The sequence below is a fragment of the Neolamprologus multifasciatus genome, chromosome 2 (assembly GCF_963576455.1).
Source record: "Neolamprologus multifasciatus chromosome 2, fNeoMul1.2, whole genome shotgun sequence".
NCBI lineage: Eukaryota > Metazoa > Chordata > Actinopteri > Cichliformes > Cichlidae > Neolamprologus > Neolamprologus multifasciatus.
Window position 1 is genome coordinate 34,230,861 of NC_140440.1, and position 72,089 is coordinate 34,302,949.

General features: G+C 39.0%; 1 long non-coding RNA gene across 1 annotated transcript; it reads left to right on the forward strand.

The window, feature by feature from the left end:
* The first annotated feature begins 1,059 nt into the window (after positions 1-1,059).
* Positions 1,060-30,409, forward strand: LOC146524963 (uncharacterized). The gene is made up of 3 exons (XR_014868825.1): positions 1,060-28,350; positions 28,587-28,741; positions 28,880-30,409. It is a non-coding gene; the product is annotated as an uncharacterized LOC146524963 (long non-coding RNA).
* The last annotated feature ends 41,680 nt before the right edge of the window (positions 30,410-72,089 follow it).

Below are 72,089 nucleotides of genomic sequence, written 5' to 3' on the forward strand. Positions count from 1 at the left end.
GAGCAATGTGATCGGCTCGCGATTCAAACTCTTAAAACATCACAGGCTCTACACTACGACAGACTGACAACGCCCTCTTAATGTCGCCGCTAGCACCCACGTGACTCCCATTACACATCACCATAGCAACCAAACAAATGAAAACCCAGTGATCATTAAAATTCAATACATTTAATTATGACTCCTACAAGGAGAAACGAGCAAAAGACACAGGTAAGCAGATGTGTCATTGGATAATGGCAGGTCATGTATCCTAAAACATTAAGAATCAGGATACTTTCTTAATCCCTAAGGAAATTATGTGAGTTACAGTTCCTCCAAGAAGAAATGGTAAAAATAGCAACAGTAACAGACTAAACTCCAAACAATATATACAATAATATAATATTAATTAGTCAGTGTCAATTGTTGATTTGTCCTGTTCTCATTGTATGACGAATTATGATGTCTGTTTAGTAGCCATTTGCATACAATGCATACTCTGTCTCTCTCTTCATGTGTGTGTGTGTGTGCGTGTGTGTGTGTGTGTGTGTGGGGTGGGGGGGGTGGGGGGCGCCAGAGGGGGTGTTCGCCCAGGGCGCCAAACAGGCTAGGACCGCCACTGGATTCATATTACAGATGTTTGACCAACAGATCTGCAGCATCATGCTGTCGTGTCCCAGAGGAATGTTTCCAGCACCTTGCTAAATCTGAGCCACGAAGAGTTAAGTCAGTTTTGAAGGTAGAGAGGGATCCAACATGGCAACGTGACAACTGATTCAGTTGTCACGGAGTGTAAAATTTAGATGAATAAATAAAACTTTCTTGAATAAAACAAATATTTAATTTAGACTCAACATTAAAACCACACACACATGAAGTGAATACCAGTGGTTATCTTATTACAGAGCAATGTTCTAGTTTCAAGCTCCTGTCCCGGGATTCTTGAAGATGTGATATAGAATATTAATAGCAATGTAACAGATAATGCATAATATATTGAATAAATAACTCAATGTGTTATTCAACATAAAGCTTTGATTGATATGATCAAATATGATTTTTCAGATTTTCTATTTTATTGCAAAACAATGGATTGGCTAATGAAGAAAATACTCCAAAGATTATAATAAATGGAAATACATCTTAAAAATGTTTAATAAATTGGTTGAAACAAAATAATGGTTCTCATTAGGGATGCACCGATACCGATACTGGTATCGGCCTCGATACCACATTTTCTAAAGTACTCGTACTCGTTAAAAGTCCACCGATATCGGGGACCGATACCACGGTCTGAGACCTGTCTATGTTTGAGCGGCATGTAAGGAGTTAATCACAGGCGCCGAGTGCCCGCCCCCAGGCCCCGAGTGCCCGCCCCCAGGCCCCGAGTGCCCGCCCCCAGGCCCCGGCTGCATCTCAGAGCTGAGAGAAGGGCAGGCGAGACAAGTCAGCCGTGTGGAACTATTTCAAAGTGAACGAAGACGCGAAAACAAAGGTGGACTGCAAATTGTGCTCAGCGAAATTGTCCAGAGGCTCTAAAGGTAGCGCATTTAACACAAGTAATTGAATCAAGCACCAAAATCCCAACACGACAACAAGTACAAAGAGTTTACCCACGCTTATTTACCCACGCTTATTAGCACAGAGGAGCATAGCTGATGCTACAGCAGTGGGACGGAAAATAGTTGGGCATTTTAAACACTCCGCCTTAGCCTACTCCCGACTCGAGGACATTCAGGGACAGCTCAACCACCCAATAAAGAGACTGCAGCAGGACGTACAGACGCGCTGGAACAGCACGTATTACATGCTCCAGTCCCTCGTTGAGCAAAAGCGAGTGCTGGGCGTGTCCGAGCACGAACTCCCAGACTATCTCACCGCTCACCAATGGGCTCTTATGGAGACGACTGTTGCCATCCTCGCCCCCTTTGAGGAACTAACTAAAAAAGTGAGCAGCTACGACGCACTAGCCTCTGATGTCATCCCAGCTGTGACTGTGCTAGTGAGACGTCTAAACAGAGAAACAGACGAACAAATTTAAAATTAAATTTTGTTTTTTTATAATTATTTATTCTGTAATATGTTGCATACAACATGCTTTTCATTTTAAATAAATGTTCTTAATTCCAAACTAGTCCCTTGTTGTTGTTTTTTTTGTTAAATTATAGGACTAAAGCTGTTACCTGTAAATTTAAATCATGTTTTTATTAAGTACTCGGCATCGGCGAGTACTGAAATGCAAGTACTTGTACTCGTTTCCAAAAAAGTGGTATCGGTGCATCCCTAGTTCTCATTATAATGTAATGATGTAAAAGCCTGTTGAATGTCTTACAACAGCAATAAACAGCTTTTTGCCTCGAGGCAGGATGTGTATTATTAGTCTCGCCCTCCTCCTCCTCAGCTGGTCAACTTCCCAGCTGACATGTGTCACTCTCTTTGATAAAAGATCATCTGGCCCGAGGCTGCGGCACTCTGCATCCATGAAGAACACTGAAAAACCAACAAACAAAACCTGAAAAAACCCACTTTTGTTGTTCTGTATGTTTTTGGCAAAGGTCCGTTATGTGAAGCTCTGATATTAATTTGCTTCATCGAGTTCTCCCTCATTGCAGTTGTTGCTCTGACTTCTCTGATGACCAGCTGACTGCTCGCTGCCTGCAGCAGATTGCACAGAAAACCCTAAAAAAAAAAAAACCTCACTGAAAAGCCAATTTCAGACCAAGGTGTTTATGCTTGTATACACAGAATAATAATGCATGGTGCATAGACCTCTGAAAAATGTTGCATTGAAATAGCAGGTAGTACTTTGCTGTTAAAGCAGTTAATTTTGGTGCAGCAGAGGTACAAAGATAGAGTGCGAACATGGGAGAAGGAACATACTCCCAATTTATCAGAGGATTTAATCAAATGGAACTAAACTGATTAAACTATATTTCATGCAAAGGGACAAAACGATTTACTTTATAACATTTCCTCATTGAATCACCTAATGTATAATTTTAATCAACTCATATGTATTCTCTCTTTTAAACGTCCTCCTTCAGACATAATAGGAGCTATAATTGCTGTGTAATTACTTTGTGATATAATTAAACCATGATTAGCATTATATTGGCGATATTTATTGGCCATCTTATTTTTTGCACAATTTTCTCAGATTTATTTTGACTGTGTTAAACATAGTGGTATGGCCAAAGAACATAAACGTCACACGAGAAGCCGATTAAAGCCCAACCTGTTTTGTGGTTTGTTTGTTTTTTTGGCTGTTATCTTGTCAATACTCAAAAACTATTTTAGGACCAATAAAGGAACAAAATCACTTAGAAAATGAGGCTGAAGCATTTGTGATCACATCGGGAGTGCTATGGAAGCAAATATCAAGGAAAGGGACCTATATTTCCAGCCATTACTGTCAGAAAGTTTGTATGGAAACTGATTCATCTTGTGACTCCCTGTCCTTCCACGTAACATCAAAAATACTCTCATGCGACCTAGTTTTCTACTTTCATCCCTACACCTCTTCGTTTGAGTTACTCCCTCTGTGAACACAAGTATGCTCTAATGCTGGACCATAATTACAGCAAAAGTTCTTAAAATTATGAAATACCCACACAGACACAGCCAAAGAGTTATATATATATATATATGTGTGTGTGTGTGCACATTAGAAAAAAATCCAGTCTTTAAATCTGTATTTTTATGGCCACGCATTTTAATAAGTTTAAAGAAATACAAGTGAGAGTGTGGAAAAGAATAGTAAAAAGCACACACAGATAAGTTGCAGTGAGCATTTGACACTTTAACTGAATTTTCATACCGATTCATACTGAATTTCGAGTGTATCTTTTACTTTAACACAAGTCTGAAGGTTTTTCTCTGAAGAAAACTTGCACATCTCACTGAAATTAGGTGTTGAAACTTCAGCCAACAACATATTTCTGACATTTTTTAACAAATATTGAGCAGCGGGAAAAAAAAATATTCCCAAAGGTACCATCATTAGCTGCTGTAATCTTTGCCCACTGTTTACTCTCTGGGGTACAGCTGGGATGTATTACAGTGATTGATTGAATGCACAGAGGTGGATTGAGCACGGCGCTGTCTGCTTTTCTAACTGATCCCCTTGTTATAGTACTTCTCCCTCCTCCTCCTTTCTCCGCACATTTCTGTCTCTCAGCTTCACTGAGGCCGTCTTAATGTATGACCATTGTCTAGAGGTCATTGTTGATGTCCGAGTCATGCCGAGGTAGCTCGTCATGCGGAGCTCTGCATGCTTCAGGGAGTAATCACAAGCCTCCAGCTTCCCCCATCAACATTTCTTCGCTGCCCTTAGGCCAACAAACCATATTTTTTATGTCAGCTGGCATGCACCTTCAACTCATAAGTAGCTGTTTGACTTTCACAAGTCTCACATCATCCAAGCATACACACTCCAAGGCAAGGTTGCCATATCCTTGGTCCATAATTATATGCCAGTTATAAGTGTCCACTTGCGCATGCAGATGGGCTGGGCTCTTTAAAAATCCAGGAAGCAGGTTGAACCTATCCACAGAGATTATTTATTATTCCTTGAGGGGCTAGCCCTCACATCATAATTACCAATACAAATATTTCTCGTTATGTTTGCTCTCACTTCCACGCGTGGCATCAAATAAAAGCATGTGAAACATGACAATTTGTTAAACACTTCTGAATTCTTTATTACCTGTCTTATAAGACTCACAAAGGCAAAAGTTCAATTGCGAAGAGAGAAACATATCGAATCATATTAGATTTGAGGTTATATAGTGCAAAAGAGAACATAAATATTCCGACATCATTCACCATCTCACACGGCGGAAAAAAGCCAATAATTTGAGATGAAAAAAAAGAAGAAATGTTAAAGAAAACGAACCTTCGAATGGTGACTGATTGCAACACATCTTGATTGTAGCTCATTACCTCCAAGTACTTCATCTGAAGTGACAATGATTCTCATTTGAAATGCATGACACATGGTTAACTTAGTACTGACAGGTATTTAAGAACGCTACTTACTGCTGTAATGTTAGACTCTTGAAGTGAGGTTAATATACATTAGAGTGTGGTTTGAAGCATGATGATCAAAGTGTGTTTGTCACACGTCTGCACTGGTTCCTTTTTAGAGCCTGAAAGCGCATCGGCCTCGGATGATGACAAATTCACCCCTAATGCAATTCATTTATTAAAAATAACCTCATTTGAATTCCTTTATTTAGGATGCACAACATGGTTTTAATATTCATGAGATAATGGCTTGTGATTGACTTTCTGTGTGATAAGAACGTTGGAGGATGTGCAGAGTTTTGTCTTTTTGCGTTAGAAACAACGAGGCACAGCTGCAGACACAGCTGTGACATATGTCAACACCTGCCAGAGGAAGGACAGGAAACATCACTCCCTTCTCAGATTGATCTTCGTTTCAACCAAACTTCATTTTGATAACTTATGAGTGTCACAGTAAATAAACACACAGACAGCTGAAAATGTTTAAACCAATTTGGAGTCTGTTAATTAAAAGAAAAAAAAGCTGATTGTTGATTTTCTCACACGCACTGGGTAAATTTACCTCTAAATGCACGGTTTAACGCCACGGAAAGTGCGCTCCGACATTTTTAATTGAAACTGTGCTTTGATGATGAGATTGGCAGCTTTGCGTATGTGCCACGGCACCAGTATTATAGCAGAGTAGACTGTGGGTCCGCGAGGCAATTTCTGTGCACGGCTGAGATCCAGTCAGACTTCTTCCAGTGGGACTGGGCAGCGTGCAACCCTCAAACTCTGAAGCCCTACAAAATAGTCATTACAAAGTTCAGCGCAGTCAGCAGATTTCAGCAGAACTTTGCTGCACTGTGTTGGCAGCCAACTGGATACTCGGGAGGCTAACCATCAGCTTTTCTTGCTAACGTGAAAATGTGGAGAGTTGTGACCTCTGCTGTTATAGATATAACGCACCAAATCTTGTATAGGAAGATTAGTAGCAATGCAGGCTGGTCCTACCTCAGCTGAGCTTGGAGTTGATTGTGTTTCCTGTAGCTCTTCAGGCTCCAAAAGGTTCAAGTGCCAGGATCGACTGCCTATTGGTTGAATTTAAACTAGATAATGCTGTTGCTTTCGAAGTTATTGTCACGCAAGATATTGTCAGTAAAGTTCGTTCTAAGCAAACATTATATATACTTTCAGCTGCTACAGTGTGGTACGGTTCTGTTCCCACAGTTTAAATGTTGTATTGTGCCTTTGTACGTCTATTGGCACTCAATAGACACGAGATATGGGAAGAAAGAGACAAATATCTCTCCTCTGCAACAACAGGTCACACATACACTTTAAAAAAAGCTAAATAACAGTTGCACATGGTGGGATAGTATTGAGGGGTGAATATGGCTTTGCCTACAAATAAAAAGAGAAGAAAGAAAATGCATTTATCACTTGTCACAAACACTTTTCTGCTAGATCAGGGAGATGATCCATGTGATCTAATTTGTGACAACAAAAATAATAAAGAATGAAGATGAGTAAGATGGACAATGCTCTCTTTAAGCCACTAGGACTGCTGTGACAAATATAAACCATCTACGCAACAACACAAGTATATGTTAAGGTACTGCAAGTTTGTGTGAGTGCAAAAAGAACCTCTTTGAATATGGAACAAGGGCAGGTGATATCAATCACGACCATTTGTCTGGTTTTCTGGGTCACGCTGGCTGCAAATAGGAGATATTTTCCCCCCCAAGTGTGGCTGAGTTTTATAGGAAAAGAGAAACTCTATAAACTGAAGTGGAGCAGTCTGTTTCCCCTCCTTCAGAAAGGTTGGCACACATGTCTGCTGCATCTCTGTCTTCATGTAACATTAACTATATGAAAGACATTTTAAAGCTCGGCACTCGTGATCCTGAGAAATTTCTTGTGTCACTCCTGATCTCACTCTTCAGAATCACCACAGGGCACCGTGTTTTTGTGATACCTACAGCCCACCTTTGACAGCGCTCACCTTTTTCATCCCCCATAATGATTCGAAATAAAGCTGGATATGTTTGAAATGAGGATTTGTTCTCTGAAAGTAATTAGGAGCCGATGTCCACAGAACTCATAAAAGGTATTGGTACAATGGTGGTAACCATAGAAACCTTGTGGCTGGAGTGGTCTTTTGAGAGACATGCTTTAATAATATATTGGCCAAGCAGAGAAGGCAAATATAATATCACTCTATAGAAATGCCACTCAATGAATAGAACCTGTGTATAGGAAAACATATATACTGCTAAAAAAATCAAAATCAACACTGGAGTTTTGATGCAAAGCAGCCGAAAGGCAAAAACATATCACCTGTGCTACATTAACTTGTAAGATGATACAAATATCATCTACAACCAATTTCTCCTGGAATTAGAATTACAAATTGAAATAGTATGGAAGTCCAATACTTCTTTCCGTGACTTGAAGCACAACACTACTTCTCTGTGTGCAATAATAGCTGCAGCACATGAAACTGGCATTGCTTAGCAACCAGCAGCATAAATTGCATTTCCTCCTAACTTTTGAATGCATACCTAACCATGTACAAACACCTCTTTGAAAACAGATATATTAACCCTTTCACAAAGGGGTTGAAAACACATTCTGCAGCAATTACACTGCAGGGCTGCTGACACATGAAACGGGGGTGAACCATATATGTGCTTTTATTCTAATGGATATTTTGGTGTTAATAAGTGGGTGCCTTTTAACCAGCTGCCATTGGCCAAATGTTATTACTGTTTATGCGCTGGATCTTTAGCTCTCTCGACTTGATTCAGTACATCAGTACAACATACACAAGACTAGGGTAGGTAAAGTTAGGGTTTTGTTGTTTTTAGTGTTTTAGGCTGGGAGTTGCACATAGTAAATCAGTGGCACCAAACGTGGTAGGAGGTTTGAGACCATTCACGATTACGGTCTGTAGCTGAGGCAGGTAGGCTGTTTTTAAGTTGGCATTGTGTGTACACCATATGTGTGCATATGTCAGTGTTGATGGATGCTAATGAAATCCTTGTGAGGTGAGTGTTTTGTGCTGTGACCTTTAGTGTTGTGGGGAATATGGTGTTTTGTTGGATCACTTGTGAGTGTTGTTGGCCAGGTGATGGCAATAACACTGTGGGGTGCTGAGCCACCCTTGATGTGATCATTGTGTGGCCATAGCTCTCCATTTTGTGGTTGGTCACTAGCGTGCTTGATTTACTGAACTTTTTGGATTAAAGTAACTTGTTGTGGTATAGGGCCACTTGTATGTGACTGTTTGTGTGGTGGAGACGACAGATCACTTAGTTGTGATTATTTGTTGCTACTTTTGGTTTTGTGTTGTAGCAGATCATGTAATCATTTTGCGTTTGTGACTGTTGTGCTCCTTTGTGTTGGTCACATGTTACCTTTTGTGTGTGTTCAGTGTGGCAACTTCAGATCCTCATGTAGGGGCATCCATGCTTAAAGATGCCAACTTATTTTTGAGGGATCAAAGCTTCAGAGGGACTTTTAATAAATTTAGGGGTCCTAGAGGAACCCTTTTAAAGGAGGAGGTGTTACGTCCCTCTGCAGCCTCTAATCTGCTCAGTGCGTTCAGCTGGTGCTAATTGGCCACACCTAGTCAGGTGTGGATAAAAGCATACCTGAGGCAAGCTTCCCGGGAGCTCACTTGTCTTTACCTTGGTGGCACCAGCCGTTTTAGCCGACCTGATATTCCATTTTAAGACAAAACCTCTGTTCACCTACACTCTGGTATTCGTCTCCTTTTTTTATGTTGCGGCTTTGAGCCGGGTCGTAACAACAACCAAGCGGCAACCTCTGGGGATGAAAAGATGAAGACAGGTCAAAAGTGCCTGAAATAATGCCTTGAATGGCCTTGAGACTGGTTCCAGACTCAAGGGGCTCACTTATTAAAAAAGAAAAAAATTTAAAATCCATCTTTAGGAGAGAAATAAACATTTTTACTTCCAGGGAAAAGAAATTGTTTGGTCTCTACTCTTCAAAACAACTTGAGTATGACTTTCTAACCCCAGTTATATTAATGTTTAAAGTTCTGAATCATTATGAGCTACTTTGAGGGACAGGTGGGAACAGTCTGGTTAACTAAGTGTCACTCAAGCTAATTCAAATTGTTTTGGTCTTTTCAAACATTTTTAGTGCAATTACCTGACAATTACATGGGTTGCTCAGCAGTTAATTGCACTGATAGCCAATACAATAGGTCAGTGCCTCGGTTTTGGGTACTAAAATACTGAGTGTTTTATATATTTTATAATTATTTGGGTATTTTATTTGTTATGGTTTTCTTTTGTAAGTTAACCAGTAGCAGGTGTGGAGCAGGTGTTTTTTTTTTTAACCAAGGATGCAGGTTGCTAAGCCAGGTACAGCATCAGTTGTTATTTTCAGCTTGGACCCTTCACCTCAGTTTGGTCACACACACACACGTGATATTGTAATGACTGTGGACACTTATCAGACACAGTGTATAATAAAACATCTGCAATAACACATCTGTAAAGAGAGAAGGACAGCAGCAGTGGCTTTCTCACTCCTTGTTGCAACATTTTTGCTCCATGCTTTTTCTGCAAATGAGCTATTTTTCAGAAAATATAGATAGAAGGGAGAATGATGAGTAATGAAGTAGTTGGTCTCTAAATTTGTATGCAGTAATATGAAATGATATCTGATTTAAAGCGTATGTACATTTGGCTCCTTGTTATTTATATGGCTCATGTCTTTATAGAATACACTGTCACATCTTTCTGTGCATTATGTTTACTATATTTCAACTGAATGATAAATTGCCAGTGATACACCCCCACTGTTGTATTTTCATTTTCCATTTCTTTTCCATTTACCTTTGTCCTGCTTTAAACAATCACAATATTGTTTGCTTTGTTTTTAAAAGTTATTCTCTTCTTCTTTTCTTTTTACACTTAAAAGTAGAGTTTTTATTTGAACACTATCCACCAATCACCTACACATCATCTAACAGGCACCTGACAATTCAGATATGATTTGCAATAAAACCGTCTGCGTGATGCTCTGCTTTGCTCTCTAACAAACAAAAGATCTCGATTAAGGTTTTAGGATTTGCCTTTTTTTAAGCAGAAGATAGTTACAGAGGTTCATATGGATCTTAACCACGCAACTCTCGAGAGCTCCATTCAATTTGAATTTAAAAGCAGCTCCATGGTACCTTTTTTGCCCTGAAATTAATTATTATTATTCGTCTTTGTCTGTAGTAACATTCAGTTCTCTTCGTAAGTCTCGGGTGCAGACACTCTACGCTGTTATTCAATTAGCCTATGAGTAGTCCAATTTTAACCCGACGCTATAAGAAGCACTGAGCCGAGTGAAAAGACACTTAAATTTGTCCAATTCCACAATTCTGTGGATTTGAATAATCATCCTTCTATACCTGCTGATTGGCTCTGAAAATCTGTTGGTATAATATAGCAACACTACGCAGAAGATACGCTTCTTTGTATGCATTTTTATCCTTATTCAACGTAGACCTTGGAATAAATACTAGAATAAGAAGGAAAAGAACCCAGATTAATACAGGAGTAATATATTATTAATGCTACATCTCCCTATTTAACTGACCATTTGTCACTAAAATTGAAGTGGACCTCAGCTGCTAATCGGATAAAGTAATCACATTCTTAATGTTTTCCAGAATGGTAGTGAAAAGACCTTTGAATCTGCTCAACACATTTTTAGAATGATGCTTTAATGATTACAGGAACTTTTTTTATGCTACAGGTTCTGTTGATGTGTTTAAATGTAGCTAAAAAAAATCAGTTCAGATCTGTACCTAAATTTAAATCCTGACATCCTCCTACTGACCACGGAAGATCACAAGTAGGCCAAGTGCTTTCAGATGAACATGTCATTTCGTTTCACGAGTGGCACTCTTTTGGTTGAGAGGAAGTATAAGGTGAAAGATATTTCACGGCAAATGAAAACATTACTTCAGGTTTATGACTTAGCAAGCGCAGACTGGAAGATGAAGAAAAATGGACGTGATATATTTGACCCTTCGTTGAGCCCCGGTGTCACAGCGATAGCAGCACAGGTCAAAATGACTGTCAAGCCTTTCATCGAGTTCTACGGCAGAAATACTGACACCAAACAACAACTTCTGGTGTTTCACCACATATATTCTCTGCTAGTGAGAGGAATATTTCAAAGCTCATTCCATGCAAGACAGCTGATGCGAGTTATCAGCTGCCGCACAAGTAAGTAGCCTGTTTTTGGAGAAGTGTGCCTCTGCAGGATGAAGTTGTTAAGGATCACTGGTCACATTCTGACAGAGGTAGGGGCAGCAATATGTTTGGCCATCATATTCTTATTAATTATTGTTGGGTGGACAAAAATTAATCTATTTTAGACACTTCATAGACTTGTTATTGAGGTAACATTAAAGGTTTTGATGTGTTTGCTAATTTACTGATCATATTGGTTTATTGGCTACAATATGAATCTTATGCGCAAGTTCAAAAGCAAAATCTGTAATCACTCATCTGCCTGCTTTCCTGGGCGTTAGGTTGCTTTTCTGTTCTTTATATCTTTATATCACTACCAATTTCCCACACTGTCAATCTCAATATTATCCTCATTACTCTAGTCGAGTTATCTTCCTGTTCACTTTGAGTCAGTCAGCCTCCCTTTTGCCTGGTTTAAGTCTTTTCAGACTCTCATTCATGCAACCCACCTCCTCCCCATCTCCACCTCAGCCAGACCTGTATTCAAGCCTTAGTCTTCATTTTCACCACCACCAGTGTCTTGACTACAGAGGTTTCTGTCCTAAATCGTAACACCGCAGGGATTCCTTTGTGCCATGAATGGTCATCGGAGTCTAATCACCATATACATTCATTTCTCTAGCTCAGTAAACAATTCTCAGTCCTCTCAAGTGAACCCCTCCTTTGATGAAAATGTATTAGTTACTGTGAGAAATTACTTTGAGAAAAAAGACAACTATATAATGGTATACATACACTATCAACTCCACTTTTCAGTAATAGTACTTATCTAAGAGAGAAGAAACTTCATGAACTGACTCGTGGCATCCTATTAAAGCGCACGATCAAATTCAGTGAGCTCATTAGAACAACCCGCTCGTTCACAAATGTTTGTGAGAGCAGAACGCATGGCTAGGTGCTTGATTTTATAAACATATGGTAATGGGATTAGAAAGAGCTGATTTCAAAATTAAGAGGTTTGTTTGGGGTGCAGGGGGTTGAATGTAGGGAGCAATTTAAATGTAAATGGTATAAAACGTTATGATAAATGACTTGTTCTATGAAAACACAAATATTTATAAAATTCCTTAGAATAGTTTTTTGATGTGGTGAATAGATATGTTGGCAATTAACAAGTGAATGAGCGGCTTCAATTATTAAATCAGTACCAACACTGAAATGAGTCATTACTTCTCCTATAAATAATAATAATAATAATAATAATAATAATAATCTAGGTACTCATGTCACCAAAATAGAAGACAGAGCCACGAGACATAAAGCATGTACTCTTCTCAGTGTTGTGTTACGACTTCGGCCATATGTAACCAGGTTTACTGTCAGAAGCCTCACGCCAAACGTTCACTTCATACCTTCTGTCAGGAAGCAGGTGCTAATTAGTGAAGTCAGGTGGGGTTGCATTTAATTGGAATGAAAATACGCAGACGCATGGGTTTCAGTAGCACACTGAAAAGAAATACCACTGAGCAGCAAAATCTTTGAAAGTGTCATACTGACAGAAACATATGCTTTGGTGGAAAACAGATTGAAAGAGGGAAAAACTGCAACATCAAGCTCTGCGATGGCGCCATCAAGAACACAAAAGCGACTGAAAGATGTCCACTACGCTGTGTGTTTGAGCTGCGATACGACGCTGTCGAGTTTATTGGACAAACGCTATGTCATGTGACCACACTGGCACTGTTGAGCTTTTCTTCAGTGCTGGACTTAAATTCTTTTTTTTGCCTAACTTCTGAAATAAAACTGAAAACGTTGCAATTTTTTTCTTGGTGTCTAAATTATTTATTCATTAAATTTGTATACTTTATGATGTACTCGGAAATTAATTTTGCGCTTAACTTCATATATGCAAAGTCCACTTAATAAGGGGATTGGCTTATGCATTTTATTCATTGTCTGCACAAGGCTGGTTTTAAAGCCTTAGAGGATAAAGATATTTCTTTGCTGTTGTTAACTAATCCCAAAAGATCAAAGCTAATGATATGTTAATTTAGCTCCGAGTATGCAACATGTCTGCGTCTGTGTCTCTCAGTTTCAAGAACACATAGTTTCCTTCCTAGACATACAGTATAAGTATAAATAATTTCATTTTAAACAAGATCGACTGTAGCTTTAGCAAACACGGGTCACTAGTGATTATGGGGACTGTTTTGAGTGACAAAATAACTCCCATCTTTACCCTGGTGAGTATTTCTGGCAGCAGAATAGCAATGGCTGACTCAAAATATGCTGCAGTGGTACTGAAGGTGCATATGTCCCATTGCAACAGTTTGGTTAAACTGTTTTTTAATAGTTTTTGGACAACAGCAGAGCTTCATGACTCTGTGGAAAAAGCTATATCAGCATTTAGAGCCTCATAATATTTGTTAAAAGCTTCAATTCATAATTGTTTTTGTTCTAGTATTACATTCATATTTTTTAAATGTAGATTTATTCATTAACAGTCCTTTAACTTTTTTTTTCAAACTTCCATTGAATCACTCAGTGGTGGTACCTCTGTTACAGATAAAGTAATACTACACCAAGGAGACAACCAACCATGTTGCAAAATACACCAGAACCAAAGCTCATGAAATAATACAACAACCATACTGGATGTTACATTGTAACAGTATCAAGAAATTATAGCCAAGTCTAAAAGTGAGCCGAAAACTCTCGGCCCTGCCCATCTGTTTGATGTCCTTCATGTAATGTGTAGTATCTTTTATGGCCTCTAGCAGAGGGAAGCTTGTTTAATGATTGTTCGTTATTTTTGTTGGATCAATTAGGAAAAAACAAAAAACAAAGCCAGCACCAGCAAAACATTCTAGTAAATGCAAACAATGAAATTCACAATAATCCATGTGTCTCATGACACATCCAATTGTTTTTGTTTCTATAGCATATACCATTTCTTTCTCCTGGTTTATTAGCGACTGCGACATTACGGGGTGTGGAAACAACTTCATCCCTCATCCTGCAGCGATCGTAGCTCAAGAGTTGGGAGTTCGTCTTGTAATCAGAAGGTTGCCGGTTCGAGCAGCTCAGACAGTCTCGGTCGTTGTGTCCTTGGGCAAGACACTTCACCTACCGCCTACTGGTGTTGGCCAGAGGGGCCGATGGCGCGATATGGCAGCCTCGCCTCTGTCAGTGCGGCCCAGGGTAGCTGTGGCTACAACTGTAGCTGCCTCCACCAGTGTGTGAATGCGAGAGTGAATGAATAGTGGTATTGTAAAGCGCTTTGAGGGGTCCCAAAAAGCGCTTTATAAATGCAATCCATTATTATTATTCATGTCCTTGTTGAAGTTTTTACACCTACACCAAAGTCTACACCAAGACTTTTTCCTAAAGACATACAATGGCTGCAAGCAAAAAAATAAGCATGTGGCAAAAGTACTCGTGAATTGTCAGGGTTATGTGTCTGAAGGTTCAAATTACGTATAGTGGTACCCTTGATGTGGTTTCGAGGGCTTTGTATTTTTCCTGCTTGGACTGTCATGATGTTCGACCCTGTCAACATGCAATTTCATGTTCATTTCATTTTTATATATTACATATACAGGGTGGGCCATTTATATGGATACAGCGTAATAACATGGGAATGGTTGGTGATATTAAAGTCCTGTTTGTGGCACATTAGTATATGTGAGGGGGCAAACTCCTCAAGATGGGTGGTGACCATGGTGGCCATTTAGAAGTCGGCCATCTTGGATACAACTTTTGTTTTTCCAATAGGAAGAGGGCCATGTGACACATCAAACTTATTGGTAATGTCACAAGAAAAACAATGGTGTGCTTGGTTTCAACGTAACTCACAATCATCACTTTAGGTTTATAGAAAATGGGCTGATAAAAGGAAGCCACCAGCAACTCAACCACTCATTACAACCAGGGTATGCTAAAGAGCATGTCTGAATGTTTAGCACATTGAACCTTGAAGTAGATGGGCTATATCAGGAGTAGACAACACCAGCTGTCACTCCTGTCACTTCTAAAGCTATAATTCAGCAGGATAACACTTTGCCACTAGATCTCAACCCAGCAGAGATAAAGTATAATAGTATCATGTCAGTATGGAACAAAATATCTGAGGAACGTTTCCAGCACTTTGCTAAATCTATGCCACAAAGAATTAAGGCAGTTCTGAAAGCAAAAGGGGGTTCGACACGGTATGATGTAACTAATAAAGTATGTTTCTATCACTGGTTAGAATTTGAACAGATAGAGGATATAGTACTTTGCACGAAGCAGTAGAAGTATTATTAAGGTTTTGAAGAGGCAGACAATTTATCTGAAGCATCATTAAAAGTTCCCTGTAACATGAACTGTAGTATGTAGAAGCAGCATGGCTGTGCTTTGTAAAAGAGGACTATTTGTGGAATCATTAAATGGTTTTACAAGAAAAAAAAAACCCAGAATGGCTTTTTAAATGTGACCGAGGAAACTCTTGTAGGGAAAAAAACGTGGAACCGTTTTAGCAATCTCTGAAATGCAGTACCAGTTGTGTGAAGATTTTTAGCCTCTCACTGAAGTGCAGCCAGATGGGAGTTGGTACAGTAGCTCACCCCTGGCAGGGATGTGGCCTTCGCACACATCCATGCCTCACACACAGAAAACAGAAAGCTTTTGATTTCAGATACCAAACAATCTCGTCTGTCACATTCTTACATCATTAGCTTGAAACCAACCGTATGAACTTAAAATATTAAGAGAGTCTTAAAAACATCCTCGACATATGCCAACCCATGCCAAGGTGATGGAGGAGTTGTTGGAGAGGGCTTGAACAGAGACTGACATATTCAGCTTACCTGCTCTGGGCAATAAATATGGAGCCTGTTCCAAAACTGATAAACTCTGTCCACTGGTAGTGTTTACACCAGACTTAAGCCTTGACATATGTTTTGGAAATGAACATCTGCTGAGGCTAGCGATAATCCTATAGGCAGCCCATTAAACACCCGAGGTTCACAGATAAGATATTCAGTATCCCTATATTCCCTCTCAGCCCCTATCATCTTGAAACTGATTTCCAATAACACGCATGGGTCTGAACTCTTAAGCTGTCTCAGGCTAATGCTACTTATCTGGCCTAAAACATTAAGCAAGGTCTTTTCAGAGGTTAAATTCACACTGACTACCCCAATAAACGCTTTAATCATCTCACTTAGTGTCAATGACGGTTTCTCCCATTTATCTGAAAAATCCAGCAGATGGATTTTTAGAGGGGCGCGAGAATAGTGGGTTCACTTTCAACTAAATCACTAATCTCATCTGTGGATTTCACAGACAGATAATACTGGCTGTGTTTTTCATTCAGTCATATTTTATGTGGTCTTATATTGTAAAGCTGCCACGAACTAAGTGATTATCATTTACTGTGCATATCACCGCTATGAATCACATCAATTTATATTTTGCTGCTGTGAGGTGCAGATGCAGTTTTTTCCCCAGTGAACTTTCTAAACTGTCGGTTAATATGATGCACAGTGTAGTACAGATGTTTTCTTTATAGAAAACAGAAAATCACAGTCTAAGCGTTGAATAGTCTCGGGCGAGCAGGTCATTAAGGCGATCACACCAACTTGCATCTTGAAGGGTTGGTTTTATTATACATCTTTTGCTTCTCCTCGAGACCTTCATTTCAAACTATTAACCTCCTAGGACCTGCGTCCACATATGTGGACATCACATTTTGGGTTATTTAGACCAAAATACTCAATTTTGCTCTACAAGGGCCTGATATCCACTTACGAGGACTTTATACTGCTGCTGTTCTATCGAAATTTTAAACAAATATCCTCATATGTGGCTCTCATTTTTCTTAGAAACAAAAATCAGGTAAAAAAAAAATCTGGTCATTCTTTGTTTTTACATTCATTGGGTCCTAATCGGCCCAAATATTAAAGAGAAATTAAAAATGCATGCTGTGGAAGAGTTCGGGTCTTAGGAGGTTAATGCAAAGTTCAGGCACAGGGATATTTTAAGTAATAAGACTGTGAATGCAGCATCCTCCTCCGGTGACAAACGTACTGTCAGCGTGCTTCATGACTCTGACATTTCCGTGAGGACTTGAGAAATGTTAAAACATGAAAGTGTACATGAAGAGGATTATTACCCGTGGGTGGTGGAAAAAAAGGACGATGACAGAGGAGAAGGTTATGTTTGGCGATGAGAGAGCTCTTCATTTACAGAAGACAAAATGTTGTTGGTCGTCCGGTATCTATTGGTGTCACAATAATACCATGTTGATGCCACTTAAATAACACAGAAACACAAGTGCTTCCTTTTAGAATAATGGGCATTGCACGGTGGAAATAAGACAATCATTATCAGTATTTTTAGCACTCGAAACAATGAAAAGTGTGCGTAGTTTACAAAAGCAATGATAATAATAATAACTAAAATATATTAAACCTTTGGCTGTTCTGGGGCGTGCTGTGCAGTAATTAGGTGCATTTACTTCCTCTTAAAGAAATGTGTTTGTATTTTTCTGCAATAATAACATTTTGTGCATTATTTTTTTTTACATGTATTTATTAGGGGTGGGGGAAAAAATGGATACTGTGTAGCATGGTGATATTTTGTTTGCTAATAATGTATCGATACAGGGACAGCAGAAATCGATATTTTGTTACAAAAATGTCCAAATGTGTTTAACTTGTTTTTGGCAGCAATAAACATGACAGTTTACTTATTTTAATTTAAGACATGTTTTATTTGAATTAAGTTTAAAACTTTTTTATTTAATGTAAAATTATATTTTGTTTTAATTTACTTTCAAATTCTTCAGTTGCTGAAGGGGCTGCATAGTTTTCATAAACTGCATAGTTCAGAATAGCTATAATTGTACCAGATGGTTGATTCAGTTAAGTTGGACTAGACTGTAATACAAACCGTTCAGTTTGTCAACAATCAAACTGAAATGAGAGAAAGACTGAGTGTGAGACTTTGATATTAGAGAAAATGAATATTGATAAAGTTTACCTTTATGTACAGAATCTGAATATCGCAAAATATTTAAAAAATTGCAATAATATCGTATCGTGCGTTAAGTATTGTGATAATATCGTATCGTGGGATGTATGGTGATTCCCACCTCTAGTATTTATCCACACAGACGCTCTAAATGTAGTTACCTATTGATTTGCAGGTTAACGCAGTTTACACATGTATATTATATTTATATTATTTATATTATATATATTCTGACCAGCAGTTTTTTAAAACTACTTCTACTTATTGGTGTTACCAGTTTTACTTAAGTAATAGATATAGTGTTTATTCCTCAGCATCTCTGTGTAACAATATTAGAAATTAAAACCACATTATGTGGCTTTAGAGAGAGAAAATGGACCACACAGGTAAACAATGACTTTAATACCATACAGTAAGACAGAGGAGAGCTGCAGATTTAGGCGACCAATTTATATTCTTTTATGCACTTGCTTTGTGAAACGATATTTAAATGAGCTTAAAATTACATTACACAGGAATATTGTTATATGTTACGTCTAAATTAAACATCTGTCGTAGGTTCTAGTTCATGTTACTGCTAAAACTAAGCGCGAACGAACTGATTCTCTCAAGAACATGTGTCGCTGTAGTTTTAGGGTGAAAAACACTCCTGTTAGGTTTAGGTGTCTAGATTAGTGGTGGGAATTAAATAACTTACCAGGTAAAACTGGAGGAGGAGAAACTAATCAGTTTCTCAGTGCTGGAACAATTCTCCTATATCCTGATACGAGATTTATTTTGGCAAATATTCTTTATGGACAAAAGTAATGCTTCACACATCTTAAGTCTTTTCAGCCCCACTGATTTTATCCATTGATTGTATAAAAACCAAGCACCAGCCGAGCAGTCTGCCTTTACAAGCGTTTGTGAAAAAATGGGTCATTCGAATGGAGCTCTAAATATTCCACAATCTACTGTAAGTGGAAGTGTTTAGGAGCCACAGGAACTCAGCCACAAAGTGTCTCAGCACGTAAAGTTGCAGGGCAGGGTCACCGAGGGCTGAAGCACATATATCTGGTGACTTAATAACTGCAGAGTTTGAAGCCTCCTCTGGCATTAACACATCAGGACAAAAACATGCACTGGGCTTCATGGCATGGGTTTCCATGGCTGAGCAGCTCCCGTAGGTGTAATGTGTAGGTGGCCCAGTACTTTTGCACGTATAGTGTGAAAACACCTGTGAGGGTGGACTGTTATTTTAAGCCTGCATGTCAAAAAAGTGCAAGTTTCCCAAACCACCTTTTTTATCCCGTACTCTTTAATATATTCGGATCCATCCATCTATCCATTCCTTTTCTTCCACTTATCTAATTCAGGGTTGCGGGGAGCACTATCCCACCTGACATGGGGCAAAAGGTGAGAGGTGTACCCTCTGTGTGACAGACAACCATTCAAGCTCACATTCATACTTATGGCCAATTGAGAATTGCCAATTAGCCTAACAAATACATGTTCCTGGGATGTATGAAGATGCCAGAGTACCTGTAATGACTCACGCAAGCACAGGGATAACATGTTGACTCCATACAGACATTTCCCCGTATTTAAACCCAGGACTTTCTTGCTGTGAGACAACAGCGCCACCGCCAAGTGGGAAATATAGCATATTTGTATTCACATATCCAGATTATTTCCAGTAGACTAAAAATTTGAACTGAGAAAAGAAAAAAAAAATTATATAAGAAATTCCTGACATCACGTCTGGTGGCGTTTATTGAACTGCATGAGTACAAATACATGATCTCTGAAAGAATTAACTGAAAAGGCATAAATGACAAATAGCCCACCGTACTGCAGTTTTCAAGGCAGGATATGAGGTTGTAGGAGTAAATATGCAGAAAAATTCTTTTCAAAAGAACTTTTCAATGTCACTGATAAACAAACCTCGTTTTTACCTGATAGCAACATATTCAGATTTCCACTCTTATCATTAGCTGTACTATGATGCAAAAACAGAACAGCAACAACAAAAATAAATAAATAAATATCATATAATATTAACTCTAATTTAGTGTTGTACGATAAATCTAAAAATTGCAACATGCAGGCTCTTATAAAAGGGAGAAATATGTAAAATATGTAGAAATGGGAGACGTTATCACTGATATTGATCTATTTTTTCATTAAACCAAAGTCCTGCAACAAGTGCTTGTGTAACAGCCTATATTTTCTGGGACTGTATTATTCACAGCCCACTTCCCTATGATTTACCATCAGGGAAATATATTCATACCTCACTTCTTTCTGTACTTTTTATGATTTGAACAGAGTTGAGAGTCAAGTTGAAATTTTCTATATTCATGAAGCCAAAATAACAGTCTATTGCACAGTGAGCCTGTGGGGGGAAATGGGAAAGAATAACATAACAAATCCAGACAGAGAGAGCCACATAGCTGTGCCACCACCACTTCCAATCTGTAGCCGGAGATGAGTATCAGTCTGGTCAAAGAGCCTTCCTGTGTGCCGGAGCCGTCCTTGGAACTATTTAATCACAACATGGAACACTGTGGCAAATTGTTGCTTTCTGATTGGCCCGCGCTTGACAGCCATGACCATATGGTGGGAAGTGATATACCTACCTGCTATCTTCCCGTGAGTGATGTCTCCAGTAAAAATGATTACTTCATTTAACCACACATTATTCGGTTGGATAGGGGTTGGAGCAAAATAAAAATTTATTAGGCCACTGGGCGGCAAAGCACAGCACGTCAGCTGAGGCTTTGGAGTGTTTGCATCTTACCTCAAATGTGAATATTTTCTTAACAAGATATTTATAGACAAGCTTTAAAAATGAAACATGTATAACTTTAAAATATATTTTTTCAGTTTTAGAGTTTCTTAAAGATTTTTAATATCTGAGATGTAATGAAAGGTGACAAAGCCATTTTGGTCTCAGCATGTTGGTAGAGATCCATATAAAGGGTCATAAGATGAATCCAAGGTGTCCAAAGATAATGGAAATCAAATTTCCATTATCTTCAGAACTATTTAGTCGGCTTATTACATTTTTCCTCATGAAGTATTCTCTGAAACCCCTATTTAGCTTTCACAGGCTTTTGTATTAACAGTCAGTAATTGGTTTCTAATGTGGTTTAATATCAAAATATATGTGTCCACCACTGTTAGTCCTCCTATATGCTTCAATATAATAAGAGAAAGCGTGTTCATTAAGAAATATTTAATTATAAACAAGTAAAACACAGATGTAATCAACAAAAATGTCTTCATAGGACAAAGTGTACAGTAATACAGGCTTAAAATGCTACATAAATGTATGCCAGAAAATATAGGTACGCACACACATATATTCCTGTAACAATATTCTAGAGTGTAAATTGTTATTGTATTTGTGGGGGTGGGTTAAAAGCAGTGTTGGGGAGTAACGGAATACATGTACCGCCGTTACGTATTTAAAATACAAAATATGAGTAACTGTATTCCGTTACAGTTACCGTTTAAAAAGGTGGTATTTAGAATACAGTTACTTTGTTGAAATAAATGGATTACACGGCGGTACTTCCCTGTTTCATATTGTGGCGGATCAGGACTGTTTGGGTTTTGTTTGACAGCTACGTTCTGTTGTTCCAGGCGGCAGCGTTACGGTTGCCATGGTTACAGGGTGACGCTCTCTCTCTGCGTGTTTCCTGGGTGAGAGAGGCCTTTTTGTTGTTGTTGTGCTAAGCTAACAGGCAGAATGCTACAGGTATAGCTCTGAAGAATGTAGCATCATGGGCAGTGTAGTCCGTGCTGCAGGGAGAATGGACTGCCATACACGTTATGTGTCTGTGAGCGAGGGAGGGAGAAAAAGGAAAAGTACGAGCTGTCATCGAGCAGAAACGGGAGCTGGAAGCATGTAAATATAATAATAACCACTGCAGCCAAGAAGAGAGCCTGACGAGCCCAGCTGTAAGTAAGCTATTAAGACTCGACTGTACACCGTGTTCGTGTTTTCCTCCAAAAACAATAAGTTCTGTTGCAGCAGCCTTTCAACGCCTCTCTCTGTCTCTGCTAGCAAAGTTGACCCAGACAACAAAGTAAAGCTAGTTTTCAGCTACGAGCCGACACAGAACCCACCGTATTAGTCAGAGGTCCCTTTACTACGGTTCGGAGCCGCGGACCTTCAGTAACAGTAATAAATCACAGCAATAGTACATTCATGTAGTTGTAAACAGCATGATAATATATTAAGTAATCCAAAGTATTCAGAATACGTTACTCTCATTGAGTAACGTAACGGAATACGTTACAGAATACATTTTGGGGCATGTAATCTGTAATCTGTAATGGAATACATTTTAAAAGTAACCTTCCCAACACTGCTTAAAAGCAAAAAATGCAATAAAATAAAACCAAAATTCCAGCTGAATAGTTCAGAGATTATAGGCGTGTAACTTGGTTATCTTAACTGTCTTAACTAGTAAAATAAGTGCTCACATGCTACATATAAATACTAATGAAGTGACATACAGAAAGCAGAACTCCCACTTATGGCCATTTTAAGTATAGCAAGTGAAAAAAACCCCTGAGAAAGTGTCCTGTTTAGTGATATTTGCCAGACATTTGTACAGTGATATGGAAATTACATTTACATACCACATGTCTCATAGAAGCGCAGATATGTGGCATTTGGGTAAATGTCACCCGAAGGAATAAACAATCTCAGAGTTTCATTGCACATCCACACATCATTATTCATTAGTGCTGAGTGACATACACTGCAATTAGAAAAAATAAGAGTAATATATTGTTAACACCACAAAGCTGCTAATAAATGCCACTAAATGATCTTTGGTGGTAGAAATCTTGTGTTAAATGATGGCAATTTAACACAATTTAACAGGATATAATTCAGCGGTGTGCAGCGTGTAAACTTACTGCATGTCGTAGCCTAGGTCAGCCATAAACCAACAAATTTAATAACGTAGTCATTATGCTTTCCTTCTTGTGCTATTAATGTTGAAAAAGTAGAGTTTTTTTATGTGCCCATTGCGTGTGAGCACAGAGACAATATTAAGTTGCAAAACTGAGTTATTGGTTATTGCTAAGTGAATCCCAAAGACTCTTATTACATTACCCCCTGACACAGACATATATACAGCTGTAAACTGAATATTAAGAACAGCATATGATTATATCAATCTGATATGGTAATTAAAAAAGTAATCTGGAGCTTTCAAAGGCTCACTGGAAAATCATGTGTTTTCCAGGCAAAGATTCAAATTAAATATTAAGTGCTTAGTTCAAGGGCTTTGCTGTAGCTGCAACAATCACTCAGTCACTTTTGTCTCGACAGCCCACAGAATCGTCTTTGTCTTGTTGTAGTTGTTGACCTTGCCAGCTGAAGTAACAGTTTGGTATAGAAATTATGAATTCTCTCCTCCTTCTCCGAGTACAAAGATAAATTCTACAAACAAACTTCTATTTCACTGCCAGTGTGCCCTGTTAAGTACAGAGGCGAGCTGACATGTTTGCTGATAGAGTAGGATGCTGTATTCTGCACTGGCACTCTTGATTCGCCTTATCACTCAGCTATAAATCAGTCATGGCGAGCTATGACAGACAATGTTCTGGACCCAATCATATATTTATTTTTCTGTGTTTACACTTCACCTTTACGATAACTGTTTTATTTTCACTTAGCCACCTACATCACTGGGAGACACACTTTCATCATTGAATAAATGGAGTTTGGTTGAAGACGGACTGCACGCTTCAATTTTCTAGTGAGAGAAAACATTTGCATTATGTTTACACGACTGAGCAATTTACCTCGGACTATAGGCTCGCTTTCTTTCTTTATCAGACTGAGTTTCTAAGGAAATATATTCATCAAAACCGGATAAGAAAACCATCAATATGACGGCGAGTTTACTTAAAGTTTATGCAAGACTATTTCCAAGTTTAGATTGCTGTATTATATCGTAGAAAACACATTTTTTGCTCAATCCATGTGCAAATTTTGTATCCCACACTGTTTATATTCAACATTAATATCCACCAGAAGAAATTTGTAGAACATCTTCAACCCGTTTCCAAATAAAGCATTTCTACAACCTCCTGTTTGTTACAATCCTTTAAGATTGATGATGAGACCTTCAGTCAGCTACAGATATTCCAGTTGTCAGAAGCTATTAGTGAAATGGTTCCCTATGACGAGCAGATTAAATTCACTGCCTCATCTCCTTAAATGATTTGACAAAGTTGAAAAATTAAGCATATTTTGCTCTCATTCAAAATTCTGTGAGGCACATCTTCATGACCCAATAATTGCACTGAGATTTCTGGTGCCTGCAGTAGCCTAAAGTATATAGAAATAGGTCCGTGATTGGAAGGTTATTGGTTTAAACCCTTGATACCACCAGCACCTCGAAGGGGAGGATGAACAAGAAATACCCTCTCTTTCTCACCACCTAATGTTGAGCTGCCCTTGAGCAAGGCAATTAACTACTCTGCACTGAAGACTCAGTGGCTGATATAAGAAGGATGTCTCGGTAGCTCCCAGATGTGAATCAGATGTGAATGCACATCATTATGTGTCTGTGAAGCAGGCCAAGTCTGAAAAAGGTTGTGTGAGATCAGCAAGTTCACTTCCAAAAAATAAAAAGCCAACCTATTTTCATCAGGCTGAGTGCTGCAAGTAACCGTAGAGCTCACGCAGGCGATTGCCAAGGATTGGTTTCAGGAATGATTCGGTTGTTTTTTAATAGATCAGTATGTGCTGGAGTAAATCTGATGAAACAATGATCCCTGCTATTGTTGCAGCCCTTAAAACAACACAGAGTGAAAGCATATCGCTTCACATCCAGCTAAAATTAAAGGTGCACAAGAGCGAGGCTGTAACTTGACTGTATAAAATGAAATGGACTGCTGTTCTCCGTGTAAGCCGATTTCTGCACCGAGCCTTTGTTTGTGAGGGAGGAAGTGCTACTCTGCGACATCACTCTATCGCCAGCAGTGTTTTTGTAGTTCCAGCACCTCCAACAGAGTGATACATCTCCTCCCTCACGGCTCGCTACTCATCAATTTCAGATTGAATTTATTGCTGTATTATGAATCAATCAACGTATTTACTTTATAGCTGTTAACTGGTCATTAAATAAAAATATGGGACAAGGCTTTGACACACTATTAAATGACTGAGATTAAAAAAGCAACTAAAAAAGACAAACAAACAAACCAACAACAATAAAAATGCGTGGGGAGGGGGCCACATCAGTGTTGTTGTATTATTTATAGTTTATGATGTTTTCTCACTGGAGGTTTGTTGACACATCTTTTTTTATTGTGTTTGAGTTTCTATTGAGTTGTAGCAAAAAGTACCAAGTACAATTACTCAAGTCTTCTAACTATATACAGTTTAAAGTACCAGTAATTCTCTATAAGCCATGTTATAAATCCTAAACTTTTAAAATACCTATTTTTATTATAGTTATTGTTATATTTACTTAATTTAATAGAATCTTACCAATATTGACATTCCCATGTTGTTATGCACCCATATTAATAATCTGACAATAGTCATTCTTCTTTATGAGTACTTTGACAGTGCACCTGCAATGCATTAGGCTTTTAGTAGTTTTGCACGTTTACTGAATGCAGAACTTTCACTTACTTCCAATACTTCCAGTGCTGTTGGGAATGTTTTAATTAATTGGCTTTAGTGTGCATTTTTTCCCCCCCTTCTCCTTTTCCTGCCCGGCAGGTGTTGTTGTTTTTATGTATGATTGATTGCTTGTTGTACTTTGTGAGTCTATGCAGGTTTGTTGTCATGTACTTCATTACTTGTCTAAAAGGAACCTTTTTTGGGGGGAAGGGAATTATGGTAGTTAAGATCCAGCGCATAGAAAGAATGGACCAGTAACCAAAACAACTCAGCATACACAAGTTGTTTGCTCACATGGTTTAGTATTAAAATGTAATATAATATATACACTATAAGATTTAAATTATAGTAAAATGGGAGACTAGCAGAAGCTCTGAAGTGAGGTAATGATAGGAATAAATTGCAAACAGCTGCTATCTCACTTTGAATAATTTAACCTCCATCAAAGTTGGTTAAAACACACTTCTGCCTCAAATATGTTTGCAGTTGGGACTGTGCAAAGCTGTTTGTTTGTTTTAAGTCCTTTGGTTTAATAAGGCTGCAAATATTAGTTACACTAGAGATTGCATTCTATCTGTGCTGGAGCTCTGAACTCAGGAGAGTTCAGAGGCAGGAAGAGATCTAACCCCAGAGCATGAGATTTTTAATTGCTATGGCATAGCTCACACCATCGGGCCTCATTTGCATGTTCAGGTAAAGGAGCAATTTGGTCTGATGCATTGACACAGATCATTTCCCTTCACCTCTTCTTGAGCTTCTCACCTCACTTCATCAGCAGAAGGTGGACAGGCAGAGAGAGTAATATACTGAACCCATCTGTTCATCTGTCAGACCTTTTCTCCGCACAATTTATAGCACATCTATTTGTTGAGGTGCCTTCCCTCCTACAGAGGCCCCGAGAGAAGCTGCAAAAGTGAACAATTCTCACACCGGTTTCACAACCTGCAAGGGTGATTTGATGAGTCGAGCTGGATCATTTGTGATGGAGGCTTCACATGCATTCTAGACTAATGGCAGTCAAGGCTACAAATTGCACCCACTTACACCCATATCTTGGTAAGCCTACTGTCTGATCCTGTCTGAGAGCAGTGTGCCTGACTCCATCGAGACAGGTGTGTTTCTGGCAGCTCCCTCTGAAGTATTGTCAGGCATCTTTTAGCAGTTCCAGGCTTTTCAAAGGCAGCCAGAAAGACAGGGTGGCTGATCCTGAATCCGCGAAACCAGTTGCTTCCTTTGATTTTCCTGCTAGGTTCACTTGGTTTGGATTATGAAGTCATCTTTATATGCACACCCATATTTTCTCCAGCATGAAGCCAGAATATGTGCCATCTGACACAACCTCTAAAACAACTGCTGATTAACAACAGAAGGGCAATCAATTCCCTCTGTGAGCAAGCTCAGGCTTCACCATTACTCTTATGGCAGACATATGGTCATTTTTTCACTTTGCATAAATTATAATCGTGTACACTTCTGTGCCTGTGTTGGAGGTCTTCCACTAGAGTTGCCACACTGCATTAATGCCCAACATCGGGTTTCAGATATGTATTTATCGAGCAACTTCAAGACCTGGAAAAAGGTTCGTTTTAATGTTTAGTTTTTATCATAAATAACCTTGACTTGCACTGAGATAAAACCACTCGTGCAGACTATAGTTTTCTGCATACCGACAGGACAAGTATTTAGTACTTAGTTATGATATATGCATGGAAAAAGACAGCAGACATAGTCAAACCTCCTACGACAGCCAAAGTGTTCTTATTAGTCCAAAGAGCCATCCCACTAGCTACTTCCACGATGATAGGTGTAATCGCATGCACATACACACTTCATCTCCAGAACTTTAAGCACTGACTATCTGAATATTTACGTGATCACTGTAAAACTGCCAACTGTCTCTGACTCTTCTCCAAAACTGCCTCTCCCTGCTCAATCTTCTCTACAGAGCGTCACTCCACATGAAGTCACACTCACAGGACGAGGGTATAAATATACAGGCAAGGATTGGATGGTACAACGACTCACTGTGGTTTCACAGCAAGAAGATCCTGGGTTTATGCATTCAGTGATGAGTTTGTTTACTCTACTCAAACTGTTTTTACCACCCCAAGTAACATACATGTTGGACATAAGGAATACTTGGCCAAGATGGAGTCCCAAGAACAGGAGCTGTCCCCTAGCGGTTATATGATGCTACCCACTGCTTATAAATAATTAGAATCCATCCATCCATCCATCCATCCATCAATGGGGTCTCCTCCGGGTAGGACATGCATGGAATAAGGCCAAATACTCCGATCTTCTGAAGCAGCTCCAACAAGATACACCAAGGGATGGAGTAGACTGACTCCCATGCACTCTTGAATATCCTTGAGATGATGGAGTTGGTCCAAGGTTTGTCATTGTTCCTATTGAATCTGAAATTCCACTTATAGCGAGACTCTCCTCTGTAGATCTTCCCAATGCAATTGCTCTAGAGCAGGGGTGGGCAATCTCAGTCCACGAGGGCCGGTGTCCCTGCAGGTTTTAGATGTGTCCTCGAACCAACACAGCTGATTTAAATGGCTAAATTAGCTCCTCAACATGTCCTGAAGTTCTCCAGAGGCCTGGTAACGAACTAATCATGTGATTCAGGTGTGTTGACCCAGGGTGAGATCTAAAACCTGCAGGGACACCGGCCCTCATGGACTGAGATTGCCCACCCCTGCTCTAGAGGGAAGGTTGGAGATCCCCATCCATCTCAGGGAGTTAACTACCTCAGTGACCCGACCCCCAGCCATCGTCCCTCTGAGACCATGCTTTCTCTATGGAAACCTATGGATTTAAGAGATCCTTAAAGTATTTCTTCTAATGCTGGACTACATCCTCAGTTGAAGTAAGCAGCACCACACCCAGACTGAACACAGTGTGAATAGATCACAGCTTTACTTTTTTTAAAATGCTAGAATCGCTTCGAGGCTGACTGAAAGTCTTGTTCACCGAACTCCTTTGCTACCCAAATTTTTTTCTTCAGCTACTGCCAGGGTCTCGCTTTACCTGAGTTCCCAACTCCCACACAATAACCACGTCTGATAGGACTCTTCAGCTTGACAGCTCTGTACACCTCGAACATCTGGTTTGGGGATTACTACCATGATGGTACTACTACTACTACTTCTGATGATGGTGCAGCAATCTGGGGCAGATACAAGTATTACCCACCAGTGAGGCAAGGAGCCTGAACCCTTGTTTTAAGAGCTAGTTTCACCAGCTGGCAAGTGGACCCCTAAGGGCCTCTCCCATCAGCTTTCAAAAGGTATTAAATATACATTGCCAACAAACATTTCACCCTACCCCTACTGTGTGCACAAGAGGGCAGGTCCATGCTGTGCCACTAAGCCCCATGGGCTAAGGCGCAGCCACCAGGTGCTCTCCCTTGAGCTCCAGGGCAGGGTCCTGTAACCCTGTGCAAGGCAGGTCTCTCTTCTTAGGAGTTTTGTGAATTGCTCTTCTGGCAGCACGGTGGCACGGTGGTTAGCACTGTTGCCGCACAGCAAGAAGGTTCTGAGTTCAATTCCACCATCCGGCCGGGGTCTTTCTGTGTGGAGTTTGCATGTTCTCCCCGTGTTTGCGTGGGTTCCCTCCAGGTACTCCGGCTTCCTCCCACCGTCCAAAGACATGCAGCTTGTGGGGATAGGTTAATTGGATCATCCAAATTGCCATTAGGTGTGAATGTGCGAGTGAATGTGAGTGCGAATGGTTGTCTGTCTCTGTGTGTTAGCCCTGCGACAGACTGGCGACCTGTCCAGGGTGTACCCCGCCTCTCGCCCTATGACAGCTGGGATAGGCTCCAGCGCCCCCCGTGACCCTGAAAAAGGATAAGCGGAAGTGAATGGATGGATGGCTCTTCTGGCCCTTCATTTGGCTTTGGAGACCCTAACTGACAACACAGCACCCAGGATCAATGGGACACATAAACCGCTCACCACAGTAAGTTGGTGATTTACAGAGGAGGGAATGGGAATGTGTTTGAAAATTACCACTATCACTGTGCAAAATCTGGCTCTAAAACCTTGTGTACATACAACGACAGAAATGTGTACACACATTCAGATTTTTACAACTGTGCGTATTGATTTCCCTGTCTTATAAAAGCATTCCACAATGTTCAAACCTAATTTCCATTTTCCATTTTTGGCCACGATTGCATGCATACACTCCCTTATTTCATTAATTTCATCAGTTGCAGAGAAAATCACTGTTTGCACCGTAAGTTATTTGACACAGCAATGAAAAGAACAAGAAAGAGAAAATGCAATATCACCAAGTGTAGAACTGATACATAGAGAAGTGTAGAAAAGAAATGCCTTTTATTCTGCAACCTGTCTGCTTTGGAATCACAAACAGAAGAAAAAACTATTAAAGGAAAACAGTAATCCAGGCTATCAGCACTCTAGGTTGCAGAGAAAAGAACCCATGCAGAGAAAGAAAAGCACATCGGTTCACACATTGAAAAGTAGACTGCATAGCTGCATAGTACAGAAAAATACACTATACTGATAATAATAATGCTGCAGCATTTAATCCAAAATGCTGCAGCAAGAGTCCTGACAGGGACTAGAAAGAGAGAGCATATTTCTCCTGTTTTGGCTTCCCTTCATTGGCTTCCTGTTAAATCCAGAATTGAATTCAAAATCCTGCTCCTCACATACAAGGTCTTAAATAATCAGGCCCCATCTTATCTTAATGACCTTGTAGTACCATATCACCCTATTAGAGCACTTCGCTCCCGCTCTGCAGGCCTACTTGTTGTTCCTAGAGTATTTAAAAGTAGAATGGGAGGCAGAGCCTTCAGTTTTCAGGCCCCTCTTCTGTGGAACCAGCTTCCAGTTTGGATTCAGGAGACAGACACTTTCTCTACTTTCAAGATTAGGCTTCAAACTTTCCTTTTTGCTAAAGCATATAGTTAGGGCTGGACCAGGTGACCCTGAATCCTCCCTTAGTTATGCTGCAATAGACGTAGGCTGCCGGGGATTCCCATGATGCATTGAGTTTTTCCTTTCCAGTCACCTTTCTCACTCACTATGTGTTAACAGACCTCTCTGTATTGAATCATATCTGTTATTAACCTCTGTCTCTCTTCCACAGCATGTCTTTTATCCTGTCTTCCTTCTCTCACCCCAACCAATCACAGCAGATGGCCCCGCCCCTCCCTGAGCCTGGTTCTGCCGGAGGTTTCTTCCTGTTAAAAGGGAGTTTTTCCTTCCCACTGTCGCCAAAGTGCTGCTCATAGGCGGTCATATGATTGTTGGGCTTTTCTCTGTATCTATGAAGCGCCTTGAGGCGACATTTGTTGTGATTTGGCGCTATATAAATAAAATTGAATTGAATTGAATTTAATAATAACAAGCCTGATAAAGTTTAGCACTTGTAAAATCTAAACAACCTAGGAAGGTGTGTTTGGAAGCCGGAGGTGGGGGGCAGCTGTCAATAGGGCCATATTTTAGTTATTGTTTCTCCACAAATACAGGTTCCTGGGTTATTACAAATGATACGGAGGTTTATCAAACCAGGTCCGCTTAGTTCTGGAAAATTCTTTACTGAATTTAGTCAAATGTAAGCTCAAGGTAATGTGAACTTTTATTTCTATTAGTATTTGACACATTTGCAATTTTAACTCAGATTAAATCATTTTAAAAATCTGTGGTAATGTGTGGTCCGTCTCCGTCACTGAAGTTTTTAATGATTCTGACTTATATACTATTCCCTCCTGAAAAAACCTTTTGGAAGTTAACGGCAAAATGTTTCTACAGATGTTGAGCCAAGCATCAGCCTTCCATGGCACATCCGTTTGGAGTGACAGGCTGCCGTTCTGATTTAAGCTAATAAAAAATAACCTCTACTTTGCCTCGAGACCCGACGTGTTGCATGTGGGTATGCGGGAGGAGCAGCAATTTATTTCTTCACAAGGGGTCACTTGTATTTTTAATAATTCATCCGGCATATGTTGAGATGTCAGCTGCTATGCTTTGATCAAAAGCCAGGCTGTCTCTTGCTGAGCCATCAATTTCCAATGAAAGTATTTGGACTTCAGCACACACCTGTCATGAATGTAGCGAAGAGATCGTTCTTATAATCCATGAGTTTTAAAAAAAACTTTTATAAGACTTCTGTAAATAAAGTTTATTAGCATTTTTGTATTGTTGTAGTAAGTAGATGGCAAAGCAGTTGTTGAGAGAGGCAGAAAGAAATGCCTCAGAGAGAACAAGGCTGAAGAAGTGGAATTTTCACATCTACTGCCTTCTGCTGCCCTCTTGGGATGTCTAAGCTCTGGCTCTTCTCTCTTGGCCTTGGTTTCTTCTCACTGCCTGCCAATGAGCTTTAACAGGAAAACTTTTAGTTGGTTCTAGGTCATATTAGGTCTATCACTTCCCTCCTCCATGTTACTGGATTTACTGCTCACTTTGCTGTTTGCATTTTGGTGATTTGCCATATTTTTCAATTGGAGTGCAAAGCTGTTGCTGTTTCTCTGATTTGTCTGTTAGGGAGGACTCTGTACTTTAATTTCTGTTCATCTGGAAATTATAAGGAAGAATTAATTTTACTCACATCCTGGTGATAACTTTGTTTTTTTATTTACACTTCACATGTTACTACAGGTGATAAGTGGGTGTGTTAAGATGAAAAACCTCCAGAAGTGGTCACATCCTTCTGCATGGCATCATAGAGGAGCTTATTCACATCAAATTAAAGAAGAAATACAACAGATTAAAATCAAAATTATATACTCCTTAGGGAATAGGAGACAAAGACGCAGGTCTGCTAAAAATACACATTAAAAATTTCTTTTATTTGTACTTTCATGGAAAGTTGTGATATTGCATCTGACACCAGTTTTTCAAGAGCCAGTTTAGTATTCATACAAACATAATTAGATTGTAAGCGGACAAAGATATTTCCCACAAGGTAGTAAAGGGTAGTTGGATAATAAAGTTATGTTTCTATGGCAACTGCTGGCACCGATAGAATATCAAGGAAGAGTGAAGAGCAGAGGAGGGAACAGACAAATTCATGAGGATCTGTGTCTCCTAAAAACGATACTCTACCATAACCAAATTCTTTCTTTCTTTTTTTAATGTGCATATTTTGAATCGTTGTATAAAAAGCTTTTATTTAGTGTTTTGAAACGATTTATAGCATCATACTGTTATAGTAAAATATACAGCATCCTTTAGTAACCTAATCCTTCTTAACTTCTGTATCATAACGGTGAAGCGGTTTTATTAAAGCCACGCTGAGCTTTCAAACCTCTCTGATATAGTGCTATTAATGGGAGAATTAGATGATACTAAAGAGGTAAAGAGGTTAGTACACGTTATTAGTTATACTATCAGCCTAAAGCTTTCAAAATCACCCGAAACTTCAATAATAATAATGTTCCAAAACTTATATTTCTGAACTTCATCATGCTTTATGTTTTCTTTCATTTTAAGGTAGCACTGAATTGTTACCTGGGAACACGGTATCTGTGTAATAACTAACTAATTGGCAGCAAAATGCAAAAATTATCTACTGCTGTGCTTAAGTTCCTATTTAATTTCCTGGCAAAATTTGATTAAAGAAACTTCAAGAATTCTGAATCAAGCATGGGTTTTGCTGTACAACGAAACCACTGGGAGCTGGAACTTTATTAAACCAGGTTTATCTAATATGTTACATACCCAGATGAATTGAAGTGATGGTTCACAAAAGCTTTATTGATTGAGCAAATCACAATGCAGGGGTTATGTAACCACACTGTGATCACAGCACGGACAAACCAGAGCTTTGAACTGAAATCAACAACAATAAAGTGCCATGCTTTAAAACCCTGGTAGTTATTAGATATTAGATATGGATATTCTTGTAACAAACGTCTAAAAATTAATTGCTATCCATGAACTTTTATTCCATAATTTAATTCATAAAAGTGACAAAAGTAACTCTACATTTGATCCATTACTTAACCTACCAATGACAGTTTCTGGTCGATAGCAACGTCTATTCAATGAAACAGGAAATGGTAAATAATGACAAACCTTATACCAAAAAGTATCACTACTTCTCTGACTATTCGTTAACACACTTAATGAATAATCTGATTACTTTAAGGTAATTTAAGTATGCTTCACTAATGTAAAAGCTGTGTAAGGACAGAGCAGAACATCGTTACTCATTATTGTTCAATAACAGGTTAAAGGTACATAGGTTCCATAATATTACCACGATTGCAGCCATGTTTCATTCATGCAGAAACCAGCATGTGTACTGTTTTCAGTATATACCTTCACATGAGGGATTATCGTTTATTTTATATATGTTTCCTAAATATTGTTTTTTTTAATTCCCTGTTACATAATTTTCAGTCTGATCTTGTCTGTTTATATTTATTTAAAAAGCTGTTACATAGTTATTATTTCCAAAATGACAATTAGTTATGTTTCCTCATTTTTATCGCTTTTAAGATTCATTTTATTATCATTTATCAGCTGCAATGAATCAGCTCTTTTAGATGTTTGTGTATTGACTTGACAGAGTGTGGAAAAATATGGAAAAATACTAAACTCAAGCTTTAACAATGCTGCTGTCTTTTAGGTAAGAGGCATGTTTTTATGAGTCATTCATACATCATCTTATTCAGGGTCACATGAAGGGTGGAGCCTATCCCAGCTGTCATTGGGCAGGAGGCTGGGTACTTGGACAGGTCACCTGTCGATCACAGGGCTAACACAGAGAGACAGAACCACTCACACTCAAATTCACACAGACAAACAATTTAGAGTTGCCAGTTAAGCTAACATGCATGACACCGGATTCTCTATGCAGTCATAGGGAGGTGGATTTGAACTCAAGACCTTCTTACGTTCCTGCTTGTTAGCTCAAGAACAGCGTACAGAGCTTCATGCTCTGAACTTTATGGGAACAGTTTGGGGATGGGCCTTTCTGTTCCGACATGACGGCACACCAGTGCACAAAGCGAAGTCCATACGTTGAGTTTGATGTAGAAGACCTTGACTGGCCTTCACAGAGTCCTGACCTCAACCCGACAGAACGCCTGTGGGATGAATTAGAGTGAGACTGTGAACCAGGCCTTGTCAACCAACATCAGTGTTGGACCTCACACCTGTATCCTGCACAAACTAAATGATAAACCAGCTTGGTGTCAAAAATTCTAAAAATGAAAAATGTCGATACTTTTTTCATGCGTCTTAAAGACTTTTTTGCTTTTATTGTGTTAAGGATAAGCTAAGCGTGACCTTAACCCCAACAGTAACCTTTTCCAATGCTGCAAAATGACACAAAAATAGATTGAGATGACATATGAAACGTGCCTGAAGTGGTTTGCTATTTATACATACTCCCTTCATATCATGTTGGGGAAGAAAACTGAGCCTTCATCACATTTTTTTAATACAAACTCTAATTACTATGTTTTGTTTTTTGTTTTTTTCAGGAGCATTTTTACATGAAAAAAAAAGTAAAAACTTCGTAATATGGTTTCATACTTGCCACATTATAAAGTAACTGTCTGTCATATTCAATTTATCAAACAATGAATGAACATAGCCTTCCTGATCTAGACTTATAATACATTCAATACATTCATAATACATTCAAGATGCTCCATAAAAGAAACGGCATTGGATGCTTTCCTTTTTAATACAGTTTGGCCCTTGAGGTAGCTCCATCTACACACACGCACCAATATAAATACATTTATTTTTCTTAACAGTCAAATTAGAAAATTAAAAACACCACAAACGTCTGTCTGGGTCTCTGATCCTACACATAACTGATAATAATGAAGACAAAATCTCTTTCATATGTCCCTCTTTACTTGCATTGCCCAGCCTGAGAAATGTTAGCTCACACAAAGTAGAGACATATCTGAGCTGTCAGACACTGTCTAAAGGTTAGCACCAAGAAAAGTTAATATGAAAAGGTTATCAAATGTGCGCCACACTTGCAAAAACGAACACCTGTATTCTGCCATAATTATTGATAACAACATCTGTTTTATTAAATATATATTTTGAATCCACATCAAGCTGCTTTTTGCACAGATTAGACATGGATGACACAAAGATTGTTTCTACAGTCCTGATGGGACGTCTATGACATTTATTTTATTCCTAACCATATGGGCTCATTTGTAAATCCTCTATATCTGCACTGCATTTAACAGCTGCATTTAATTAAATGGATCTGCAGGTGTAAATGGGTTCAGTCATTATATCCAAGTACAAGACTGAGGTACTTTTCTTGATTTTGTTTTTTAGGGGAAAATGTTGCACTTAATACCTTAATGTGACCGACCATATTTATTGTTTACTTTGGGGATCAGAAATACAACACAACACGAAAGCAATGTTGCTAATGGGGACACATTAACATAAACATGATTTTAATTTTGGATTATTAATATCAACATTGCTGCATTTGTACTTGTTTAAATCTATTTGCACCGTACACATGATCACCGACTGTATGCATAATTGACAATTGCACCCCACAGTTGTACATTCATGAGAAAACATATAAAACATATAACAGATACTGTCTTTGTTGGAATCCTATGAAATGGTTTATTTTTATTTTTGGCAGACTGGCTGTTTAGCATTTAGATTAAGAGGTTTTCTGTTTTCGATTCTTTAGTCTTTTAAACTGAAAATGATTGATTCCAGGATTTTAAATTATCACTTCAGTTGATATTTTTTTGCTATAATAATAATAATAATAATAAATACAATTAAAGCACAACATGGACGTGCAAAAACCACTTATAACAAGTGTGCAATAATGATTAAAAGGTTAATAAATGATTAGAAACACCAAATAATCACAGATGTTAGAAATGCAATTATCACAAACTAGCTATAAAAAAAGAAAACAAAAGAAGAAAAAATAAATCTGACTCTCTTCGACTGAGAAATACTGTAAAGCTGCATGCAACGTGTTTGTTATGATTGCTGAATATACACTTTGACCACTTTACCCAAATGTTGCATGGTTGATTTTCCAGTTCTTTCCAGTCACATAAATGATACAAAATATCCCTTTCATAGTCTGACTGTAACAAATGATTTTCTTCTGCTCCTTTTACTTTAAAGGACAAGTTGATGACGACACACATTTGAAAATGATTTCCAGAACTGTGAAATTTATGTGAAAGTGCCCCATTCTTTCTTATCCTGTAATCCAGTCCCACTTGCAGAACAAGAGAAATGTTTTTGGATCTGTTAAATACATATCTAGTGACTGTATGGTTGATTTTCCTGGGGAGAAATTACGTCAGTAGTCTAGTTCTCATGTTGAATTAGTCCTTAGCTAATTTGTGATAACTAAAAACAATATGATACTACCATTATCTTTGCATTTATACGATACATAAAATGTCTGTTCGGGTTTTCATGGTATTTTAACTTCTGCACACAGTCTGCAAAATGCTTAAGTAGGTAAATCGAATCACATGTAGCCAACAGATATACTGCATTAAGCAACAATCTGAAATACATGTTAACTTGTACCATTATTTTCGTGGGTCCTATAAGATTATGTCAGTTTTGATTAATTACCAGGATGTCCCACTTATCACAGTAGAGCTTAATTAAACTCTCCATTTGCATTAGTGCTCAGTGGACCTTTGGTTAACACAAGCTTTCATGGATAATTTGGATATGTACCAGGAAAAGGAGAAATTACATTTGTACGGTGAAACATGAATATGAAATTCTGAATGATCTGAGCTGAGTCTGCAGGATTTTCAGCACAGCCTGATCATCAGGACTGTAACGAGTAAATTTAGTTGCTCTGATCAGTGAAAGCTTGATCTAAATCATCTGGCGCAAATGACAAAAATTCCCAGTGCTGCAGAGCAGTAGTTAATAAAACATGAATTGCAAGGGGGGAAACCCTCACAACACTGACATCTGAGCTATTCCAACAGTAAAGTTTGACACTGTATACAGAGTGCTAAATTACCTGCCAAACACCCTGATATCCTGCCTACTATTTTCCTCAGTACATGAGGTACCATTCACCCCTGTGAAGTGTATTTATTTTCCCACTGTGTCTTTCTGAGTTGTAAACCCCATCCAGCCTGGGAACAGCAAAGAAATGCAGCATCACCTCAAGCAGAAAGAAAACATGAACCCTGAATCACTGCTGGAAGTTATGTTCTCACTGAATCTGCCTTTTTCTTACAATAAACTTTTTCCCTCTTTGCATGTGTTTTTTGCACGGTGTGACCATTTAGTTGTGTTTATGTATAGAGAGTTTTAAAAGATGTGATTTCTGAGAGAAAAGGTGACGGTAGATTAAATTTATGACAATAACTAATAACTACGGAGCCCCGCAGGGGACATGGGAGAAAAAAAACAATTAAGACGGACTTTTGCGAGATCTCGCAAAACTAACGCGGGATCTCGCAAAAGTTTTAGCCGCATTCTTCGGCCTTCGACCTCCCGTTAGCTTCGAGCTAATTTCCCGTTAGCTTCGAGCTAATTCCCACCTCCCGTTAGCTTCGAGCTAACGGGAGGTCGAGACCTACTACAGCTGGGAGGAACACCGCTTTCCCGGCACATCGTGCCTCGACCTCCTGGTCGGCTTCGAGCCGTCATCCGAAGAATGCGAGATCCCGAGTTTGTTTTGCGAGATCCCGAGTTTGTTTTGCGAGATCCCGAGTTTGTTTTGCGAGATCTCGCAAAAGTCCGTCTTATTTTTTTTTCTCCCATGTCCCCTGCGGGGCTCCGTAAATAACACATTTGAATTGTTATTCGTAATAAATGTATTGATATTTAGTAATGAGCTTATTTTTTTTAATTTCAAGATCATTTATATCTTTCATTAGATAAATGTGGATTGTGGGGAATTTTTTTCCCTAATTCTAGCTGCTTCAATGTGATAAATAATTGTGGTTTGGTCTATTGGACATTTGAAGACATCTTTTTAGACATTAGATAATCAAATCTGGATAATTAGATAATTTCAGAGACCACTGAATTAACTCTAAAATACCAGATTGATTAGTTGTAATGAAAAAAATCATTAGTTTCGGTCCAGTAAGGCCTAATATCGGCTATAGCTAATTTTACCAGAAGAAAGGTGTAGCATTCATACATTGGCGTAATAAAAGAAACCTCTGCCTTCAACTGAGAGTAATGGTAACAGATAAATTAACCGTTGTTATGTGAGCTGATTGTGCAACCAGTAAATATGCTTATCTCATAAAGGTTGCTCAATTATATCTAATTACTGGATGGACAGGACATAATTAGTCAAGGCGATGATGCTTAATCTTAAGAAAAGGATAAGTGTTCTCTCTAAAGTGTCCACGTGTTATCATCACCCTTCTGTTAAGGATTAAAGGCATGTTAATATATGCGTTTACCAAGGGAGGTGATGCTAAGCCAGCGCCTGGCTAAAAGCAGGGAATTATGAGAACAGGGAAAGGACTCGGGGTCGTTTGATTGGATTACTGTATTTACCCTTCAAGAGTTTGTAACTCAGGTGCCTCAGCCACTCACAGCATCTGAAGCCGAGGCTATTATTTCCTCTGATTAGAACATTGTTAAGTCTCTCTTTCAGCCAATGAAGAAACACTCTGGCAACAAAGTGAAGCAAAACTTTTTAACTCTCAACTTCATAATATAGCCAGATTAACGTTTCTGTGAGACTGCAGATGACACAAGCATTGTTCCAGGGAGCGCTCTCTTCAATCCACCCCTTACTTCAGAAACTCCCCCCATTTCAGAAATTTATTAGGGGATTTGTATTTCTAATGACACCTGTGCCCTGCCACCAGAGCAATGTAAATAATCCCATCACAGAGTCCCGACTCATCAGCGACAGGCTAATCCCTTGTTTAAGGCAGTTACACAGACCCCACCCATTAATACTGCCTTCATAAAGACACAGCTTAGCATACATTATAGAGTTATAATGTGGCGAATGCTTACAGCCAACTTGAGAAAGCTCGCTCGCTGCTCCAGGAGGAACATGTCACCTCTGCTGGTTTCATAAAGGTTCTGCCACACTGCCTCACACTTTGCTCTTTTAAATGCAGCAAAAATTACAAAAATAAACTCTCATCTTTGTGATGTATTGGGACAGAGTTGGAGCAGTAATAAATTAGACCAAGGATTTAGTCCTTGGAGAGAGAACTGAAGGAGTCGGGCACAAAAATGGAAATCTTGGAACAGCAACTCTCCCCATATAGTTGGATGGGATTCACTAAAGCAGCAGTGGACAAGCCAACAAGAATGTTAAACATTGGAAAAGGTGAATTTTAGTTTGCAATTTCCATTTCATTTTCAATTCTGCTGTAATGAGAAATGTATGGTTTGTGTTTGACAGATGTAGCTCACCAGTGTCCTCAGAGAGATGCACCCACATAGTTCTGGCTGAACTGGGTTATGAATAGTCCAGGGAAAAATTAATTAGATGCCAAGTATGACTGCCTGTGAAACGTGATAGCCCCGTTAATACAAACATATGTGAGTTATTGGACAGGCCAAATCCTTTACATAGACAGAAAATCCAGTGCAAATGGATTAAATTCATATTTCACCTCGAAATTCTAAACAAAATTCACAAAGCTGTGAACACAGAAAAGTATTCACATTCAAATCCAAACAACAACATGCCAGGGGACAACCCAGAGGTCTACAGCACCTGCTGAGCAGCTGGTGTGTTTGTGGTGCGGACCCAAGAGCAGACATGGAAAAGACAAAACTTAGGTATAACAAAAAGTGAGTCCAAAAACAAGGGCAAAATGACCAGGGGTGAAAACTAAAACTAAAACCTAAACTGGGAAAAACTAGACTGTGCTGACAATGACAAAAAGAAACGAACATGATTCAGAGCAGGAGCATGCAAGAAACTATGATAAAAGCATGAACATGAAACATGAGCATGACCTGAACACCGACAATAAACAGAGGACGACAGAGGACTTAAAACACAAAAGGGTAATGAGGGAAGTGGAAACACCCGGGGAAACACAGCTGACACAAATGAAGATGATGATACAGGGGTAAGTGAAACTAAGCACACTGAACATGGAAACAATAGACCTTTCAAAATAAAACAGGAAACATGGAGAGACGTAAGCACGACAACACAAGCTTAACGATCATGGAACGCGTAGATGTGAAACACATGACCGACTCGGGAGGAACACAAGGAGAGGCAACAAGAGAACAGAAAGGGACACATGCACACAGCCGGGAGTCACAGCCTCTGACATCACAGCCTTTGCCCGGTACTCAGGTGAAGCACCTATAGCAACACTTAGGCTACGTTCACTCTGCAGGTCTTGATGCTCAATTCAGATTTTTTGATCAAATCCGATTTTTTTGTCTGCTCGTTCACACTACAAATAAAATGCGACAGCAAACGCGCTCTAGTGTGAACGCTCAAAGCGCCCGCATGCGCAAAAGAAGACGTCACACACAACGCGCTCTGTTTAGACCCAGAGCAACAGTGTTGTTTGACTGATGGCCCTTAATATAAAGACGTTACGTTTCCCAATTCTTGCTTTAAGTTATTTTGTTATTTACATAATAATGTAAATAACCTAATAATGATCCTTATTGCTGTTTTAGAGGAGCGGTGCTTCAAAGGATAGTTGCAGATTTCTGTCAGAATCTGCAGATTATACAGTACAAATAAAATGTTCACGTTTCTCCAACGTTGTCTTCCCAACAGTTTCACCGGATGTCCAGGAAGCGTTCACGATGTCTTCTCCGGCGCTGATAATTGGCATCTGTCTTGTGTCAGTGACATAAAAGACGGATTTAATGCGACATGACCATCAAACAGCAGTCGCTTTCTAAAACATGGATATGTATCGGATTCAGTACCACATACGAAAGTGACCCAGGTCGGATTTGAAAATATCGGATTTGTGCCGTTCACACTGTCATAGCATGATCGGATATGGGTCGCATAGGGTCAAAAAAATCGGAATCGGAACGTAGCCTAATAGCCTTAAGTCTTTTTGAGTACGATGATGCACACCTTGATGCAGCTGTTTCCAGATCCTTCCAGAAATGTTCTATCAGTTCAAGTCTGGGCCATAAATGAGATTATGTGCAATATGGGTTATTCTTCTTCAGCACAGCCACAGCTATGCAACATGATGTGATCATATAGTTCTGCAAATATGTCTCTATCTCTGTCTATCTCCCATCCATCCATTCATCCACACATACATAGGTTTATATTTTCCAATTTCATTGCCAATGTGTTGGAGGTGGAGGTACACTACCATCTTCACTGAGTGCTCTGCCACTGCTGTACTCACACTGCAGTTAAACCATCCATGAATCTTATGGGGTTGAAAGGGCTTGTTTTAATATCTTTTTGGCTTCATCTGTTGGGAGTTTGTATTGACCCTGTGGGTGTGTATTGGATAGTAGCACTCCCTGTACAGTTAGAAGAAAAAGTCAGTGTTGTGAAAACTATGAAACTAAGTCATGAATTTGAAAGAACAAGAACTGTTTCTTAAAAAAGGAGAGAAAGCACATGCATTCGGCTGCTTCTGTGTATTCTACTTGATTTATTATTTTTAGGGCTGTTACACATTCCTACCCTACTTTGGTGTTTGCCCAAACCTTTATGCTTTGACACTCTAGTCATCATGAATTTAAATTACACTACACAGCTTTTCTGTTTATAGATGCATTATTCCATTACACTCAAACCTACACATCTCCGACATATATGCATTGTGCATATATCTTATTATTTGATGTATTATTTAAATTATTAAATGAGCTAACCAGTAAATAGCCAATGCTCACACAAGTAATGGCATGTAAGAGGCTGTAATGCTTTCTGATCATATTGTCTTAGAAATACTGCATCTCCCTTTGAGATAGAAACTCCTCTCGCACAAAGATAGCAACCTTTCATCCAGATCCAAACTCTCCATGGCTGTGTTTTTGTCTAAATAGCTGGACCTGCTCCTGAGAGTTTGATAATCATATTGCATTTTTTTGCACTCTCTGCAGGATGGCAATAGATCAGCCTCTGCCTCCAAGGTGCATGTGCCCACCATCGTGGTCCACATGGTGGAGAGTGAAACCAAACTGCAGAGTCTCACTGACTTCTTATCTGTTTTCTAAAAGGGACTCGGTGGTAGAAGCCTTATGAGTTCCTCTGTGGGATTTGTATTGAAGCCAAGTTCTGAGTGCTTGAAGCGTTTGTCTGCTCCCGTTTTAACCCAAGGGGAAGCCTTAGTCAAAGGGGCCGTCTGCCAAAACAGTCTTTCTTCTTGCTAAAACCTCAGCAAAGAATGTGGGTAAGCTCCACACCTTGTTCATGAGCCAAGTGTGCATGTGCAGGAACTCCTCATTCCCTCCCCAAAAGACCATTTGCCTTCCATGCCAATCAGGCCAGTGAGCTGGCAGCATATGACCTTGTTCATGAACAATGTGAGGAGGATGAGATATAAAAACAGCTTCACCCAGTGTGGCCTGGCTCCATAAATGCAGGAAAAGGCTAGGTTTTGTCAATAAGTCAGTGTAAAAGCCTGGCCTTGTTGGACCGTAATTCACACCCTGCTAAACAGACTCTTCAACTCAACTGAATGAAGTTCGGGCTCTGTCTCCGTGTCCTGGGGTGTGTTGGTTTCCTTGCTCCAATAGAGAACCTTCATATTACCTTGAGGAAGTTTTGCTAGGAATGACCAAAAGACATTTGTAGAGTGTAAAAAATATAAATCTGACATAGACTCTAAATATAAACGACCAATGTTGGATACATCCACTTTACCTCATGACCATCAGTGAAAAGACCTAAACTAAAAGTGAAAGCAATGTTTAAATGCATAGAACTTATATCTATATTGGCCTTGGTTTCTCTGTCTTTAGTGCAAACCTATTTTAGTGCTGAGGTTTTCTCTTCCTTTTATTCTGGCTGATAAGTCACTGCTTCTGATATCAGGGAGGATGGAAGAGATTTGATTTAAAAAAAAAGTTGCCCATGGGTTTTTAAACTGTTCTGTGACACTTTTGATTATTTTCATGAACCAATAAGTTACATTACCAGGTATAGTAAATTATGAGAAGTATGAATATTTTAAAATCTTGGATTGAGGCCAATCACATAACTAGAGAGAGGTTTGTATCACTGGAAATGAAACCTCAGTAGTCAAAAAGAAGGCAAAGCTGATGAAGATGGGTTTATGTTACCAAAGTGGAGCTATCTTGTGTATAATGTGCACTGATGTTTTAATGATGTTTCATATTTAATTCACCATCAAAACATTGTTTAAAACAAGTTTTACTTAATTTCTGCAAATAAAACCTCATTTTATGAGCTTATTCTTTCCTGGACTCTGATATTTGAATAACTGTGAAAATAAATTCTTTTAACATACCTGAATGGAAAACATGTCATTTTGTTTTACTTTCCAAAGGTAGAGTCCTGGTTAAACTGCTCAGGAATTAGTCCCCCGTTTTCAGAGGCTCAAGCCTAATTGGACGCGTGACTGACAACTAGTTTCATTGTCTGCTGAGGTCACTTCCCTTGTTAATCCATGACAAATGAGGCAGACATAATATGTGAAGTGTTGAACGTGTATTTTACAGGATTTCATTGTAATTTTATAAATTAGTGTAGGTCAAAGGCACGTGAGTACAAATAAGTGCTCCCTCACTAAAACAAAAAAACCAACAACCAATCATCCAACCAATCAAGACACCCCTTCATGAATCAATCAAGAGATGCAGTCAAGGAATGCCTACAATCAAGGAGAGTGTTTGCAACCAGGCGCAAACCACTGGTTACGCTCAGGAACAAGAAGGCCAGATTAAACCTTGCCAGAAGAAATCTAAAAGTGCATTTTAGTCAAATCATTATTTGGTCAGATGGAACCCAGATGAACTTGTATTAGCATTATTGGAAGAGAAAAGTATGGAGAAAGAAAGATGAAGCACATGATCTGAGGAAATGTTGCCACCATCTGTCAAACATATTGGTGGTAACATTATTGTATGGGCATGTATGGTGGCCAATGGAACTGGGTCAATAGTGTTTATTGATGATGTGACTGCTGACAGAAGCAGTAGGAGGAATTCTGAAGTGGACAGATTTCTGTATTCTCTGCTCAGATTCAGCCACATGCTGCCAAATCAATCGGACAGTGCAAATGGATAAGAAACCAACAGCACAGTGCAAAAACAACCCAAGAGGTTCTTAAGGCAAAGAAATGGGATATTCTTTAATCAGTCAGTCACTTGATCCCAATAGAGCACGCTTTCCAGTCATTAAATACAAAACTGAGAGCTGAAAGACCCACAGACAAGCAGCAGCTGAAGGTGGCTACAGGAAATGGCTGGCAGAGCATCTGAGTTGAGGAAACACAGCATGTGGTGATGTCTGTGTGTTCCAGACTTCACACAGTCATTGATGCAAAGAATTTTCATCCAAATATTACCAACAATTGTTATATTTAAAATTAAGTTAGTTTGTCCTATCAATTTTGAAAATGGGAGACTGTGTATAAAAAGGGCTTTAAGTCCAAACCCCTTGAATTAAAACTGAATAAAAGCTTCAAACATGTATTGATTGTTTCATTTACAATCCACTGTGATGGCGTACAAAGACAAAATACAAAAATTCTGTCTTTGCCCAACAAATTATGGACCTAAAGGCATTGCACCTTATATACTAGAGGACAAAGAGCACATTTACAACTGATATGCATGATTTCACTAAACCCTTTGACACAGGTTGGTTTGTATATGTCTTATTTGAATAGGTAGCATGAGACTAGCATGTGGGGGGAAAAGTAATAATCATATTAAAAAAATTAAATCCTAAAGAATAAAAAGTCATCAGTGATTTTCAGCTATTTTGACTTGTAGTGTATTTTATGTTTACTTAAAAGCACATCAAGCCCATTGCTACTGTAAAAACTTATGTTGAAGTACATCAAGGTGGTGTGTCAATGCAAATACTGCATTTAAAATCTGGGCCTTTGGAAAGTTTCTCAGATAAATAAGGTTCACTCTAATTATACAATGATAAATATCTGAGATGCAAAGTATTTTAAAAAAATGAATATTATTTTTATCCATTTAAAAAACAGATGAATCATTTTGATTCAGTTGGATTTTTAAATGAATGAGACATAATTGTGGTGTCTCATGCTCATATGACGTCCATGAGCAGTAATATCATTTAAAAAGATATTTGATTAATAATTATGATGTGAACATTGTGGCCTCCTGCCATTGGCCTAAATTGTGCCGATCTATTATTTTTGCTTCTTTCAGTGATCTCAGGCAAGAAGCTGCTGCTGGTTTATAAGGGACATTAGCAAGTTGCATCAAAGTAGTGGCAATACTGTTTTGAAGGACCTGCTTTGAAATGCAAAACAAAACACTGCAGCAATGACAACTTCAGTAATTATTACTGTCACTATCAAAAATTGATGGTTATTGAAATGTATCGAAATTAACTGGTGAAACAATAAATTGATTTTCAGCATATATTTGTATGATATATGTTTTGATGATGAATTATTTAGCTTGATCCCACAGCGTGCGGGCATATCAAAGTAAAACTGTGGGCATTTGAGGAACTTTAAGCCCCTTTTTGGTTAAAGCAATTTTTTCTTGTCATTAACTATGACAAAAATTCCACTGCTCGAGGCGAGTATTGACCCAGAATCATCTGATGACTCTGAGAACGAAAAGAAAAAAGCACTTCAGGAACTTGAATTAAATATTTACTGACTGGGCCGCTCACTGAAACTACTTTTTTCTTGTCATTGTGGTGTCATTTGCAACATGATATGATTCCTGCAATCATCCTTTTGTGCTGGTCTTTCTTTGTATTAGGGTGCATTTTTATTCAAAACATTTTAATTCAGTTGTTCATTTTCTGGTTAGAGGTGCAGCTTTGATTATCTTTCATGACGGTGGTTCAAAAAACTCGGCAGTCATTTTTTCATAAAAGCATCTGTTTGGGATGTGCAATGCACACAAAAGAGACAAGAGAGTTGGTTACACAATGTGTTGGTTTGTCAGCCTGCAAGTTCATTAAATAGCTTAAAAAACGATTCATTTTCATTGCCATGAAACTTAAGGACAAAGCCTACTGACAACGGTGAGACACTTCATTTTCTTTGTGCAAAACCACGTGGGTGCAACAACTGTTGCATGTGTTACATTGAAAATTAATGAAGACTTTCACGCACCTCTCAAGATGAATTGCATTTGCCGCAATAGAAGCGTTGAGATTTGAATTTCATATGAATAAATATCTATATCTATACAACCAGTCATGAGAGACGGCTGCCCCACTTAAGATTTTTCCTTGTTAAAGGGGATTTTTTTATTCCCACTTTTGTCAAGTAAATGTTTGTACGACATGGTTTGTTGGAGTTTTCAACATTGTAAAGACTTTACCTTCCAATATAAAGTCAGAGGCATGCGTGGTCAGCACAACAAGCATCAGGAGGCTTTGATGAATTTGATTTTGTGAATAGAATGTCTACATGGCATAGAATTTGTGGAAATTAAGTGAAACTAAACTTAAACTTGAAAACGAATGAATGAAAATCTAATAACTATCACTCTGCAAATGTACAACTTTAATTTGTCTCCCCAAAGAATACTTGACTGGGGATCAAATCAGCACCCAGTGAATCTCCACTGTAGTGATTGGAGATTCTGTTTCACCACCTTTTGTCCTATTATTCATATTAGCATTGTCATTACAAACATATTGTTATGCTAACATTAGCATTTCACTCAATGGAGCACTTCACCTAAGTGTGGCTTCACAGTTGCTGATGACTCATACTGCATTTTTGTTCATAAACACTATGTTACCAGCAAACAACTAAACTAAATATGATAAAAATATAATGAATAGATATATTTAAATAATGCCAAGCTCTCCTTTCTTCTGAAAGTGTGGTATTACATTATTACTCCTTGTTTAAAAATGTTTTAGTAATTAAAAATAATCAAAACATAGCATTGTATAATTATATTAATTCTATTTGTAACCTAAAAAAGAGCTATAATATAGCACAGTCCAACTAACCTGGAAAGGTCAGACATGCATATCAAACTAAGGCAATAATTCATCCTTCAGTGGCATTTGTAACCCGACAAGTTTTAGTGTGGTTGAACGATTGATGAATCCCAGTTCAACTGTTCTCAGCACTGGAGCAAAGGTCTAAAGTAGAGGAAGAGCCTCTGTTGAATTAGTGAGCCAGAAACAGTAAGGTATGATACTTGCACAAATTATTCATATATAAGGAACACTGTGAAAAACTGTGAGAATGACTATTTATCATATAATACACATTTTTCATTAATACCATCCTGCAATAACAAATCTAATCCACGCTTTTAAGGACTATTTTGAAACCTGCTTTTTGAAATTGCTTTATCAAGAGCACCAGTGTAAATTAGTTCTAATTAATTAGCACTACTTTTCAATGACTGTGTATGAAACAACTGACAAATCTTCTGTGCTAGTTTGTCCTTTCAGTGGGAAGCTCTAAGTAATTAAGCACCCTTGTGATAAAGTTCTACAGTGGAGCCATGAATCATATGATGTTAGCTACCATTGATTTGGCTCAGACTGAAGGGTGGTGGAGCATCAAGAACCCCATTTACAAAAATCAAAGTAAATAGACAGATAAAGGCCATGTTGATTGTGTGAGTTTTGAATGACTGTTGCATGCATAATGAAATCATAGGCGACAGTAAATCTCTATTGACACAGAACTATCTCTTCAAATAGTGACTCATTATGTGGGTTTGTAAAACCCTTACAATTTTCTAAATTAATTTGTGCAAAACTGTCGAGGTTACAGCAGGACAGTATGTAACCGCTTTTTTTGTATAACCAAGGCCAGTGCTGGATTATTTTGTTAGCAATTATTATTTTGGCAGTCCTATCTATTAGGGAATATTTGCATTTGTCAGTGCTCATCTAAATGTCTTCTCTGAATTATGAATCAGGAGAATGTAGATATTTGGAGTGAGCTCAATGAAGCAGTTTGCTAATCAATATTCACATCTTCCTGGCACCTAAAGCTAATAAAGCTCGGTCAGGCGGAGCCAGACATTGTGGCGCAGAGCATATTTACATGGGAGATTCTCCACTAATTGTTAGTGTGGTAGCACAATTAGACGTATTGTGTATGGTTAGACTAAAAGCCATGTCACTGGCATTCACTGATGCTTTTACAATAGGACTGGAGTTATTGCTCATGCTGTCTGAACAATGTACAATTAACAAAAAGTAACAAATCAAGAAAACATAATTCATGATACAAAGAACCAAAGAATTGGATTATTCTAGACATATATTTGAAAACAGCTGCTTCAGTCTAACATTTTTAAACTCACGCCTCATCTGTGCTTCCTGATTTTTGTACAACTACAGTAATTTCAAACAAAACCTTAAAGGCACACAGTGAGAAAGAAAAATATACTGAATCGTGACGGAAACCTAATGTAGCTGCTTGATGAACCGTGTATAGTGTGGTTAGAAAAATCTCCTCACAAAATGCACTTGACTAAGTTTAAATATGCTTAACAGTTTCTTGCAGCATTATATCCTGGCTCAAGCACCCCAATTACAACTTGGCCTCCTAGTCTGCCCTGACTGTCAGTAGGATCACACTAAAACTGCAAAGGCAGACATTTCACTTTGAAAGGATTATTAATGAAATCTTGCTCTTTACACAGTGTTTCGCTCTGACTGGAAGAAGTTTTCTCTACTCTGAAAGACTGTTAAAGTGGCTGAGTGGACTTGGGAAGGGAATCAGCTTCAATTGTCACAAGCACTTTGTGACTTCAATAGTTGCTTTGGTCACGCTTTAAATCCTCTAACTGTACTGTATCTGTGGCTCGTGCTGTTTCTTTGCATAAATATCCTGAAATCATTTGTGGCTTTTATTATCTCTCGAATTGTGTCAAGAGTTGATAAGCCATTCTGTTATTGTAAGCCTTGCTCCTTTGATTAAATAGGTCAGTTATGTTCTTTTAAACATGATCACAGGCTGTAAAACAGAGGGAAAAGTCAGATGGATCATCAAAGATTATCACATAGTCACAGCTGATCATTTCTTTCTAGACTTACAGACTACATTTCGGTTACTTCGTATGATCACCAACACAGACATCTTTTCCCCAATTGTCCTGCAGTACAAATGCTTAAGTTTCAGCTGCAAAGGGAAATCGCATAAGCCCCAAACAGAGCTAAAGAATTGCAGTTAAATGATTCCAACCCTTTAGTAGGATGCACACACAAATGGTTCTCCATTCTTGAGCAAAGACAGACACACATACACATAACCACATGCGCCAAACCACATGCTCTTGCCTCCTATGTGGTGACACTGCAGAACAGGGGCGAGAGGGATGACCCATAATTCATCACCCTGCACCTTGGACATCTGGTGCCGAGTACAATCGGAGCAAAAGGACGGGTTGGTATAACCATCATAGCGCACCAGTGTCTGTCTCTCCATGCTCGCTAAGCAATTGACTCATTAGCTCACTACCAACTGCCTGAATATGCATTATTCATGTGGAGGAAAGGCAATATGTGTGTGTGTGTGTGTTTGCATTTGTCACAGGTGGCAAGGGGTCTCCTGAGAGGTTGATGCAGGATGGACAAGGGAGAAGATGGTCTCTTTGCAAAGACATCAAGCAGATGTTGGGTGAATTTATTGTGTTTAAAAGCTTGTGGGTGGTTGAGCATGCTAAAATTATATCCAAAAATTCTAGTTCAATTTGTATCAGGTAAATAAGTAAGTACATGTCAGAGAATACGCCTTCACATGGTGATTATACTACTGCAGACAAAGACACACCTGGAGACCCACCAGTGTAGTTTGGCCAATATAATGTCAATTCTTCACATGTGAATATTTGCATAGACAATAGATTAATGAAGAATGAATTAAAAGAACTGCATCCAAATCCTTCAACTTTATCTCAAATCAAAAGCTAGATGATTGAAGCTTGGATGTTCCAACAGGACAATGATGCCAAACACACATCTAAACTGGGCTTAAAATGAATACTTATAATAAAAACTTCCAAAAGCCCCCAAACTCAAAAGCCCCCATTTTTAATGGGGATGAGTTTCCATGCCAGGAAACCAATTTAAATGAAATTGGCAAATTGTGCCAAGAAGAGTCTTCAAATATCCAGCCATCCATCTTCTTCTATCTGTGGCCAGGTCATCAACTATGTAGCCAGAATTACACCAGAAGCTTGTTGATGGCTACCAAAAACCCTCTGGTCGCGGTGGAACTTGCTAAGGGACATCTAACCAGATATTAGTGGGAATGTTTTTTAATATTTAAGGCTGTATGCAGAATATTGATTATCTCTAAATTGAGAGAACATTTAGAGATGAACGAGAAACAGTTTTTTAAAGTAAGGAAAAAAGTTCGTTAATACGTAGAAAGTGGTAATATATCCTGAGATTATGTACATGTGAAACTTACTTAGGCACAAAGAAAACTGGATTTCTTTAAATTATGCAACACCACTTTCTCAAAGTTTTTTTTTTATTTTGACTGTAAAAGAATTTTATTTTATTATAAGAGAAAATTCATAGTCAAAATAATTGAATTACTATTGAATTAAATGTTGTTTTCTTTACTTGAGAGCTAGTTGTTGACTATATACAGACAATGATAAAACTATCAGGCTATTTCAAAATATATTGGATTGAATTATAATGACTGTGTTATTTTATGATATTGCTTTGTTTGAGGAAACTGGGTCTCCTTAAAATTTAATGGACTATCCCTGATCACCATCATGCCACCCTGGAAAAATAATGGATCAAAATAATGAATAGCCCAAAATTACAATGAGAAAACCAACTTTCTTGTGATCGACTGCCCCTTTTAAACTAAAGATTTAAAACTGGTGGTTGGATATGTGTGTCCATGTAAGTGATATCTGCTTTCATTGACATTATACAGAGCCAAGAGTAGAAAAATGAGCATTAGGTGCACACTGAAACTTGAACTTTTGGTTAATTTTAATTACTTGCACATTTGCTGACTTCTTCATTTCAAAACTTTGGTGCTCTTTGGAAGTTTGGAACTTAAAAGTCAGCTTTTAAATAACTCTAAATGCCTCTATTTTATTGGCATAATCTTGTTTAACCTAAAAGAAACAAACTCCAGTGGATTTCAGCATGCACAATGTGAAAATATAACTCTTTTCTAGTGCCGTTCCACTGATAAAAGTCTTCAATCTCGGACAAAGTAAAGTCTAAGTATAAAGAGTCAACATGTAGATAGAACGTAGAATGAAGAACACATTAGGACTAATTACAAATAATATAAATGCACCCCAAAAGACAAGCAAGGTTTATAAAAATGCAGTGAGATGTCCAAGTCCTAATTTAAGTCAACATATTTATTCAGTGTTAATTAGTGCCAATGAGCTGAATATACATGTCCTTGGTAGCTTCATGTCCAGACCTGAATAGTGCTAGCTTCGTCTGCTTTCTTGATAGAAATTCTTTCATTATTCTTCTAGGACACATTTTTCTTTAAAATATTTTGGTGGCCTTTTGTTCTGAAATAAAATTAATATATCAAAATTAACTTAATTTGCAAATGTATTTAATGCAGCTCTTTAGTCAAGGGGGCAAAAGCACTTTTAGTTTGATAGTGTAGTCTAATGTTAAAAGATTTCATCTGACCGGTGTCTATGGAACTTGCAGATGCAGTGGGAGTTCACTTAAACCAAGCCTTGAGGTGCAAATTAATTTAGAAGCAAAACAAATCAATCTTGCTATCTGATTCCTTCACACATAGTATGCTGGGGCAAAAGACAAGCCTTTGGAGAATATTTGAATGCTCTCCTCAAACTTGGCCTAGCAAGAGATGTAGATCACAGCTCATGTCTGGCCCTGTTTAATGTGTTTTTGGGTTTCTTTCTTCCCCTCCACATCCTCCACTTTCCATCTTCTGGTCTGGTAGGCTAGATTTTCTTGATGCTCCTACATATACATATTCATATATACATACATACATATTCAAACCTTCTCATGAAGATACCATAGCTAGCATTAACATTACTAATAGATGTAAATAATTACCACATACGACTACTTTGCAGTGCGCTACTTATGAATATTGAGTACTTGAACTTGCCATTTTCATCACAGTGACACATTTTGTTGCATTTTATTAAATTACACAACCAAAATGAAAATAATGAAAACAAGTTAGTTATTATTTGCTTGTTTTTATTACCAACAAAATAGAAACTGTGAGGTGAAATGAAAAAAATCTATCAGCATATTTAGGCTTACTTCGAAACAGTTATAATAAAGCTTTGCAGGACACTTTGATTCCTACCTGTTTTGTAAAAGTTAGGCATCGACAGGTCATATTTTTAAAACTAAGGAGAACATATAAACTCCACATAGAAATGCCCTGATTTGAACCCAGAAACGTCTTGTAACAACGCTGACCACTGCAGCACCATGCTACCCTAATAAAACAACACTGGTGTATAATCTATGTATTTTAATATTTGAAGACTTTTAATAATGACTTACCTTGCCCAAACAATAATACTAATTACAAACTATTGCTTAAGGCAACTTGATAAATATTGTGGACTAAAACAATGTCTCTACATCTAGATTCTGTTTTAAAGTATGTTTCAAGACTCCTGGTATCTTTGGAACGCCAACAGGAAAGATTCCCATTGTTTCAGTGAAATCTTTTCCCTAATGAAAGCTGAAAGGTGAAACATGTTGGAAATGTTTTCTTTTTAGGTTAAACATAACCACACCATAACAGTAAATTCATTTTAACCGTTATTTGAGAGACAGTTTCTTGGAGTTCTTTGATTTGTAGAATCCCTGCAATATTTAGGCACAAAGCTAAAAGCTTGAAGTTTCACTTTTGGGGGAAAAGTGTAGCAGGAGATGGTGTAATCAGCCAGCCTGCAGTCTAGAGGAAGCAATGACAGATAATAATATGACAGTCCAGTGATTGAAGCAGGTACCAGATGCTGAACACAACACTAAAATCTGAACAATATACACTTTAAAAGCATTTGTTCTGGGACAACATGTGCTTGGTGTCTTGCCAGTGGGCTTTGGTAAGAGTTGAATTTATCACCTAGAGCCCCTCAAGTACAGGAAGAGATGGATAGCAACAGGCCAGTTGTTTCTCTCTTTGGCACTAAAAGTCTGGGATAGAACAGATAGAGATAGAATGGATGTTCTTTCGTTGTGTTTGGTAATCCCGAGGCACTGTTGTTGAAAGATATTTTGAACTAGAGTATACATTAAAAGACACAAAGAAGCACATAAAGATGAGCTAATGATGAGCTTTTATAATAACTATCTAAATCATGTAAATGGGGTCGGGGATGAGTTCCTGCCCCAAGTGGAGGAGTTCAAGTATCTCGGGGTCTTGTTTGCGAGTGATGGGAGAAGGGAGCCGGAGATCGACAGACGGATTGGGGCTGCAGCTGCAGTGATGCGGACGCTGCACCGGTCCGTCGTGGTGAAGAGGGAGCTGAGTGTAAAGCGAAGCTCTCAATTTACCGGTCGATCTACGTCCCTACCCTCACCTATGGCCACGAGCTGTGGGTAGTGACCGAAAGAACGAGATCGCGGATACAAGCGGCAGAAATGAGCTTCCTCCGAAGGGTGGCTGGCCTCTCCCTTAGAGATAGGGTGAGAAGTTCGGCCATCCGGGAGGGGCTCAGAGTAGAGCCGCTGCTGCTCCACATCGAAAGGAGCCAGCTGAGGTGGTTCGGGCATCTGACAAGGATGCTTCCTGGGCGCCTCCTGGGTGAGGTGTTCCGGGCATGTCCCACCGGGAGGAGGTCCCGGGGCAGACCCAGGACACGCTGGAGAGATTATATCTCTCGGCTGGCCTGGGAACGCCTTGGTGTTCCCCCGGATAAGCTGGAGGAGGTGGCTGGGGAGAGGGAGGTCTGGGCCTCTCTGCTTAGGCTGCTGCCCCCGCGACCCGGCCTCGGATAAAGCGGAAGAAGATGGATGGATGGATGGATGGTTTTCACCTCATCAAATCAAAACAGAATGAAATATAATTTCAAAGTCTGTTGCTCCTTTGATCAAGGAGCAACAGACTGAGTATCCCAGAACGCTACAAGAACGTGAGCGTTGTTCAGCATGACCGGTGGTGGGTCAGTGACGGTCAGGGAAGGCATATCCATGGATTGAGGCACAGACCTCTAGACACTAGGCAGAGGCTCCCTGAGTGCCATTAGTTATCAGGATGAAATTCTTGGACCCATTGTCAGGGTCCTGGTTTCTTCCTGGTGCATGACAACGCCCAGCCTCATATATTCAGGCAGTTTGTGGAGGATGAAGGAACTGATACAACTTGACTGTCCCCCACGTTTGTCTGACCTGAATCTAGACATTATGTTTTGGTCGATCTGATACTGTCAGGTCGCACCTCAGACTTTCCAGAAGCTCATGCGGCCATGGTCCAGATCTGGGAGGAGATCCCTCAGGACACTATCCATTCTTGAGGGATGGAATGGATGCGTGCTCTTAGTCTCACTGAGCATGCGTTGTCAGGCACATACAAACTACCAAGTAAAATTTTAAGTTGCTGCAGTGAAATTTTGGCAAAATAGACTGATCTGCCATATGATTTTTGAGGTGTCTTTCGTTTTCATTTTCATTAAACAATGAATTATAAAGTCCGTATCTGTGCCGTTATGGGTGCATGTCTGATGCAGGGGCGTTAACACCTTTCTTATATCACCACTCTGAAGACCGATGAGCGTTGTCAACATGTTTACTGACATTCAAAAGGGTAAAACTAAAAACAAGACAAAAAATACAGTCGTGACATACATATGTGCAGCATAATATACATTTATATACCACAATGCTACTACATAGCATATGTCTAATTATGTAAACTTTTTAAACTACTACTGATGCTATCCCAGACGACCTCCAAAATCGCGGGTAGCTAGCTTAACAAAAGGACTAGCTTTACAGCCAAATACTGCATTAGCGGACAACATATTGTACAAAAAAACAAAGTTGCAATTTATACTTTAAGTACATACCGGCGATACAACCGTAAACCGAAGATGTGAACAGTATTTTTTCCAACAGGACACCATAAACTGTGTGCCGATATGTTTCCCTTCTTTTTGCTTTTCTTGCGCTGACTTCCTGTTCAATAAAGTTGTTTCAAAATAAAGCCGTTTCTAAAGCGCATTACTTGGAGCAACCACAGAGGGCGCTGTAAACACATAATAAATAACAAGTGACTGAGGATGATATTGTAGTGACACAACATTTTACAACTTTTAGTGATAACAGAACAGTATCATTATATCCCCATTGAGATATGATGTGTTTTCAAAGTGTTCCTTTAATTTTATGGAGTAGTGCATCACAAAATCTTTTTTTTTTTAATTTTCCTTAATACCTAGTTCATTGTTGCACGTCTACTATTTTCATGGTCAGTTTAGTCCTCACTCTTTTTATGATCAGGTCTGCCGCCATTGTATAATTGCTAATCAATGTATTGATTGATTAAATTTATATACTCCCATTGTTAATTCAATACTAGTGAAATTTTATTTGCTTTAGAAAAGACTTTTGTACTGTGACCAATCTACTTTTATTGCAGCGATAAAATCTACAATGATATATTGAAAGCTTACGTCACAACAGTGAAGGCTTTGGGAGTTCGATTTTGGTCTTCAGTACAATGCATTTTAAATACTACTCTCTTGAGTAAACCCAATTAATGTATCCTCACTCTCTTTGTGTGTGTGTGTGTGTATTTTACTGTGCATCTGTACAATAATGGTACCCTTGGGAGGGCGCTGTCTTAATGACATGACACTGCAATCTAAACTGTAGATACTCCCTGAATTACAATGGATTTGAGCGTGTATGTTTGTGAATGGGCGTGCATGTGTGCAAAGATTCCAGCTTATGTAAACAAATCAATGTGATGAAGATTTCAAAGAACAAACATAATTACCACCAAAATGAAAGCAACTGTGTCTGAGCAGTAATTACAAAGCTCTACAACTGTAAATCCAATGTTTGCCAAATTACATGGCTAACATACCTGCCACTTATTGACAAAAGCGTTGCTGTTACTGATACACGTACCTCACACAGAGAAGAAGGCTGAAGAGAGAGATTTTCCTGATTAACAGCACCTTTTAGATTAGGGGGATCACTGGCATCGAGTGGATAAGAACACTTCACTGTATAAGACAAAGCTTAGCCTGTAGATGTTGGCTCATACCCCAGGACTAGGCATCAGCTGTCAAAGTCCTTGTCCAGCAGATAACAACACCACATAGCGAGTCATGTTTTGGCCTCATGCAACCATAGCCAGTCTTTGACATTTGCAGCATCGATTAGACTCTCCGGGAACTGCATTGTCTAACTTGACAGCAACCGAACAGGCAAACAAAAGCTTCCACAAAAGCGAAGAAATATTCTCCTCTGTTCCACCTCAACATCTCACCCTTCTGCTGAATTGTAGCCTTGATTTGTGTCGGCTGGCTCAACTTAGCTCAGGGGTTTTATTAGCTTCTAATAGGTATGTCATTTGAAAGTGACAAATCTGACAGCTATTTTACCCAGGGTGTGTGCCGCTGCTGCTTTAATAGAGCCATTGGTCTGTTTCCTGCAGAAAAGACAGAAGGCGCTGGAGGAGCTGTGCCTTTTTGTTGGTTTTTCCTGCTGACTTAATGTGAGCTGCACTGCAAAATCTTTGTTCCACCATGAGGGGGATTTGAGAGGGATTCTGCAACAGTGTGTTGTAAGAAAGCAAGGGCTGATACTTCGGTTGCAAATCCCAAAGACAGAACCCACTCGTCCTGCATTCTCCCCAAGTCACCAGAGATGGCTTGTATTGTACTGGAGCTGTGCAGACTACAGCAATTTCTGTATGTGCATTACATAATAAGATACTGTGATAAAAAAGGAAAATCTATCCTCTTTGACACTGTATCTTAAACATGATGACACTGACTTATATTTGCACATACATATTTATATTCCTGAAAAAACTTTGTGGCTGCACTTATTCTCCTATAGTAATAAAAAGCAATACAAGGGACATCCACATCAACCCTCCATTGCACACACTCTATGATTTTTTTTCATCCCCCCTATTATCTTCTGCAAGTTCAGCTTGTGGTGACTTATTGAATTATTCCCAGTGCTCTCTGTTGCATCATTATTATTATTAGCTATATCTTATTCTCCTTAGCTGAAACAACCCAGTTTCCCTGCAGGGATCATTAAAGTTTAATCCAAAGTGAACTAAAAATCTACAACTTGAAATTATTCTGCCCTAATAGAAAGCTGGGAATAGTGAACTATATCACTGCAGCAATAAAACAATAATTGTCAAGTTGCCATAACCTCCTCAGTATAGAAAATGTACATTCGGAATGCTTTGTAGTTAGAAAATGTATCATTTTACATTATCATTTGTCCTTTTTCTTAATATCAGGTCACACGTTTCCTCTTGTGGCAAGCTTGAAGCTATAATTCAGAAGATTTTTGTAAAGGCTCTTTACCAAATACACTAAAACAGTGTCTTCACACTGCCTTGTTCAGTGTTGTCTGTCCACTATTGCGCAGTGGAGTACATCTGCAATGCAGGGGGCTCGACAGTCTGCCCTCTATTTCACATGTCATTGCCTAATACCTTTCCTTTTACTCTTACTCTAAGGATCTGTCAGTAAGGTTTACCACATGGAATCAACCATGTGTCTAGATGATGGAACAGATTATTCTGCAACTGCTCTCCCATTTCTCTTTTCCAGGAAGCTATGATCCTTACACACCAACAGTGTTTTTCTGAGATGAGTGAAAAAATAGAAAAGTGCTGCACAAGAAAGAAAAGTGACCCCCACACCACAGTTTGTTTCTTAGGTTATCTTTGGACTAAAGTCTGCAACACACAGACTCATTCGTGCTTAAATGTAAACATGGACATTCTTAGTTTATATTCCCAGAACAGCTCATGCACCTGCATACACGTTTGTTTATGTGCATTTCTATGCTGTGTACCTATTTATATTGCATGTGTGGCCATGGCACACTTTATTCCTATTTAGCCCACGAGTCCTCCATCTCCATCATTTCTACCACCTCCCTACTATTCCTATCAGTGATGGATCCACATTAGAATTCATCCCTCATCATCCCGCCGAGTTATGACCCAGTAATAGTCAGCCCCTGTGGCCTCAGCAAATGAACAATAAAACCAGAGCCTTGCAACAGATCTCTGAAAAAAAAGTAAAGAGCCAGGTGCCAAATCCTGACTCTCACTCACTCTCACAATAGCACGATTTCCCGTCGAGTGAAGTGAAAACACGACAAATATGACTTCCCAGTGTCTACTTAACCTCAATGATATTTTATACAAGCCCTGCATCCAAACAATATGAAGATTAAATGATATACTCAAGCTCTCTAATACACTAAGCTTGTGACACTAATACAGTTGACATGCCGTCTTCAGATACTCGTGCACGACTCTTACCGAAGACGCTCAGTGACATGGATAATATGCAGATATCTGTTTCACATGAAATACTGACATGCACCAGGAGACTGTGTTCGAGTAGCAGGGGCAATGACCTTGTCCAATCCTGTTTTCTGCGCTTGCTTGTTTTTCGTGGCAAATCTGGATTATGATTAACCTGGCCAAGATGCCACCACATGGGGAGTTGTTTGAAAGGCAAGAGAAAAGTTGTTGTGGTGTAGAAACCGGTCCGATTGCAGCCTCCCCGGGGATTTCACCGGGATCAATACAGGCAGAGTGACAGCTATGCACTTGATTAAAAGTGACTGCTACATCTGGCAGGCCTAGCCATTACTTTCCCACTCAGAGTCCCTGGGGTGAAAGAGCATGAAGTGACAGGCCTCAGTCAGCCCTCCATTACCACCTTTCTGCCGCCCTTCAGGTGGTAGCAGGCTATGGCAAAAAATAGGCTGAAGGACGTCCCGGGGGAGATAAAAATAATACAGTGAAAATAAAAGTGCTGCATGTCTGTTTGCCTTTGTGACTGTGCATGTGCTGGTATGTGTCAGGCTATGCGCCAATTTTCATTTTCAAAGCCACGAGTGAAAGCTGGTAGGCAAATTAGTTTAGGAGCATAACAAAAAGATCAGATTTTAAGGGGGGAAAAAAGGTGCGTGAAAGATCGTCACGGAAGCCGAAGACAACCTGGCACAAACAGAAAGACGCGCAGTTAAGTGCAAACTTGAGAAAACTTCTTATTAAATAATTATCATGCCAACACAGTCAAAAGAAGCTCTTTCAAATGTCAGGGGCATCACCCTCTTATATAGAGTATCACCGTCCTCTTACTTGTGTAAGATCTCATCTCAATCACACCCAAATGCAAGTGCCAAGTATCAAAGGAGGACTGACATTAAAAGAAGTCACTGTGCTTGATGTTGTTAATCTCTCCGCCAGAATACAAGACGCCTATTTGCTATGGAACAGCATGAGTCCCATTGACACACACGGCTTTTAATAGAGCAATAATGGACAGGCCACATGTCACCAGTGAACGCTTTGAGTACAGATGGAGCTCATGTGGTGATAAACAGCGAAAAGCAGGGGTGGTGCCTTGGGTTTGTATCAGCCAGCCTGGTAGACCACGAGCCTCTACATATATTTCTAGTGTATAACAGTCAAATATGGTATTATTTGAGACTTTCAAGCATATTAATAGGGAAATTTGTCCTTTTGTAGATTTAAAAGACAATGATTTGATAGATGGTGTCTGGTTTTGATGGATCAAGCCGATAATTCCGATGACTTGCATTTTGTCCCAAACACGTTTGATGGATAAGTACAATGAAAATAAAGCTGGTGTGAAATCTTTATGAGGAAAAAAAATCCATATAAATAGAAAGCTGTCTTTGCTGTTTTGGTCACCTTATGTCAACTGTCAAGCGACTATAGGGTCACACTTTTTATACGAGCCCCTGAGCAGCATTAATCAAGCTCTGTTTTACACTACACAACAAATCTGCTGGGAACTGAAAGGTTAACGGGGAAATAACCGAATCTCTGAACACTTACTCGCCTTTAGCTTATACATTTATATCTAGGCAAGTCTGTATTAATATCAATCTCCTGTATACTTCAGGTATAACAATACTAACACTGTTTATTTCTGTTTTCCATTTAATGCTGTAAAATTTCACTCTATTTGTTACATTATAACAAGAAAGATGGAGAATCTTTTCTTAATGCCTGAATGTAATAGATCAAAGCAATCCTGGTGACTTATTTGTTTCTCTGTTTTCTTAAATTAGCAGTGTCACACTTGCTTCCCAGAATCTTCCCTCCCTTTAAAGACTTAATTTGGTTAAACCAATTGCTCCTTCTTCAGAGACTTCCCTACACAGTCACCTACCATCCAGTCTGTGTCTAAGGTGTGTGTGTGTGTGTGTGCATACTCGTTTGTGTGTGCGAGTCAGATAAAGTCCCGAGTTTTACTCAATCTCAGGCACAAAATACTCTTTAAAGCAAGCAAGACAACCTGCAGACTCAGCTGCGGTAGGTCATCAAAATGATTCAAAGGGAGCAATCCCATTTAACCCTAACCTCAAAGCAGGTGTTCCAGAGACCCAGTTTCAAATAGTCTCCTTCCTCACCAATCTGTTACAATCAAAAAGCCAAAGTTAGGAACAACATGTGTTCATGTCTGTCTCTCTGTAGTCCACTGTGGATGCATCTCGGAGCTGTCTAAATAATGCAAATATGATGCCGTTCACCAAGAGGCTGCTAATCTCCTGTCAAAGGGACTTGTTTTGTTCAGCAAGCATTTCACACACACACACACACACACACAAAAAAAATAAAATAAAATCCAGCATGTCCGTTTTTAAAGAAGACAGGAATAAATGAATCATCATATCTTTGAGTGGAGCCAGCATCGTACCTGTAGGTGTGTATTATCTTTCCCATGCGTCCCTTCCACATTCAATCATGCAGCCATTAATTAACGCCACACTGATGAATTTAGCTCTCAACTTAGTGCTGATAGTCAGACGGTGTTGAATGAACTGTCCGTGTTACTTCTGACATCGTGTCTGCCATACAGCATTGTGCTCATCAGGGCACTCGTGATGACACTGACAATGCTGTAGGCTATTCTCTGTTCTCATTAGTACTAACGTTGCATATTTACACACGTCACAGTAATGACACTATAAAAGAAGGTAGGAGCTGCGAGTTTGCGGTGACACATAGTGGTGCCGAGCCTCTTTACATCTTGTGCTTGGCGTGGGTGTGCTTTTTGTTCTTTCTCTGTATAGTAGCGTATTAACCCAATAATCACCTTGCCATTAGGATATGTAATATATTTTTCCCATTGAAAATTGAAAAGCAATTAGACTTTCTTTTGAGCATACAATTGTATATATGTGGAAATATCACTTTCTTAGCAACAATTTAAAGTAATTAAGAGCTTTGATATTATTTAGGAATATTATAACAAAGCTGAAAGCCTTCATAATTGCCTTAATAGGGCTCCATAGGAAATGTCTGTCAGCACATCAAAAAGAAAATTTTACCTGCACATAAAACTAAGTGTTCCTGCACCTCTGTAGCACATGTCAGACAGAAATAGTTTAATTGAATTTGTTGGCAATGGATTTTACTATTTATTTATTTTTGCCCTCAGGTAAACTGAATCACAGCCAACGGGGACAAGATCATGTCAAGTATCTTGTCAGCCAACCCTTAAATTTGGATAATATGACTTTGCTCATGGCAATGCCTTATGTTCATCAACGTAGTCTTTAATTCTGAATGCTACTAAAGTCATGTGCAAAAACATTAATAACAAGCGAGAAGATTAATTTAGGGCAATAATATGAAGTATATTTTTAAGCTGTTTTCCATAGCTGGAAGACGAGACAGACTTTTAGCATCATAAATTAACGTTAGCTTTTCAGGCCACATAAAATTTAAAACCCTTTTTGCAGAACCCACAAGCAGGTTGACTGACATAGTTTCGAGGGGCAATGGCCAGGATATCTTGATAATGGATAAAAAGATAGTGGTTGAAAACTTCCTGTTTTTTCCTGTTTTATGTAGCGGTCATTAGTTAGAGCTAGGGTTGCACCGATACCGATACTGGTATCGGTATCAGTATGGGCCAATACTGTAAAATGTGTGTGTACTCATACTCGTAAAAGTTAACCGATACCATGAACCGATACCAACTTATTTCATTAATCAGAGGGTGGCTTGTCATTTCTGTTGTAGTTTTTTAGATTGGCCACTAGGGGGACATCCCGCGCTAAACAGGCACAGGGTTAGGCGAGTGAGACTGGCGGCTCCAGATAAAAAAGAGAAACTGGAGGCTGCTGTAGCTAGGCTAAACAAAATGTCAGCAGTGTGGACCGCAATAACTGCAATAATTTAAAAGTTTATTTTATTCGCAAACCTAATTTGTATTTATTTTATTCCAAACAGAAGTGTTTATTTATTATTCTGAAAGCTCGAGACAGTGCCAATAGTTCAGTGATATTTTGTTAAATTACAATGTGGAGTGTGTGTGTGTGGTAGAAGTATCGTTTTTTTGTACTCTGTATCGGCAAGTACTCAGATCCAAGTATCGGTATCGTATCGGTTTGAAAAAATTGGTATCGTTGCATCCCTAGTTAGAGCTGTAGATAAATTCAACAAATGTAAAAACAGGCTGAAACATTAACGAATGTTAGCTGATGTTATCGAGACTGCATTTCAGCAAATACTTTTTTGCACTGCTGCTTACCTGCATGCACCCAGAGCCCTTACAAACAGGCAGAAAGCTAATAACAGCTCATTTTGTGATTTCATGTCTAAATATGTTGTCGTCTTTTTCTTTGACCTTCCTCATTGCTTATTTGAGCGATCGTGGCTCAAGAGTTGGGTGTTCGTCTTGTAATCGGAAGGTCGCCGGTTCGAGCCCCGGCTCGGACAGTCTCGGTTGTTGTGTCCTTGGGCAAGACACTTCACCTACCGCCTACCGGTGATGGCCAGAGGGGCCGATGGTGCGATATGGCAGCCTCGCTTCTGTCAGTCTGCCACAGGGCAGCTGTGGCTACAACTGTAGCTGCCTCCACCAGTGTGTGAATGTGAGAGTGAATGAATAGTGGAATTGTAAAGCGCTTTGAGGGGTCCCGAAAAGCGCTATATAAATGCAATCCATTATTATTATTGTCTGTGAAGGTTCTCAGTCATCCAGGTCATCGTAGTCAAAGGAGCTTGCAAAGAAAAGCGTCTGGACTTCTTTAAGTTGCTTGAAGACGTTTCACCTCTCATCCGACCTTAGAACTGAAGAAGCTTCTCGGATGAGAGGTGAAACGTCTTCAAGCAACTTAAAGAAGTCCAAACGCTTTTCTTTGCAAGCTCATTATTATTATTATTATTTTATATAACTGAATTCAATAAAATCTAAGGAATTTTAATACTAATGCATAGTCAAAGGAGCTTGCATAGAAAAGTCCAGACGCTTTTCTTTGCAAGCTCCTTTGACTACGATGACCTGGATGACTGAGAACCTTCACAGACAATACTAATGCATAATTTTATTCAGTAATAACCAGCAAAGAAAACCATAGATTTACACTTCAAACCTTGTCACTACTAAAATGTAGCTAAATTATTTATTCATTGAAAGCTGAACACACTGTGTTGACTCCAGCTATTAAAGGGAACTGATATGCATGGGAACATGCAAAGTATTTATTTCAAATGACAGGGAACTAGCAGAAAAAAGGATTGCATCTATGTTGAGATAAACATATGGCATTATCTCCAGCTGAAATAGAATTTATAGTTCAATGAAGTAACTCCCACAAATGTGCTTGGGTACAGCAAGTTTTGCATGTTAAAGGTAGATATTTATACATCTGATGATTCAACAAGCATTTAGGATTTTGCAACAGTTTTGTGTTGAATTGAACAAATGCCTTAAATAATATTGTGATATGATGGATTATCTACTTTCCAGACATTTTGGGATTTTTGGATGAGCGACCTTTCTATGATGAAATTGTGAGTTTTATATTTCTCTCCAGTACAAGTAACTGTAACCTTTTGAGGAGACCCAGGGATGTTGATGCAATTCCTCAGTTGCCGATAGAGGTCGATAGAAGTCATAAATTACTTAAATCCCCTTTAACTTGGTCTTCCACTTCACATGGCTAAATCAGTGAAGGACCATGGGTTGAACTGGCTGACATATCATTACAGTCAGCGTGAATTAAAGAATAGTTTTGAAATGACTAAAACATTATATACTGGGATTTGGAGAAAAAGAGGGAGAAAGACGAAAGAGACTGTGTGCTTGTGGTCAGCATGTGTGTACCCACTTGTGTTAAAGTGAATTTTTGAATAGCTCTCCCTTTTATTTAAGATTCTCAATCAATATTTCTCAGTGCTGGAGATGTCATCTAAACATCTAAGACATCTAAACTAAATCTCTCGTGGCCTCGGGGACTTCAGAGAAGTATGTTGCCTACCTTCTGCTGTGTGGGTGTGATAAACCAGCATGCACTTCCAGACCATCCCACAAGTGGAAACAGTTGGGCACTGCCAGATCCTTGTCACAAGGACCAAGTCTTGATGTGTGTGTTATGCTGATGGCATTAACATTTTTTTAATAAACACCTTGAGGAGCTTGTGATGGCAGAAGGCATCCTACTCTCGCTCTCTCTCTCCCCGGGCTCATGGGAACAGCTGTTGGAATCTCCCGGACATGGGCTATGAAGCCATGCTGGCACGTCTTGGCTCCGCAAATGCACCCGGCTGAGAATACACACTTTTGTTACATGCAAAGTCTCCCGGTGCATAATACCTTTAAATGTGTGACTGCTGAACAGGGGAATTGTGGATTCATTTCTTAATCTCCAGCTTTCGGCTAAGAAAGAGCATTTGGGACGGATCAGATGTGCAATTTACCACAAAAAGGTCAAAAGCTTTCTGTGAATGTATGTGGCAGTTATAGGGCATCTAGAGAAGCATACGGTGGTGTCATCAGAAGCTTTTCCTTTGTTCCTCCCTTATGTATTTTAGTGTCTTTTCCATGTCTTTGGTGCTTCTTGGTGTGTCTTGATGTTTTCTTTTGATTTTACTTCCTATTTTTGTCTGTTGTCTGTTTTTCCACAGTGATATTTTTCCTTTCCTGCCCTTATTATTTTATCCTGTATTAAAATGACTTCTTTTTGATCTATATCTAACTGTTGGGTTACCCACCTCTGTTCAGCAGCCATGTTATCTCCTGCCGTCATAGTTTTTCACTTGTTTACTTTTTGGACTTGTGTCCTGCCAGTATCATGCAGAGCTTTTTGTCTTTTCAGCGTTAGTAAAAATATCTTTTGTTAGCTTACCTGCCTGAAACCCACATCCTGTGTTGAGCCCCTAACTTTGGGATTGTGACAGACTGGGAAAAAAGCAATACTTTTCAAAGAATAAAAAGGATTTTATTACACAAAAAGAGAAAAGCTTTAATCATTCCCGACCCCTTTTTGCTGTCGGCTGCTTAATTGTAATAGCTGAGACAAACCTTGAGGGACTCTTCTGCGTGTCAAGTGTATTGAGAATGCTATATGGTAGGGGTGGTCTGACTGCAGTGAATGGATGAATGGGTTGACACAAAGTTCAAGGAAGAAGCTCAGCACATGAATATGAATCGGGTCCTCTCCGTTTGTGTTCACTAGGCTGGAATTAGTGCTTTTCATTACTGATGCCTTATAGGCTGGCTGTTTGGCTGCCATCGAGGGTCACAATAAAATGATTTGTTTGCCAAAGGCAGAGAGACTGGGTCACAGGGGATTAAATGGCCCAGTTATGAAGAGCAGAGCTTATCTCCCTCTCTGAATCAGCCTCTACCTCCAGCTAAACTAAACATACTCCGTGTCCTATGGGAAGCATATCTGTAAGAAAACTGGGGACAATAAAAGATCACCATCTATACACCCCTTTATCATATTACTTCAAAATACATTTTGACTATACGTTTAATGTGAGTCAGTGTTTACTCACACTGATGTGAACAGAAAGAAGCAGACAGATCATTTAATCGCTGTATATGAAATGACTAAAAGCAAACAGTATGGCTGTTGCTCAGATTGCTCAGTACCTGGGATTTCAGAGCACAATGACAGATTCTTTTCTCCTTTTCAGCTCCATTTTTGGATTTCATGCAAAAAAAAAAACAGACTTGTACATCTAAAGAGCATGTCCTTCATTGATTAGAGCCCCTGCTGGGATCAGTGAGTATGATACAAGATCATCACCATATGCTTGTGTTTAAATTCCCCCCCTTTAGAACATAAGCTTGAAATGAGCATGGATTATGCTGACGGTGGGAATTGTAACTTCTGCTCTTGGCTGCTTTAAACCACACGGTGAATAATACTCTGAAATTAAGTCAGTGTTTTTGGCTGATGTGCTGGATTTTAATCTGGGTGGTCCTATAATATTCATCTGATTTTAACTCCACTAACAGGCTTTGTTTTGGTATTTACACTGTTTGATTATTTATCATTTTCAACTGTTCACTAAATCTGAAGGGAACTACATGTCCAAGACCAGAGATGGGCAGTAACGCGTTACTTTAATCTGATTACTTTTTTCAAGTAACGAGTAAAGTAAGGGATTACTATTGCAAAAACGGTAATTAGATTACTGTTACTTTCCCGTAGGAACGCTGCGTTACTGCGTTACTAAAACCGTGATTTTTTTGCGAGAATGTCTCATGACAGTGACGTAAGCGAGTGCGACGTTCGTGACAACAGCTGTGTGCAGATCAACAATGGATTATATATCAAGTGCAGAGAGAGTATGAGCGTGCAGCGTTTAAAGCGTGGAAGTACTGACCTTACTTTGAGTTTGATTCCATAAAAAGTGACAAAAACATTAGTGTCCGTTGTGCGTGGGAAGAAAACTTCTTTTTACAGCAAAAAAACCCTAAACTTCCAAACAAGCACCGAGTAGCTACGACGTAATGGGAAACTCACAGAGAAACTCGCGGATTCTTCCACTGACCGCTGCACACCTGCACCAGGGTAACCCTCCGCCTACCCCACTCTTGCTTTACAGGTGAAAATAGAGCAACAGGACCGCTAGTCTTTGACTTTATTTATTTTCTGCTGTGTTTTACTTGCATCTATTTGAAAGACTGAGTGTAAACACACAAAATATTTTATTTTATGTGCTGGAATGTGCAGAAAATAGGTTTAAATGTTAAACAAATTTATTCACGTCAGAGAATGCTGCAGATAATTAAATTTTTGCTTGATGCATAAAGTTAAAAGATTAAAACTAATAAAACAAGTTTTAAAAAGAGACTTTTCCATTTGATTACATTTTGTATGATGATTATGTAGAAAAAGTAGAATTGGGCTGAAAGATCTATCACTTTATCACCTATTCAGGTTGTGAATCGTGTTTTTAAAAAGTAACTAAGTAACTAAGTAATTAATTACTTTTGAAAATAAGTAATCAGTAAAGTAACGGGATTACTTTTTTGGGGAAGTAATCAGTAATTAGTTACTGATTACTTTTTTCAAGTAACTTGACCAACACTGTCCAAGACTTTGATGGTCCTTTTATTCTTTTTGCCCTTATGCCAGATCTTCTTGAATACACACTGACTGCTAAATTCTGTTATTTACTCCATTGAAATGCTGTGACCCCTCCCCAGCAGAGTATGGGCTATCATCAATCCCCATAAAAAGTTTCATTTTTTAAAGCATGATACAGTATAATAGTAACACAAGCAGTTTATAATTGTAACTAATTTCAAGTCTATCATCGCTTCCACTTTTGGTGCTCATGTTGCAACCACAAAATCCACAGTACCGCCTCATTTAATAAATAACTGAACTCCTCATCAAAGGTTTGGTGTATCTGTTGTAGGTTAATTACTGGGTCATGATCATTAAGTGTTTTTCATTTAAAAAAGTTCCAAAACTAAAACATAAAGTGAATTTTATGTCAGTGCTCACTGTTGAATGGTTCTGAGACCATCAGGGCAGTGCGACACAGTCCTTGTCTTAACAAATCGTTTCAGAGAAAATACAAACTTGAAATCATTTCACAGTTTATGATTTAGATTGGTTTAAATATCTTAATAATTCAAATTACAGTCTATTTGAAATACTGCTATTCCATTCAAACGGAGAAGAAGACTGTTCAGTAATTGGAAAAGGGAAAAACAGTCTTTATGTTCAAGTCTGTGCTGTTTACTCATCCAGCCATGTCAACTTCCTGTGTCTGTGGACTTTATTAGTCTGAACAACATCGTATTTTCTCTTGCGCTCTCAACTCAAAAATAATTTCTACATACAGTGTGTTAGAACGCTCTGTTGTTACAGTGTAAACATGTGTCATCTCTGGGCTTTGTGGGGATTAAAGACGCTGTTTGTTTTGCGTGTACAGTGTTACGCACCCGGAGAGTTCTGCACCAGTGCTTCAGTTGGTTTTGCTCTGTTCCATAGTGCTATTGTTTTAGGTGCTGATTATTGTTACCATGTGTGATAATTCAGCATCTTAGTGACCTCACCACCTTTTGAAGATTTTAAGTCAGATGCTTCTGTGTCTTCATCTTATACTAGAGTGAGTCCCAGAATAATCGGAGTGACCTTACTATATGTTGCAAAACTGCTTATTTTCTTGCTAATGATGTCATTATTACTAACCAGTGTTGGGTAAGTTACTTTAAAATAGTAACTTAGTTACATTACTAGTTACTTCTATCAAAAGTAACTCAGTTACTTCAAGTTACTCGTTACTTTCAAAGTAACTAGTTACTAGGGAAAGTAACTTTGGTTTTACTCAGAATTCTCTTGTTAATGTGTTGCTTCCATAACTTTGCCAGTCTTCTAGCTTGCTTACTTGCCACAAGTGCACTGTGCCACCTACCAATAGAAAGGAAAAGATAATGTGCATATTTCCACGAGAGAAATCCCACGCCTGGACCGTCATTGACTGCTGCCATGATTCTAGCCTACGTCACAGCGTCATGTGCGCCTTTTACATCCAACACAAAAACTGCAGTCGTGGTGCTTTGATTGTACTCAGAACTCGGAAATTCTGCCTTCTGAATAGGAAGATGTAGGTAACACCAGACTGCAGATGAGCTGCATACAGGGCTGGACGGGGACAAAAAAATCGGCCCGGGCGTTTTGACTAGAGATCGGCCGCCATTATAGGAAAAATCATAAAGCCTTTGAATGAAAACAAACACTGTTGTGACAGTGATGTTCACTGTCTTGATGGTATATATGCACCAATCTATCAATCGTTTGTTGTAAGATTCAGATAATTATTTTTTAAAAGCCAGACATTTTAAATGAGAATAAGAAAGAAAAGTATTTCTTTGTGCCCCCCTCTCCCTGTTAATGCCCTACCTGGCCCCCCTGGAAAACTTTGCTAGATCCGCTCCTGCACAGTTACCAGCTGTCAGCTACCTAAAAAAGGATCCTGGGGTTATCTGTCTCTCAGAAACAGTTCATAACTTCCCTTCAACTCATTCATGTCACCTAAAAGGTAAACCTGTTTCTCCATCACCTGTTCAGCTCTGATGACTCAGTAAGGACATCTCCTGGTTTCATCTTCATGTTTCCCTCTCACCAGATCACCAAACCGACATCATGACCAGCAGCTTTTTTGCAGCTGTGGCTCCAACAAACATCAGCTGATACTAGAAATTAATATTAAATCAATTCTAACAACAGCTGATCAAGCTTAAACGTGCTGCTGTTGTTTAGCGCGACATCCGCTGGTTGCCTCTTTCTTGTGCAAAGTGGGCGATAAACAAACAAGAGAGCCAATCAGCTGATCATTGATCAGTTTTCATGATTGAAGTAGAAACAGGAGAGGGAGGGGAATGAAAGAAGAAGAGGCAGCTGTGCAGCAAAGACACAGAATAACTCCAGCTTTGTGCCTTTTTCATTGTAGCTGAATTACGGGACAAACTGTTCCTTTTCAACTCAATAAGAAACGCGTAATATTTTCTCTGAATACCAGACGGGACGGTTGGCAACTCTAATAACTTATGAACAAAATAAAGTTCAACATCATTAACTTCATAGCACCCACCCAGCTGTATAGAAACTCCGTCATGCTAGCTAGTACGCAGTACGGAAAAAGTCAGAATAACGAAAATAAACTCCACCTAAACTTGGTTTATATCTGACCCAGATAGACTGCAGGTCATAACTTCTTACCTGTAGTTCAGTTCACACTTGGACCGGCGGCCGCCTCGGGTCTCTTTTCCTTCTGCATCTCCTTTCTCTCATCCACCTGCTGCCTCCACCACTTGCTAATGTTACAGAATCTGTGGAAGCTCCGCGATAGCCACCACACGAAGTAACGAGTAACGACCCTATCTAAATCCCAGTAACGACTAACGCGTTCCTGATTTTGGCATAATAACTAGTTACCGTGCTCGTTACCACAATAATAACGTAGTTACTGTAACGCGTTACTTAATAACGCGTTAGTCCCAACACTGTTACTAACGTTGTAAATTTTGTGCTTTCATACTCCAGAATAAGCTTGGGACGCCACACAGAAAGTATTGTTTTTTAATAAGAATTTAAATCTAAAGTAGCACCGCGCTGTTTCATAATTAAGATAAATATACAGTACTGTATTCTTACTATATTTTTCTAGCTAGTAACCCACCAAAACATCCATATAGTGTGAGAAAATATGTTATCAAATGCTAATTAAGAGAAATTTGCCCTGGGCTCTCTAGGAGCTTACCATATTTTGTCTTTCCCCTAAAGATTTATTAGACATGGTTTAACTAACAGGAGGCTCAGGGAACTCCTCCTTGCTGAATTATAGAAATCATTTCCCATTAACTATTTTAATGGAGAGAGGAAATTCAAGGACACCCTCAATGTTAAGATTATCACTTCAAAGACGAGCTGTTGACACTCTGGAAACTGTTAACGATGTAATGAATGAATCATGAGCATCGTTTTTGGTCAGAGGGCTGTTCCTCCTCCCAGCAGTGTGGTCTGGCCCTCATCTCGGTTGTTTGTGACACCTTGCAAAAAGAGTCCTTACGTGACTTTCACTGACAGGTGGGGGAAGCAGTGAGGGAGGACAAGTTGTTTTTGAGAAGTGAGGTTCAAAGGGACTTTTGTCGGTCACCTCGACT